This window comes from Rana temporaria, chromosome 2 (assembly GCF_905171775.1).
Source record: "Rana temporaria chromosome 2, aRanTem1.1, whole genome shotgun sequence".
Taxonomy (NCBI): Eukaryota; Metazoa; Chordata; class Amphibia; order Anura; family Ranidae; genus Rana; species Rana temporaria.
In genome coordinates this window covers 456,046,744-456,118,832 of record NC_053490.1, presented here as the reverse complement: position 1 = coordinate 456,118,832, position 72,089 = coordinate 456,046,744, and the positions used below count along the sequence as shown (strand labels likewise).

The window sequence follows — 72,089 nt, the reverse complement described above, 5'->3', positions numbered from 1 at the left end:
GTTCTGTCCACTATCCAAAGGGGGCACTCTTGGAAGTTTTTTCAAACTCCACCTCGGAACTCGTTCAAGAGATTGGAAATTCCATCTTCTCCCCTGAAAGCTCAAGCTCTAAAAGACTTTTTAGTGTCACTCCAGCATCAGGAAGCAGCCATTCCTGTGCCCTTGGCAGAGCAATTCACAGGTTTTTACTCTACCTTATTCCTCGTCCCCAAGAGGACAGGTGGATGGAGACCTGTGATAGACCTGAAGAGGCTCAACCGGTATATTCACACCGAGAGCTTCAAGATGGAATCCTTGCAGACAATAATCCAGGCAGTTCAGCCGTTGGATTGGATGATCTCTGTCGACCTCCAGGACGCATACCTGCATGTTCCAATCCAGCCGAAAGTCCAGAAATACCTGAGATTTGCAGTAGGTCATACTCATCTTCAATTCCAAGCTCTACCCTTTGGACTGTGCACCTCTCCCAGGGTATTCTCCAAAATCCTATTGTCTGCCCTAGCCCCCCTGAGGGAGAAGGGCTTAAGGGTGTACCATTATCTAGACGACATCCTACTCCTTGCAAGCAGCCCAGAGCAACTGATGTGCCATCGAACCATTCTGCTCCAAACTCTAAGGGAGTTAGGGTGGTTAGTCAATCTAGGCAAGAGCCAACTCACACCGACTCAACAGATGGTCTACTTGGGCGCAGCATTCAACACCCTGAGGGGTACAGTGTCGTTGCCACCGCCAAAGAGGGAGACTATCATTCAGAAAATGATCAAAACCATCCAGAGTCCGGTTTTAACGGCCTCACAATGCCTGAGCCTCATTGGCAGTATGTCGGCCTGCATCCCCATGGTCCCTTGGACCCATTGGCACCTGAGATTCTTTCAGACTGGTTTCTTGGCGCAGTGGAGGAAACGTCGACTGTCCCAGACGATCCTGATCACGGGACTGATGCGAAAGAGTCTTCAATGGTGGACAGAACCAGAGAACCTCTCCAGACCCCGTCACTTGGGGTCCCTACATTGGACCACAATTACGTCCGATGCGAGCGGACAGGGCTGGGGAGCCCATTGCGGGGAATCCAAGGTACAGGGGAAATGGTCATTCTCCACCCAAGGCGTAGTGTCCAACATCCTAGAATTGAGGGCAGCCTTTATGGCACTAACTTCCCTGACATCCCAAGTCAAGGGTCAGAGGATTCTGCTTCGCCTGGACAACAGGGCAGCGGTTGCGTATCTGCAGAAACAGGGGGGCACACGCAGCAGATCGCTCCTCAAGGAAGTAGAGCCGATCATGCTTTGGGCAGAGAAGAACCTCCTGGACCTTCGAGCAGTATACCTCCCAGGCAAGCTGAATACGGAAGCAGACACATTGTCCAGACGATTCTGCAACAACAACGAGTGGGCGCTCCACCCACGGGTGTTCCGGCAGATTGCCAACTCTTGGGATCCCCCACAGGTGGACCTGTTCGCCTCTTCGGAGAACACCAAGCTGGACAGGTTTGTCTCCAGGTTTCCACATCCGCAAGCCGAAGCAGTGGATGCTCTGACATGCCCATGGAGTTTCTCCACGGCATATGCCTTCCCTCCGCGGTCACTGATACTCAAATTTCTCCTGAGGTTACTCAGGGAATCAGTGCAGGTACTGACGATACTCCCGTACTGGCCGAAGAGACCTTGGTTTCCACTTGCCATGCGTCTCAGTGTGAATCCACCAATCAAGATCCCAGCATTCCCTCAACTTCTGCTGCAGGGCAAACTGCTTCACCCAAACCCTCAGAGGTTGGACCTTCGAGTCTGGAAGTTGAGAGGCGAAGGTTCGAGTCCCTAGGCTGCTCGTCAGGGGTCATCTCAACCCTCTTAAAGGCCAGGAAACCCACAACGAATAATATATATTCAAAGATCTGGGATAAGTTTGTGTCCTACGCAGTCGATAACGGCTTTGATCCTATCGTCCCCTCTACAAACCATGTATTAGGTTTCCTTCAAACAGGACTTGACCTAGGCCTTAGTCTAAGCTCCCTTAAGGTTCAGGTAGCAGCAATCTCAGCCGCAACCAGTAAAAGGTGGGCAGAAGATCCTTTGCTAGTTATCTTCTTTAAAGGCGTCGTAAAGATCCGTCCGCCTGCTAGACGATCCTTCCCTAAATGGGATCTGTCTCTGGTCCTCGAGGCTCTGTCAATCCAACCTTTTGCTCCAGTAGAACAAATAACCCTTTGGAACTTAACGCTGAAAACAACGTTTCTGCTAGCCATCACCTCCGGTAGGAGGATCTCAGAACTCCACTCCTTAGGAATTGGGGAAGACCACATCTCTTTCTTCCCTGACAGGGTAGAACTTCGCCCACTCAGAGGGTTCATGCCGAAGGTCGCCTCTACAAGCCACCTGTTGGAACCTTGGGCTCTACCAATATTTGCAGATACTGATACAGAAACCTGCCACGAACTGGATGTGTCCAGAACACTCAAGGCCTATCTAGAGGCCACCGGCTCCTTCAGAACCTTGGAGAGACTGTTCATCGTACCTTTTGGTAAACACAGGGGCAAGGAAGCCTCCATCAGGACTCTAGCATCATGGGTTGTGAAGCTGATACAGAGGTCCTACAGGGCAAAGAATATGGAGCCTCCATCTCGAGTGAATGCTCATTCCACTAGAGCAGTCGCTACTTCCTGGGCAACAAGGGCTAACGTATCGCTGGAGACGGTGTGCAGGGCAGCCACCTGGTCGTCTCGAAACACGTTTCTCAGGCACTACCACATTGACCCAGGAGCTCTCACAACGGTGGAGTTCGGAAGAAGGGCAGTTCAGGCTGCTATGTCCTCTTCTGATTAAAAACTCTTATTGTTAAGCATTATCCCACCCGCGTCAAGCTAGTTATTTATCACTAGTATGCTGCCATGGAGGCACCAGGAAAACGGAAAATTGTATCATACTTACCAGTAATTTTCCTTTCCTGGTGCCTATCCATGGCAGCATACGCTCCCACCCTCGGTATTCTATAGTATGGAGAATGTTGGGGGAGGGGCTATGCCTTTAATTTATTCTATTCACTAGTCCTGAGGGAGGAGTCAAGGCGGAGCTCTATCACTAGTATGCTGCCATGGATAGGCACCAGGAAAGGAAAATTACTGGTAAGTATGATACAATTTTCCGTTTTTACGCTGATACATTTTTACACTTTGTCCCTTCCCCCCTCGTTTTTCCCCTCCCCCTCCCATTTTTATACATACTTGTTAATAGCTTCTCAAAATATTTCAGATTAAAAAGGTGACTTGCTTAAAGACAAATATCACTTTGCCTATTGAGGGCAAAATGAAAGTGTCTTCCTGGTTTCCCCGCATCCAATTCTTATGACAGAAGAGTGTGACTGGCTCTCAATTGAGGCGGTTCACACACCTCCAGAGTGGAAAGGGTCCTGTGCATCTTTGGCTCAGGCAGAAATTTGGACCTAATTTGCACCTGAACCGGTGAACAGGTACGCACTGTACCCCCTGCTGCGAAACGCGGCCGCAGCATGTGTGAACCCAGCCTGAGGCGACAACTCCTTCTGCTTGCTTTACACATCAGTGGCAACAACTCCTGGTACCTGCTCTACACAACTGAGGCCACAAATCTGGGATCCTGCTCTACACATCGAAGGCTCCTGCAGCCCGCTGTAAGCATCAGGGTCTTACTCCCAGAGTAAGTTCTTGACTTCTTCTGACATCGTCCAATAACAATGAGATCTCAGATTTCTGCTGTTTCATTCACTTAGGAATTTGGGTGTTCTTGCCTTCCTCTATATATGCCAGATACTCAATAATATAAAAAAATACAAAATCTAATGGGAAGAGAGGGATCTGCAGGTGTGTAGGTCAAAGAACTTAGGTGCAAAATTCTAACTTATATAAACCTCAAGAGATATAAGATATTTTCAGGTGGTTTAAAGCCTCATACACTCGATACGATTGTTGGCAGGGGATTGTCTGTTGACAGACTGTTATCCTAAAATCTTAACGTTAGTACGCTCCTTTTGACAATTGTTGTCCAATTTTCCGCCAAACAATGTTGGATGAAGGGCAAGTAATTTTTCGTCCGACAACTGTTTGACGTCTGATCTTCGTATGGTCAGTACACAAATCGTCACACAAAAGTCAAAAGTACAAGCAAGCATGCTCGGAATCAATGCTCACCAAACACAAAATTAGCAGAAGGGGCCCAAACGGTAGCGCTCAAGAGCTGAAATTCCTCATAGTACTTTACTATAATCGTGCTTGTGGCATGACAATTGTGTACCAACAATCGTATCGTGTGTATGAGGCTTTACTCTCCATGATCTACCAACAAATGAAATATCAGTTTTGAATGGACTTGGACTTGAATGTCCAAGAATTACCCATATTTACTGTAAAATGTAAATCAGTCACTTAGACTATTTTCCTTTATGCAGTTAATTTAGTATTAATTAAAGCAGAGGATAACTTTATCAGAGCACCACAACTCAAAAAATCACTGATGAAAAACACCCTCCTAGCATTTCTAGCTGCGACCATCTTGAGTAAGGGAAGATGATTCATGTGGTATTTACTTCCTGGAATCCATATGCCATTAGCTCAGGCATGCATGCAGAAGGGAGGACATATTGCAGGGTGGCCTAATCTAGCCTGTTTGCTCTGGGGGTGCTTTAATAAAAAATCAGAACAGTATACTGACAGTACACCTTTGTTTTACTCTCTCTTCGTAGCTCTCCCTGTTTTTTTGTTGTCTCTCCAGCTCTCTCGGCTGCCATTGGCTGTGTGTGAATCAGTGACAGTCTGTCGTACAGTGTGATAGAGATGCAGGGAACCTGAATTCCCTGTTCACTTGGCATGCTTCTGTACCATGAGTCACAACCCGGACGTGCCATGAGTGATCAGAGAGTGCTAATCTCTCCATGGCTGCAATGAAAAAGCATATATACATAGCTCCCAACTGTCCTTGATTTGGAACAAAGTCCCTCTGTCCCTCTTTCCTCCTCATTTGTCCCTCATTTTAGCCTGATCTATATAGTTTTATAAAAAAAGGAAAATTTATCTTTCAAAAAGTTTTTCACAGTGCTAACACTTTCATCCAAGTTCTAAATTGCTGCATTTGTAAATGTCAAAAGACAATATAAAGGAATAGTAATGGTAAAAAATAACACTTGTGGGTGTATCTAATCTTTTTTATTTATTTTTTGTATAATTTTTCTTTAAGCCTGGGTTCACACTATTCCAAATTGCATGTGGGTTTCTCTGCATCCAATTTGCGTGTTAGGAAACTGTGACCGTCTCTCAATAGAGCCGGTTCACACATCCTCGGAGCTGCTCTGGAGCGAATTGCACAGGAGTCCTGTGCGTCTTCTGGTCCGTTTCAGGTCTGAATTCAGCCAAAAAGTCAGACCGAAATCGGACCTGAAATGATGAACAGGGATGCACCGGACTGTGTCCTATGCCTACATACTTTTGCTAATAGGTGTCCCTCATTCCCATCTCAAAAAGTTGGGAGGTATGTATATATAAAGCATATGTATTAGGCCAGTGTTTCTCAACCATTTTCATTCACAGCATCCTATAAAGATATGCAAAATCACAAGACACACCAGTTCCAATCTGTATTTTTGGGGCTGAGGGACACTGACATTGGCACTGGATGATGATGTCACCCTCTACTTGGTACCACATTGGGCACGATCAGTGTTCCCCTTTCACATCAGGGTCCTGCTTCACCTCAGGGTCCCCTTTTCACATTAGAGCCCCCCTCCCCCTTTATATTGGAGTACCACCCTTCACATTCGAATACTCCACTTCACATGAGAGTCCCCCCTCTATTGCAGCTGCAGCATCATGGCAGGGGGCAAGAGATTGAGCAGATCTAGACAGAAGCAGATCATAAAAATCCCCACCCTGGATCAATATAATCTGTTTCCGTAGTGCAGATGGGCTGGCCACCAGCATCTAAGCAACAAATGACAGGTGCCTCCTGGTTCATTCCCTGCATCATAGAAATGAATAGGGGCAGGGCATACTTGGCATTGCTGAGGCTGCACCCTCACTTCCTAATACCAACATCACTGGTCCTGGGGGGAAACGGCCCACCCCAGCACCCCCTAGATCCAGCCCTGATATATTATCAACAACAGAATTGCCACTGTAGGTCTAAGGAATCAAGAAAAGAAGGAGCTCCATAGCGTTCTTTCATTTACTGGTGTTCTAGACAGTTCTGCAGAAACACAACTGTGGGGATAGAGATGGAAAGGCTTGAGATGGAGGCCTCAAGACTCTCTATAGATTTCATAGTATGCAAATATTGTCTTTCAATCCAGTGATGATGACTATGTATATAAATTAGATCTAATGCAGCATAATTGAGGAAAAAGTGGTGAGTCCTATATAAACTACTATTTCTTGGAATATTGAGGGTCACTGGAAGTCTCCAACTGCTATTATGTCAATGGATATTGTGCCTCAGAATGTGAACCCTGTGGCTCCATCTTGCCCTACTCTCTTCTCTCTCTATTATATATACTGTATCTCCCAAAAGTGAGTACACCCCTCACATTTTTGAAAATATTTTATTATATCTGTTCATGTGACAACACTGAGGAAATTACACTTTGCTACAATGTAAAGTAGTGAGTGTACAGCTTGTATAACAGTGAAAATGTGTTGTCCCCTCAAAATAACTCAACACACAGCCATTAATGTCTAAACCGCTGGCAACAAAAGTGAGTACACCCCTAAATGAAAATGTCCAAATTGGGCCCAATTAGCTATTTTCTTTCCCTGGTGTCATGTGATTTGTTAGTATTACAAGGTCTCAGGTGTAAATGGGGAGGAGATGTGTTAAATTTGGTGTTATCGCTCTCACTCTCTAATACTAGTTACTGGAAGTTCAACATGGCACCTCATGGCAAAGAACTCTCTAAGGATCTGAATTTTTTGTTGTTGTTGCTCTACATAAAGATGGCATAGACTATAAGAAGATTGCCAAAACCCTGAAACTGAGCTTCAGCACGGTGACCATACAGCGGTTTAACAGGACATGTTCAACTCAGAACATGCTTTGTCATGGTTGACCAAAGAAGTTGAGTGCACGTGCTCAGCGTCGTATCCAGAGGTTGTCTTTGGGAAATAGACGTATGAGTGCTGCCAGCATTGCTGCAGAGGTTGAAGGGGTGGGGGTCAGCCTATCCATGCTCGGTCTGAAATCAAATTGGTCTGTATGTCTTTTTGTTCCAGAAGGAAGCCTTTTATAAACATGATGTACAAGAAAGCCTGCAAACAGTTTGCTGAAGACAGGCAGACTAAGGACATGGATTACTGGAACCATGTCCTGAGGTCTGATGAGACCAAGATAAACTTATTTGGTTCAGATGGTGTCGAGCGTGTGTGGCGGCAACCAGGTGAGGAATACAAAGACAAGTGTGTCTTGCCTACAGTCAAGCATGGTGGTGGGAGTGTCATGGTCTGGGGTTGCTTGAGTGCTTCCGGCACTGCAGAGCTACAATTCATTCAGGGAACCATGAATGCCAACATGTACTGTGACATACTGAAGCAGAGCATGATCCCCTCCCTTCAGAGACTGGGCCACAGTATTCCTACATGATAGCGACCCCAAACACACCTCCAAGATGACCACTGCCTTGCTAATATAGCTAAGGGCAAATGTGATTGACTGGCCAAGCATGTCTCCAGACCTAAACCCTATTGAGCATTTGTGGGGCATCCTCAAACCAAAGGTGGAGGAGCGCAAGGTCTCTAACATCCACCAGCTCCTCCATGGAGGAGTGGAAGAGGACTCCAGTGGCAACCTGCAAAGCTTTGGTGAACTCCATGCCCAAGAGGGTTAAGGCAGTGCTGGAAAATAATGGTGGCCACACAAAATATTATATATATATATATATATAATTAATATATATATATATATATATATATATATATATATATATATATATATATATATATATATATATATATATATATATATATATATATATATATATATATATATATATATATATATATATATATATATATATATATAGACACACACACACACCATTGTTTCTGTGTATAATGTGAATATGTGAATGGTTTCAAGAAGTCAATGGAGCAAATAGCACTGCAGAATTGCAGTATAAACATTCTATGGGTCAAAAAAATGTTTAACTTGTAAATACAAATTGGAGTTTCATGGAGAGACAGAACGTCCTGATCTGATTTCACAGAAGCATAACACAATATTTTCTATTAGGCTGGGATCTTCTGAGGTCTTTCCAAAGGCAGAACCTGTGCAGTCACTTTGTTCTAAACAGTCACAAATAATTTATATAACTTGATTTACCCTGCACATAAATCACATACAAACTTTGGGATTTACTTCTTGTTCTTCTAGCAGTACATTTTTGGATTGAGTCAATTCTTATGAGTCAGCAGACGGTGTAACAGCTTAGTACAGGTCAATGGGGGGAATATTTGTTCAGATTTGGACAATGTATGTGGCTCCAACTGCTAGAACTATGAGTCCCAGCATGCCTCGCAAGCCTGTGAAATTATTGAGGTTGCTTTTCCCTCCAAAGCTAGAGGGATGATGGTTGTCAATGACTTTTTTTAGCTGCTTCCATACCTGCTTAGACCCTATTGTTCATATATTATTTAAAGAATACTTAAGCCACGTACACACACGACCATTTTTCATGTCATGGAAAAAAACTGCGTTTTTCTCGACGTGATTCTTGTCAAGCCTGCCTTGCATACACACGATCGTAAAAAAATGCTTGAGAAAAGCGTGGTGACTTACAACACGTACGGCGGCACTATAAAGGGGAAGTTCCATTCGATTGGCGCCACCCTTTGGGCTGATTATGCAAATTTCCCTTCTCATAACTTGCTTCTGAGCATGCGCGTTTTCCCCTCGTCATTAAAGCCTACACACGACCGTTTTTCACAATGTGAAAAACGACGATGTGAAAAAAGACAAGAAAAAACATGGCCATTGGCCATTGGCCAATGGCCATTTTTTACATCAAGAAAAATGCTCTGGAGCCCACACACAATCGTTGTTTTTTTTTTTAAAGTGTATTTTGTGCGTGTACTCGAGAGAGGAGCCGGACTGCAGGAGTTGGGAGTAGGCAGGCCTCCCCCAGAGGCAATCTGCCACCTTTCTCCATGCCCATGCCCCCCTCTGCCCCGTTGGGCTTTGAAGCCCAACGGGGCAGAGGGACTCCCTATAAGGGAGTAAGAGGATCTAGCCCGCTCAACCAGCCCCGTTAGTCCTTCGCCTCTCTTTTTAGAGACCGCGTGGTCAAAGTGCGTGCATGTTAACCCAATTTTGAGTGCGTGTAAGTGTGGTGGTTTTTGTGGGAGGGGGGTGGGCGTACTAAGTGCAGGCTTACCTCGCATAGCACACCCACCGGGAGCCGGGCTGAGACCACCAAGCTCAATTCACATGTAGCTGAGACCGGGATCCGAACCCCTAGCTGCAGAGGTGAATGGCTTGTCAGCGCAGTGCCAATCACGTTGAGCCACCGCAGCTCCTACACACAATCGTTTTTAATGACCAATTTAAAAAATTGCATTTTTCTCGTCATGAAAAATGGTCGCGTGTACGAGACATCAGACCTCTAACATGTACATCTGTTATTCCATTCATACTGGCTAATATCCTGATGTAAAGCGCTGCGCAAACTGTTGGCGCTATATAAATCCTGTTTAATAATAATAATAGTAATATCCCCATTACTGTTATCACTGGGGGTTCCAGTTAATCCCTATTTGTCTGCTGAACAGATCGAACAGTATGTACACATCTAGTTTATATCAAAGATTACAGAAATCTTCTCATAACAGTTTGGTGCCATGTAACAATGTCCAAAATTATAATTACTAATGGCTTAGACCAGGGGTCTCCAAACTTTCTAAACAAAGGGCCGGTTTACTGTTCTTCAGAATTCAGGAGGGCTAGATCGTGGCCAGTGGGAGTGAACATTTTTCTGGCATCTATAAGAGTAAACATCACCACATTTGGTATTAGGTTAGAGGAATAGTGCCCCATCGTTGATGCTCCATTGTTGGTGTTAGATGGCAGAATAGAATCTCGTATCAGTGCAAAAATTAGTGCCCCAGGGGCTGGATAAAGGCAGGCAAAGGGCTGCATCTGGCCCCCGGGCCACCGTTTGGACACCCCTGGCTTAGACAAATCCTGACTATACACTATACGAAAAATCGACCGAACCCATTTTCGAAAAAAAAAAAAACATTCGGCCGTGAGCGCAAACAATAGTGCCATCATGTAATGACTGATAAATCGCTCAGTGGACATAAATGAATACTTTCAATGTATCGTTGGTACGGCAGAACATTTCCAAACTTTTTATTTTCGGCTCAAAAATGTACCAACGATTATCGATTTTGTGCCCATTAACTGTCCAAAAAAAACGGACTGTCTAAATGACCGAAATTGGAGAGAAGTTTTCTGATAAAGGGAATTGGACCAACTGACCTTGGGGGTCATGAAAGAATATTTTTCTCTTTTAGGGCAACATTGGCCACAATTGCCTGACTTTGGGTCAAAGCTGAAGGAGACAGCTCAACCTTATTAGCCAGGGCATTTTAAAGGTTACACTCATAACAATAACATTATAGTTATCATATTGGATAAGTTCACTCTGTTTTCTTGTTTTCCCTTTTTCTGCCTAATTGTCAGGATAGATATTCTAAACTCCCCTTGGTAGATCTCAGGAAAAAGTTTACTGGCTGTCTTGAAATCCAGGGTGATACATTTTGCAACTTTGAGGTGTCATGGATGTGTGCAGAGCACAGAGACATAGCTGCTAGCACTAAGTGGTTAGATCCCTAGACCAGTAGCGTACAGTAAAACCTTGGTTTGAGAGTAACTTGATATGAGAGCGTTTTGCAAGACAAGCAAAATGTTTTAATAAATCTTGTCTTGATATACAAGCGATGTCTTGATATAAGTGTAGCGTCATGTCACAACTGAGTATAAAAAAGAAGATAGGAGCCTCTAAGTGTAGCAATATGGTTACATTTAAAGGGGTTGTAAAGGTACATAGGTAAATAGCTTCCTTTACCTTAGTGCAGTCCTCCTTCACTTACCTCATCCTTCCATTTTGCTTTAAATGTCCTTATTTCTTCTGAAAAATCCTCACTTCCTGTTCTTCTGCCTGTAACTCCACACAGTAATGCAAGGCTTTCTCCCTGGTGTGTAAACATGGTATAGTTGCGCTAAATAATAAAATCTGATTAAGTGTATTGTAACGGTATGGCCTGTGGGACCCAGAGGCTCTTGAAGGATACGGGGTACTCCTGGTTCAGCTTCACCAATGACTCTTGGGTCTAGGGTCATCCTATGTCCACTAGGGGCATAGGATGACTGAGAAATTATATCTTGAATTACATGAGATGGGCCAGTGAGGATAATTAACAATGTATTGCAGGATATCTTGAAATATTACAGGTGGTTAATTCTGAACCCAACAGGTCAATAATAGTGTGATTTATTCAATGTGGGGACACATACTGTTAAGTTGTTAATTGATGTTAATCACCTCCAGCTACCTGGTTGAAGTGATAAAAGCTTGCTGTGATTGCATTCTATTGTCTATTGTGTTAATTAAGTCTGGCTCCTAAGAGATTTCATTGTGCTATGCTAATTGACCCTGTATTGTGTGAAAGTCTATTGATGATAATATGTGATGTGAATTAGCACAATCTAAAGGTCAGATGTCCGACTTATGTTTACTAAAGAAATGTGGATTGTATAGAAGGTGAGAAAAGCTTATCGCAGAGTCACAATGTCTGGGTAAATGATAGTAATTAACTCATGTAGATTCGGTGCCAGAAAATCTGACTAAAACATGTGTATTGAGTTACTTGTGTCATGTTGTGGGTGGAGTTAAGCCATTGTTATTTTATTACTGCAGCATGCTTTCAACTGTATAAAAAGAGCCTAAGTTTACCATTAAAGTGTCATTCGTTTTGGAACCAGAGAACAGAGCTGTGTGTGTCTTGTTTTCTGGGGGAAATCCAATGGGTCCTGTCTGCTGGATTGTGGAGTGTCGATAAGCTGTCGTGGGTTGGTGGAATGGAATATCGTAACGGCGTTAACCCCGGACCGTTACATGTATAAACCAAATTATTGAAATATAAAAGAAGGTGCTGATAGTGACAAGATTCACCATTCATAAATGTGCAAAATAGCAAAATAAATATAATATTTTTGAGTACAGAAAAAAATACAAAAAAAAGTTATAATATCTAAAAAAAATGTATAATCGTAACAAGTGTCCATGTGTCAATCAAACACCAAGTATCCAAATAAAAATGGATAACCGCAAGTAAGGAAACAAAATCCACTGTGTCCAAAAGGAGATAATCCAATCCCACAAGAATGACAAAATAGAGGTGCAGAATACAGGGAGTAAAACAGCTGTCCACCACCACCACAATGGATTTCTCCTCGTGTGCCACACACAGGTAAAAAAAGGGGGTACCCTTACCAGATACGTTGGACCTCAGATGGCAAGGTCATAAGAGCTTTGCAGATATACCTCTGCGGGGTTTGCGTGGTAAACCGGGATGTCCAGAACGCTGAACTCCTCAAGGTCTCCTCATCTCCATTCCTGGAATTACCGATGGGGATCCAGTGATAACGCTCTCTCCAAAAACAGGCAAGCCTGTGTGCAATGTAAAAGTTAATGAAAATAAAGAGCAGCAATGTGCATTACCTCTTTTAAAAAAAACTGGATCTTTTATTGTGTATCACAGAAAAAAACGGTATAGCTGACAAACAAATAACATTTTAAAAGCAGCCGGCAAAACTAAAAGAAACGAACGCCCGTGCTTCCGGGGTCACTTGGGGACGTGGTGACGTCTATACGTAGCACCGCCCTGACCAGTTTCGTCACAAATGACATTTTCAAAGGGCATGTGGATCCCCATTGGTAACTCCAGGAATGGAGATGAGGAGACCTTGAGGAGTTCAGCGTTCTGGACATCCCGGTTTACCACGCAAAACCCGCAGAGGTATATCTGCAAAGCTCTTATGACCTTGCCATCTGAGGTCCAACGTATCTGGTAAGGGTCCCCCCTTTTTTTACCTGTGTGTGGCACACAAGGAAGATTCCATTGTGGTGGTGGTGGACAGCTGTTTTACTCCCTGTATTCTGCACCCCTATCTTGTCATTCTTGTGGGATTGGATTATCTCCTTTTGGACACAGTGGATTTTGTTTCTTCACTTGCGGTTTTCCATTTTTATTTGGATACTTGGTCTTTGATTGACACATGGACACTTGTTACGATTATACATTTTTTAAAAATATTATTAAGTTTTTTTAGTATTTTTTTCTGTACTCAAAAATATAATATTTATTTTGCTATTTTGCACATTTATGAATAGTGAATCTTGTCACTATCAGCACCTTCTTTTATATTTCAATAACTTGGTTTATACACTTAATCAGATTTTATTATTTAGCGCAACTATACCATTTTTACATATCTTGTCACATGATTATCACATGTTTTTGTGTTGCAGCTTATTTTATTCAACTTACGTTTGTCACTTATTCACCACTAGCGCAGAATTTACCCCCCTTCCATCCATTTCTCCCTGGTGTGGAGTGTCATGCTCGCCCCCTCCCTTGACATACAGGAGAGTCAGGACGCTCTCTAACACACAGCTCCTTTTCTCTATCTGCAACATAGAGAGCGTCCTGACTCTCCTGTAGTCCAAGGGAGGGGCGAGCATGACACTCCACACCAGGGAGAAAGCCTTGCATTACTGTGTGGAGTTTCAGGCAGAAGAACAGGAAGTGAGGATTTCTCAGAAGAAATAAGGACATTTAAAAGCAAAATGGAAGGATGAGGTAAGTGGAGGACTGCACTAATGTAAAGGAAGCTATTTAGGAAAAATTTACCTTTACAACCCCTTTAATGAAGGTACAACATTTAGCAACTTATTGCTACACTTAGAGGTGCCCCTCTTCTCTTTTATACCCTGTAAAAAAAAAGGCTTTGATATACAAGTGCTTTGGATTACAAGCATGTTTCTGGAACGAATTATGCTCGCAAACCAAGGTTTTACTGTATTTAGGTTTTGTGCTCCCTCTTCCTGTCAAGGCCACACCCCTTGCTGTTTAAGACCCGCCCTAAAATTTTTGAGTGGGAACACTAGTTCTGAGGGCCTTGGGGAGGGGCAATGGAGTTCCTTAATTTGCATAGATTTCCTCTCATTTCCTGCTTGGCTATGGGGCAGGGAGTGAAGGGAAATCTCTGCAATGGGACAGGGATGGTAAAAAAATAAACTGACCGGGGCTATAACCTTCCCCTACTCTATCCAAAATGAAAAAGTGTTGCTTATAGTTCTACTTTAAGCACAAATTTCTGATATTTTTATGGAGAGGACTAAGACGATATAACTATGCCAATGGTGCAGCAGAAAACATATAGCACAGTGAGGAAGGTTTATGGTCCAGGATGATAGGACAGTCAAAATGAGAAGCACACTAAGGCCCCGTACACACGACCAGTTTCCTCGGCAGAATTCAGCTTCCGACCGAGTTTCTGGCTGAATTCTGCCGAGAAACCCGGCCGTGTGTACACTTTCGGCCGAGGAAGCCGACGAGGACCTCGGCGAGGAAATAGAGAACATGTTCTCTATTTCCTCGTTGTTCTATGGGAGCTCTCGTCCCGCCGAGCTCCTCGGCGGCTTCAGGGCTGAACTGGCCGAGGAACTCGATGTGTTTGGCACGTCGAGTTCCTCGGCCGTGTGTACGAGGCCTAACAGTGTAGCGCAAGCCGGCGGGGACTCTTTCCGTGCTGCCCCCCCGCAAAGTGCTGCCCTAGGCCAGGATACAGCGTTGCCCTAGACCCATTTGACCACTGCCAAATGCCTAGAGCCATCTCTAGGTGTGTGGTCTTTGGTGATTTTGCTATACTAGTAATAAATTAAATTGATAATGATGAAATCATAACATGCATACAGCTAAAATAGCCTATTCTACTAACATAGACAATCCCCATAACAGTGCTGTACTTCCTGCTAATGGTGCTCAGTGACCTTTAACAAAAAGGACTGACATTGATGTGAATTGTTTGGAAGCATAAAGGTGTGGATTAGAGAATAGGCAATATAAGGTCTGAAGGGCAAAGTGAGGTCAGTGTGACAAAATGAAACAAAAAGAACAAACAGAAAGCAAAGGTTATACCAGTGACAGCATGAAAGTATATTCTTTTAGGGAACACAAATATTACACTAGTGGCCATCCTGGCAGTGCATTGTTATAAAATGCTACTTTCCACTGTTGCATGACTTTTACTCCTTAAATTTGATGACTTCAACATTAAGCTGAGGAAGCTTTACATGCAGAGGTATTCTTATAACTTGGTTTTATGAAGATTGATTTTTTGGTGTTCTTTTTATAACGTAGATACATATTCTATAGTTCAGTACAGTGGTGCTGCAACTGACTAGCAACCTTTTTAGAGTAATGTTGATGTAAGGAAACTAGTTTAAAACGTTTAAGCTTATACACTATATTACCAGACCAGGGGATTCAGCCCGAAGTCCAAGGCCGGGAACCGGGGTGGTTTGTATGTGACGCAGGCTTTTTTTTTGGCTAGCATTTGACCTACCTGACCTACATACACTGACGGTAGTGACCTACATACACTGACCTACCTGACATACACTGACGGTAGTGACCTACATACACTGACCTACCTGACATACACTGACCTACCTGCACTGACGGTAGTTACCTACATACACTGACCTACCTACACTGACCTACCTGACATACACTGACATTTACATACACATTGCTGAAAAAGAGAGTGAGGGCACTATAATCAATATATAAATAGTATATCCAGAAAATTGTGAGTATAAACGTGAATAAATATAAATATGTATATGCCCTTACAAAGTTTAGATCACAATATAAGTGCTGAACAGTGAAATGATGTGACAATACCCAAATTGAACCATCAAATAAATTCAATAACATGAACAAAGTGATAAAACAAAGGAAAAAGGTGCATCAGTGCAATTAAATGTGGTAAATACCACTTTTGTGTTAATAGCTAAATAAAAGTCCTTTAAATATAGTGCTCTGCATATAGACAGTGGCCTTCAAAATCACTGTAGATATCTCCACTAGGGATGAGCCAAACATCCCCCCATTCGGTTCGCACCAGAACCTTCGAACGGACCGAACGTTCGCACGAACATTTACAACCCCATTGACGTCTATGGGACTCAAACATTCTAATTCAAAAGTGCTAATTTTAAAAGCTAATATGCAAGTTATTGTCGTAAAACGAATTTGAGAACCCGGGTCTTGCCCCAGGGAACATGTATCAATGGAAAAAAAAGTTTTAAAAACCTTCGTTTTTTCTGGAGCAGTGATTTTAATGATGATTAAAGTGAAAAAAAAATGATAAATTCCTTTTAAATATCGTACCTGCTGGGTGTCTATAGTATGCCTGTGAAGTGGCACATGTTTAGAACTGTCCCTGCACAAAATGACATTACTATAAGAAAAAAGTAATTTAAAACGGCCTGCGGCTTAAATGTAATGTCAGCCAGTAATGATCCCTCTCCTTGATAGCACGAATACGAGGATCCTTCCGCAGGCTTTGCAGGATCAGGGCGGCCATACAACATAGGTTTGCTGAGGCTTTCAGTGCGGAGTCCTCTGGGTCACTGAGGACGACATGATCCGCAGCCACCTCATCCCAGCCACGTACAAGTCCATGGGTTCCTTGGGACTGTAATTGATCGCTTGAAGACTGCTGCTGATGCTGAGTGCTAGGCTCCACCTCCATGCTGACACAATCCTCCTCCTCGTCCTCTTCCTGTGTGATAAGCGGGCAAGCAGGAACACTGTCAGGATAAAGGGGGCCTTGAGAGGTAAGGAAGTCCTCCTCTTCCTCCCTCTGTTCTGCCTCAAGGGCCCTGTCCATTATTCCACGCAGCGTGTGCTCCAACAGGTGGATAAGAGGGACAGTCTCACTGAATCATGCACTGTCACTGCTCACAAGCCTCGTGGTCTCCTCAAATGGTGACAGGACAGTGCATGCATCCCTGATCATGGCCCACTGGCGATCAGTGGATCAGGGTGCAATGTCTGCAGACAAGCCCTGTCGCTTTCTGCCCCGTATTTTCATATGGACTGTTTGACAGCTACAGGGCTTGTGAATGAACTATGAGAGCACTCATCAGCGCTCTCCCAGTTCATTCAGAACTACAAGCCATCAGCCGTGGTGACTGATGGTACTTAAAGTTCATTCATTCATAAGAATCTGTGAATGAATGATGCAGCTGTGTGGGTGGAGCTCTGCATGACCACGCTGTTGGCTTATTATTTATATATATATATATATATATATATATATATATATATATATATATATAAATATTTACAATCAGTCCCATAATTGTGGTACTATGAAAAATGTCTCATTTACACACTAATGAAAATGCAACTCCAATTGTTTGACAATTATCAAAGTGTCTAGTATGGTTTAAACTTGCATAATGGAAACCTGAAGCCTGTTTACAATAAAGACATGCATTAAATGAATGTACCATGTGGATGGTACCCACAAGGGTCTCCTCTAATATCTGATGAATTATGCTGCATACAGACGATCGGATATTCCGCAAGCAAAACCGTGGATTTTTTTCCAATGGGTGTTGGCTTGTCTTGCATACACACGGTCACACAAATGTTGTCGGAGATTCCGAACGTCAAGAACACGGTGACGTACAATACGTATGACAAGCCGAGAAAAATGAAGTTCAATAGCCAGTGCGGCTCTTCTGCTTGATTCCGAGCATGCGTGGAATTTTGTGCGTCGGAATTGTGTACACACGATCGAAATTTCCAACAACAAGTTTTGTTTGTTGTCGGAAAATTTGAGAACAGCTCTCAAATTTTTGTTGTCGGAAACTCCAACAGCAAATGTCCGATGGAGCCCAGTCGGAATTTCCGACAACAAGCTCACATTGAACATTTGTTGTTGGAAATTCCGACCGTGGGTATGCGGCATTATAGTTACTTGATTGATTGTCTTGATATAAGAAAAGTTTTCTGTGTCTACTTTTAGCACATTGTATGCTTGCTTTAGGACTATCTTGCTTTAACCTTTTTTAACCTCCCTGGCGGTATGATTATTTCAGATTTTGCATGGAAATTTGGCACTTAAATCTGTCCAAACAAGAGTCTAGTAAACATCCCGGGTATAATAAAGTTTGAAAAACAAAATCATAAATTATAATATAATAATTAACTATAAATAATTATAAAAAAAAATATTGAAATTATAATAAAAATTATTCAATAATGTAATCAAATCAAAAACACTGAAATTTGCTCAGTTGCAGAATTGTCGCTGTCATTACTTTTATTGTTTGATGACGAATTTCCCCACAAATCGCTATCGCTCAATTCTGCAAGTGATTCTAATTTATTATCGCTGTTTTCTAGCTGGTCTAAAACCACTTTTGATGTAAAGGGACACTTTTTGGTTGCTATGGACAATCTACAGTTTCCAGGCAGAAAGAACAGTTTTTATTATATAAATGTACATGTAGGACACTGGGCAGACCACTAGGGGCAAAGGGGGTGTAGATTTGTTTCATACAGTACTGTAATCTATAAGATTACAGTATACTGTATGTATTGTGTGTATTTACTTTTCTGAAAATGGCGCCGATCTCCACCCGTGTGTCGTAACGTCGCAGGGAACGGAGCTCGGCGGCACACAGGCACTTTGTGAATCGAGCGAGGACACAGCTCGATCACACAGCGGGGAGGCATCGCAGGATCCAGGGATAAGGTAAGTAACTCCCTGCCTGTGGACACTGCAAGGCGGTCCCGAGTCTGGCTCAGGGTTACCGCTTTTGGTTCTGAAATTCCAACCCGAGCCAGACTCGGGAATACCGCTGAGGGGGTTAACCACATAATTATGTTTTTTTTTTAGCTTCCAACTCAAATACTCTATCCCAGGGGTATCCAACCTTTTGACCTCCCTGGGCCACACTGGAAGAAGAGGAATTGTCTTGGGTCACACATAAAATACAGTGCCTTGAGAAAGTATTCATACACCTTGAAATATTCCACACCAAAAATGGAAATGTATTTTATTGGGATTTTATGCGATAGACCAACACAAAGTGGCACATAATTGTGAAGTAGAAGACAAATTATAAATGGTTTTCATTTTTTTTTTTACAAATAAATATATGAAAAGTGCAACATGCATTTGTATTCTGCCCCCCTTTACTCTGATACCCCTAACTAAAATCGAGTGCAATTAACTGCCTTCAGAAGTCACCTAGTTAGTAAATAGAGAGGGTTACCTGTGTGTAATTTAATCTCAGTATAAATACAGCTGTCATGTGAAGCCCTCAGAGGTTTGTTAGAGAACCTTAGTGAACAAACAGCATCATGAGGGCCAAGGAACACACCAGACGGGTCAGGAATAAAGTTGTGGAAAAGTTTAAAGACGGGTTAGGTTATAAAAAAAATCCCAAAGCTTTGAACATCTCACGGCGCACTGTTCAATCCATCATCCGAAAATGGAAAGAGGTATGGCACAACTGCAAACCTACCAAGACATGGCCATCCACCTAAAATGACAGGCCAGGCAAGAAGAGCATTATTCAGAGAAGCAGCCAAGAGGTCCACAGCTCAGGTGGGAGAATACGTCCACAGGACAACTATTACTCGTGCACCCCACAAATCTGGCCTTTATAGAAGAGTGGCAAGAAGAAAGCATTGCTGAAATAAAGCCATAAGAAGTCCTGTTTGCAGTTTGCGAGAAGCCATGTGGGGGACACAGCAAATATGTGAAAGGAGGTGTTCTGGTCAGATAAGACCAAAAATAAACCTTTTGGCCTAAAAGCAAAACGCTACGTGTGGAGGAAAACTAACACTGCACATCACCCTGAACACACCATCCCCACCCTAAAACATGGTGGTGGCAGGTGCTCAAAATTTTTGGAAGGAGCAAACAAACTTAAAAATTCAGAAAAAAAAAACATCAATTGCAGCCTCAGTGTGCCCATCAAACACCGCCACTGTGCCCATCAAGCGCCGCCACTTTGCCCATCAAACGCAGCCACTGTGCCCATAAAACACAGCCACTGTGCCCCAAATGCAGCCACTGTGCCCCAAATGCTGCCACTGTGCCCATAAAATGCTGCCACTGTGCCCCAAATGCTGCCACTGTACCCCAAATGTTGCCACTGTGCCCATTAAACGCTACCACTGTGCCCCAAATGCTGCCACTGTGCCAATCGAATGCTGACACTTTGCCCCCCGCCCACCTGTTGCCTGCCTGGCGAGTGGTGTCTGGCTGATGTTTCAGCCAATCAAACGACAGGTAACAGACCTCAGCACCGGATTGGCGGAGAGGCGGTTCAGTGTTAGGGCCCTTTCACACGTCCGTTTTTTCATACGTCCGTTTACGGATAAAAAACAGACTGCAATGCTTTCCTATGGGATAGCGGACGTTAGCGGATGGGCATCCGCTAACGTCCATTAACATCCGTCTTCATTAAGCTCCGTTTTTTTTGAACGAAAAAAAAACCTATTTTTCTATCGTAAAGAAAGAAAAAACGAAAAACGGATGTTAGCGGACGATCCGTTAACATCCGATCCGCTGACATCCGTTTTTCATCAAAATAAGCAGTTTGTGGGATAGGGGGTGGGTTGGCATGGTTAAACTTGTAGTCCACCCATATGACAGCATCCATATGCCTGCCACAATTTGTGGATTGTCCACTTTTCACGTCACTTGCCACGTCACCTGCCACAAGTTGTGGATTGTCCACTTGCTACGACACCTGCCACAAGTTGTGGATTGTCCACTTGCCACGTCACCTGTCACGTCACCTGCCACAATTTGTGGATTGTCCACTTACCACGTCACCTGTCACGTCACCTGCCACAAGTTGTGGATTGTCCGATTGCCACGTCACCTGCCACAATTTGTGGATTGTCCACTTACCACGTCACCTGTCACATCACCTGCCACAAGTTGTGCTTTTTTGTCTCCTCAAATAGGATAACATGACAAATAATGTCACATGCTCCAAAAATCTGCCGAAATCCATTGCTGTATAAGCACGAACACTACAGCAAGGTATCAGGAAGCACAAAGCAAGCTGAAACCACAAAGCAGCATGGAAAGCACAATGCACGCTGGGGAAAACAAAGAATCATGGGAAAATTAATGAAAAACTGATTAAATAAAGTTCTAAAAAAAAAAACTGACCTATACGGATGAAAAACGGACAAAAACTGATGAAAAACGGATGGAAAACGGAAGTGAAAAAGGATGAAAACTGATGTTTACTGACAACTGATGATAAAAAAACGTGACTGAACTGATCTAATGTACGGTCCGCACGTGTGAAAGGGCCCTTAGGAAAGCAAATGTTCATTTACTTTCCTAACACACATCTGAGTGAACTTTCCTAACACACAGCTGAGTTAATTGGGGTAACAGGGCAATTACTTTTCAAAACAAATCAGAAGTTTGTTTACAGAGCATTGACTCTCCATAGCCACATTTTGGAAATATCTTTAAACCAAATGAATGTTATGTATATCAATATATCTTGAAAAACAAGTAATATACCAGAAGAGAGATGATTTTCATTCTAGACATCAGTGTGGTAATTACATTTTTTTCCACATAAGGTCCCATAAATGTTTGCTAGATTTTAGACATTAAAGCCCACCCAAACTATTGCACAGTACTGAGACATAATGACAACAGTAACCGCTGTGCTGTCCGCTCATCCCCTCCCACTGTAGTTCTTAGTTCGGGGGAGGAGAGCAGCGGGAGGTCTCGTGATGACACAGAGGCAATCTGAAATAAGATATTTAGCGGCATAATTTAAAAAAAAAAAAAACATTTACACTGTGTAGTATACCTTATTAGAACATAGGGGCTGGCAGTAATCCTACTCTCTGACTTTACTGTCAGCTACTAATAGTGTCTGGAGGGGAGGGGCGGGGAGGAGATCGCACACACACAGGAGCTGACAGGCAGGGAAGGAGGGGGAGAGAGGAGAGACTATAACACAGCAAGATGACAGAGGCACATAAACTGACCACGGTATTATGGATCAGCAGCCATGATTACCATGGTAAGTTCATCTAGGGGAACACAGGAACAGGCAGGATCAACCAGGTTTCTTACAGCATAAAAAAGGACAGATTAGACAGCACAAGCACTATGCTGTTTAACCTGCTTTTAAGGAACAGGATCTTTTTATTTAATTTAATTTACATTTTTTAGTGTTACAACCTTTTTAAGAAAATAATCCTTTAGGAAAAGGAAGCAAAATATTATAACCACTGATGGCCAAGATGCCTGCTGCCACAAGTGTTGGTCAAAGTCTGTCCCCTGAAGACCAGGCGGAAGGTCACATCTCACACATCAGGCTCCACTCTCAAGCCTGTCTCTGCAGCTTGACACAGAAGTACAGTGGCTCTCTCTCTGGCCTTTGCAGCTCTGTTCCTCTGTTCTCTCTTTGTGGCTCTTTTCTGTGTTGCTCTGCCACTTTCCCAGTATTCTTGCTCAGCACAGCTCAATTTAGCCCTGTTCCACAACACAGCAACCTCCTGCACATGTGAACAGTTATGCACCAGCCATTTGATGGTTTACCAGTGGTTGAGTGCACAAGCATTATGTGACAGTTAGCATTCCCAGCATGCCGGGAATGTAACTGTTTTCTGGAACTATTGAATCGATGGGTTTAGTTCCTCTTGTAAACTTTTATTAGATCAGCAAACTATTTAATGAAAATCACATTTATAAAGTTACAACCAAAAACTTAAATGTATTTTATTGGGATTTTATGTGATAGACGAACACAAAGTAGCACATACTTGTGAAGTAGAAGGAAAATGATAAATGTTTTAAAATGTTTTTTACAAATAAATCTGTGAAAAGTGTGGAGTGCATTTGTATTCAGCCCCCTTTACTCTGATACCCTAACTAAAATCTAGTGGAACCAAATGCCTTCAGAAGTCATCCAATCAATAAATAGAGTCCACCTGTGTATAATTTATTCTCGGTAGTAAATACAGCTGTTCTGTGAAGCCCTCAGAGGTTTGTTAGAAAACCTTAGTGAACAAACAGCATAATGAAGGCCAAGGAACACACCAGACATGTCAGGGATAAAGTTGTGGAGAAGTTTAAAACAGGGTTAGGTTATAAAAAAAAAAACATCCCAAGCTTTGAACATCAGAGCACTGTACAATCCATCATCCTAAAATGGAAAGAGCACAACTGCAAACCAACCAAGACATGGCCATCCACCTAAACTGGCAGGCCAGGCAATGAGAGCTTTAATCAGAGAAGCAGCCAAGAGGCCCATGGTAACTCTGGAGGAGCTGCAGAGATCCACAGCTCAGGTGGGAGAATCTGTCCACAGGACAACTATAAGGCCCTATACACACGATCAGTCCAAACTGATGAAAACGGACTGAAGTTCAGTTTCATCGGTTCACCGATGAAGCTGACTGATGGTCTGATATGCCTACACACTGATGTGCCTACACACCATCAGTTCAAAAACCGATCGAGCCCAACGCGGTGACGTAAAACACAACGACGTGCTGAGAAAAATTAAGTTCAATGCTTCCAAGCATGCGTCGACTTGATTCTGAGCATGCTTTTGCATACTAACCATCGGTTTTGACCTATCGGTTACCAGTCCATCAGTTCAATTTTAAAGCAAGTTCTAAATTTCTGGACCGAAGGATAATAGACTGATGGGGCCCACACACGGTCGGTTTGGACCGATGAAACTGAACTTCAGTCCGTTTTCATCAGTTTGGACTGATCGTGTGTACAGGGCCTCAGTCGCGCACTCCACAAATCTGGCCTTTATGGAAGAGTGGCAAGAAGAAAGCCATTGCTGAAACAAAGCCATAAGAAGTCCAGTTTGCAAGAAGCCACATGGGGGACACAGCAAACATGTGGAAGAAGGTGCTCTGTGAGACCAAAATGTAACTTTTTGACATAAAAAGCAAAACGCAATGTGTTGCGGAAAAACTAACACTGCACATCTCCCTGAACACACCATCCCCACCGTGAAACATAGCAGTGGCAGCATCATGTTGTGTGAATGCTTTTCTTCAGCAGGGACAGGGAAGCTGGTCAGAGTTGAATGGAAGATGGATGGAGCCAAATACAGGGCAATCTTAGAAGAAAACCTGTTCGAGTCTGCAAAAGACTTGAGACTGGGCGGAGGTTCAATGTCACGCAGGACCATGACCCTAAACATACAGACAGAGCTACAAATAAATGGTTTAGGTCAAAGCATATTTATGTATTAGAGTGGCCAAGTCAAAGCCCAGACCTAAATCCAATGGAGAATCTGTGACAAGATTTTAAAATTGCTGTTCACAGACGCTCTCCATCCAATCTGACAGAGCCTGAGCTATTTTGCAAAGAAGTTGTTCGAAGCTGGTAGAGACATCCCCAAAAAGACTTGCAGCTGTAATTGCAGAGAAAGGTGGTTCTACAAAGTATTGACTCAGGGGGTCTGTTTTCATCGGACAAACCGATCATGTGTACAGGGCTTTAGTTATAAAAGACATGTCTATTTTTAATTTTTATCTTTTTCCATTCCTTTTATTAATTTACAGGACTTTATTAAAGAAAACTTGCATTGGGGACAAACTAGTTACCTGGTTGTTAAGTTGATATTAGTACTATTTAAGTCACTGATCTGGATCAAGTACTACAAGGCATGTGGGACCTCCTCATGATGGTCATTTGAATAAAAGAAAGGGCTGGGACAGCCGCACTCCAAAAAACTTGTTCCTTTAATAAAAATGGGTCACAAAATGACATGCCACGGCCAAAATCAGAACAAAAAGCTGACGCGTTTCGCACTGTATCTCAGTGCTTATCCTCATGATGGTCAATTTCAAACCCAAGCATGGAGGTGCCACTAATTGTCAGGTGGTCTACCTATCCAGCATCAACTATGATTTGAATTAAAACACTTTGGCCCGGATTCACAAAGCACTTGCGCCGACGTATCTCCAGATACGCCGCGTAAGTGCAAATATGTGCCGTCGTATCTATGCGCCGGGACCACAAACTAAGATACGCCTAAAAACAGGCTTCATCCGACCAACGTAACTTGCCTACGTCGGCGTAGAGTGGGTGCATATTTACGCTGGACGTATTTGGCGCTCCCATTGATTTTTTATTCACATATGCAAATGAGGGAACATACGTGCGCCCGACGCAGTTCGCCTAAAGTCATACGTCCGGCGTAAAGTTATGCCCCATAAAGGAGGTGTGTCAGCAGCATCCATGCAAAGGGCTGCACCAGGGAACACAAGCCGACGTATTTTACGTAGTTTAGGTAGGACGTGAATATGACTAGGCGTAGGTTACGTTCACGCCATAGGCAGTGATCCGGCGTATCTTAGGGAGAAGTTCCAACGGGATTCTGAGCATGCGCACTGGGATGCGTCCACGGGACGGCGCGTGCACCGTTCGTTATACGTATCTGTCTGGCACTCGGCCCATCATTTGCATGGTGTCACGCCTCATTTGCATTGCTCACGCCCACTTCCACCTACGCCGGCTTACGCCTAGGAAACCCAGCGCAGTTTTGGCAGCACTGGCTTTGTTAATTCAGTGCTTGCCTCTCTGCGCTGCGTCGGCGTAGCGTACAGAAGATACGCTACGGCGGCATAAATGTGCGCCGCTGTCTTTGAATCCGGGCCTTTAACTTCAGGTGCTTGATATTGAAAGCAGCTCAGGATGAAAGCACCCCATGCTCTATAACAGAATATTTTAACATTTATTGATGTAGCCCACAGTTTAGCCTGTACGCTATGATAAACTGCATGTATGTAAATAACACACTTTATATAATTTATTTTTGTATTGGTAATAATCTTAATTTCCATGGGCTCCAGACAGCTTTGGCTGTTTGATCTCAGGGGAAAAAGGTGCCATGTTGGATATTGATGGCCAATTGGTATTGTTTTCCCCAAGGTATTTTAGCACTGGAGGTGTCCCTGCTTGCTCCATAACCATTAACTTTCACGATCAAATAATTCAGAAATGCATGTTAATGGGGATATCTGTATAATATAAATCTTTTGACAGTTATATCTTTCCTTCACATCCAACAGCCCTATATTGTCTATGTGCAGCTTTAGTTTACTTAGCTCCTAAATCTCCTAAAACAAGTGAGGTAATGAAGCTGCACAGTGCACAGCCAGTGGAGTCAGCGGTTTTTGCCAATGACACCATCAGAAAACTGTGTCTTTTATTGAGCTCTTTGTTTTCTGCTGATCCTCTGTGCTAGCACAAAACAATGAACAACATCAGATAATTTATCCCCATTCGGCTGAAAGACCACAGCACACTTCTCAGTCTCCTTTGTCCGTAATATGGGCTTTGGGCTCATAGGTGTCTTTTCATTCAACTTAGACCACTCCTTTTGAAAAGTTACAAAGAAAGTATGATGCAAGCAAATTCATGGCATATATATTAGTGGGGAGGGGGCCTGGCTCAACACCAACATCAACCATCTATCAGTGGCTCAGTCACAGCGATACTGTGAGTAACACTCTGCATGTCCCCTTTTCCTGTATACATCGATATAAAGTATGTCAATATATGTTTATGATCTGTATGTGTTTCTTTGAAGTATTATATATAGATAGATAGATAGATAGATAGAGAGATAGATAGAGAGATAGATAGATAGATAGATAGATAGATAGATAGATAGATAGATAGATAGATAGATAGATAGATAGATACCGTAGATAGATAGTTGGAGGTGGATATTTAACTTTTGATATAGACAGAACAATTGGGCACATTAGTTACATTAGTTATGTTTTTCTGAATTTTGGAAATATTTAGTTTCTAGACAGTTGCCCCGAGCTACTGTTGTATTTTGGAATGGTATCTGCCAAATGCAAGCTTAATTTTCTTCTTCTTTGTATACTTTGTTAAATATTTAGTTGGGATGAGCATTAGTTAAATCCAAACTTTAGAACAAAAAAATATGTTTACAGCATTTTCTAGAAACTATATGTTTTTATTGCGGAATCATTAGTCATACTCGGCATCCTGTAGGTAACCCCAATTTAGAATTCAATCCCTGGCGCCTGTAGATATACAACTTTTGACACCTTAACCCCCCTCTACTTGGATCACCTCTTTTATTCTTGAAATTTACTTGCTTTCCTGCTTCTAACTTGGTTTAGAATTTTGTGATAAAGTTTTGATGACCTTATATAAGATAACTTTTTCTATTTATGGTGATAAATCTATCCCTGATTTAATGGAAAGCCCAGTTTGTTGTTGTGAATATTATTTTTGTATAGTTTCACTATTTGTGAGTTACATTTTTATTTATTGTGACTGTCAAGTTTGCTTTTTGGGTTATTTTCAGTGCATTTTTTGCTCTCTATAACACAGTTGAACTTTTTTAACCTTGTGCTGACCATGTATAGTAATGCATATATGTTGCAGCAAAATTGTGTTTTGATGTCCAGAAGGCCCCCGCACGAGAACACTGACCAAGTTGTACCTACAGCTTCTTATTATTGCTTCTGATCAAGAGCCAGCGGGGTGGGCTCTCGATCATGTGACCACTGTTAATCAAAGCGGTTACATTATAAAAAAGCTGTACCATCACTTTGCACATTATCATTGCCCTGAGCACTGAATAATATTCTGTTAGCTCAATTTAAACGTTGCATCATGTATTTATTACATCTACTTTACAGGGAACCCCTATAGCTTAGTATAGATGTATTTTCCTTTTCAATACTTTTCTGAATGCACTACTTTTCATGTTTGAATATACATAGCAATGGTCATTAGCACTTACCGTATTTTTCGGACTATGAGACGCACTTTTTTCCCCAAAAAATATGGGGGAAAATGTTTCTGCGTCTTATAGTCCGAATGTACATCAGGCCCCCGCCCCCCGCTGCCGCTATTAATGCCCCCCACCACTGCCCGCAAAAAAGCCGCCCCCCGCACTGTACTCCCGAGTCCTTGGGCCTCCTCCAGCACAGTTGTAGTGGTATGTCCTGACCTCATGGTTTACTGGCTGTAAGGAAAACAGAATGTCACGATGGAACGTCTGCCAGATCTCACATCCACAGAAGAGGAGCAGGTACTGAGCTTTGCACTGGATGCTATAAATCATAACCTCATTCAGATGTGTACAAACTTTTTTTATACATTACTATGACCAGCTTATTGCTCCAGCCGCCGATGCAGCCACGGAGGTGCCTGGCCAGTGGCAAAGTGATCTGCAGCCTTGTGTGCTGCAGCCTGCGGGTAGGAGAGATTTAAAGAACGCCAGGGAGCCGGCACGTGTCTTTTAGAGAAGGGGAAATCATGCCCACTTCCCCACTATGCAGCTCGATATGCCGCCCAGACTCAAGTAGGACACTATTGTAAGGGGAGAGTGGGGAGGAGTGTATGGCAGCCAAGGAGTGAGTGGATGGAAGGCTGTGCAGTTTCCTAATTCTGTGTTTGGAAGACAGGTGACAGCCCGCTCTGCTGGGACTTGTATTGCCTCTGTGGGGGGCTAAAATATAGCAACCTGCTATGCTGGGACTTGTAGTGCTTCTGTGGGGGGTGAAATTTGGCAGCCTCCTATGCTGGGACTTGTAGTGCCTCTGTGGGGGTGAAATATGGCAGCCTCCTATGCTGGGACTTGTAGTGCCTCTGTGGGGGGTGAAATTTGGCAGCCTCCTATGCTGGGACTTGTAGTGCCTCTGTGGGGGGTGAAATATGGCAGCCTGCTCTGCTGAGACTTGTAGTGCCTCTGCGGGGGGACTGAGGATTCCTCAGTTTCCCCACAGTCTAGTGCACTACAAGTCCCAGGAGAGCGGGCTGCTCTTACAGAACAGGAGAAGCAGCTAGGGGAGGGGGGGTTTGTACTGGGAGGGGAGAGAAAATGGCACAGGTTTGTGATGGGGGAGGATTTATTTTCTGAGAGTGAGGATTTATGCTGGGAGGGATTTCTTTGGCATAGGTCATGCTGCATTTCATGGGCACTGGTAAATATTTTAGAAGACCATTTGGTTCAGAATATTTTTTTTTCTTGTTTTCTCCCCCAAAACCTATGTGCGTCTTATGGTCAGGTGCATATAGAGCAAAAAATACGGTATATGTGGATTTTTATTTGCCAATGCACATGAGAAGGAAGAAACAAATACAAATTCTCAAGAGCAAAAGAAGAAAGAATAAGGAGCAGGAAGGGAATAGAAAGGGATCAGTGTGAAGGAAATGCCACATCAGGTCAGAGCTGTGGGATGTATCAGATTCACAGGTCCCAGATAGCTTCAAATTTGGATTGTGAATTGATCAGGATGCGTGACAACCTATCATTAACCATGATTCATTTGAGTTTGCTCTTAACTAATTTCAAAGGAATCACATAGCTATGCAAACATCCAGCTATAGCAAATCTAGTAGCCTATGGACGTTCACGTGGGGAGTGAAGGCTGGCTCATGTAATATGATCCAATAGAAGAGCTACTGTAGTTCAAATTGCTGAAAAATGTAATTTTAGTTACAATAGAAAGGTGTCAGAACACATGGTGCATTGCATTGCCATATACCAGTCAGGGTGGTTATGCTGACCTGTGTCCACAGCCAAAAGTACCTACAATGGGCATGTGAGCATCAGAACTGGGCCACAGAGCAATGGAAGAAGGTTGCATTGTCTGATGAATTCAAAAATTATTTGAGTAACACAACAATGAGTTCAAGGAGTTCTCCAGATCTCAATCCAATTGGGCATCTGTGGGATGTACTGGAAAAATAAGTCTGTTCCATGGAGGCCCCACCTTACAACTTATAAAATATAAAAGAATCTGCTACTGACGGCTTGGTGCCAGATACCACAACATAACTTCAGAGAGCTGGGGACATTCATGCCTTGAAGGGTTATGGTGTTTGGTCATAATGTTATGGCTGATTGGTGTACATGGCAATGAAAACATCAGGTTCCTTGAAACATTTTATTCCTACAAAAGGGTATTTAAAAAAAAAAAAGATCTAGAACTCTTTGTTAAAAAGAACCTGTACTGAAGAATATGGAATTTGTCACTGTTCTAGAGAATGACTAAGGGAATGACCTGGAACAAGTGTGCAGATCAAGAGTTTTGACTTCACTATGACTGCATGCTTGCTCCAGGTTAGTAACTTTGAAAGCCCTGAAATCAAACAAATGATATTCACAGAAGGAGGTCACCAACTGAAGCCCCAATAACTAATTCACTGTTACAACTGTATTGCCTTAAGGCAGTGGTTCTGAACCCTGTCCTCAAATACCCCCAACAGGCCATGTTTTGGGAATTTCCTTTAGATAAAATTGCTGTCCAAAATACCAAGCCTTTGACTCTGATTTAAAGCACCTGTGGAAGATAAAGGAAAACCTGCAAACATGGCCTGTTGGGGGTACTTGAGGACAGGGTTGAGAACCACTGCCTTAAGGTATGTGATTGCTCTCTATGTTAGACCACTTTTGGGGATAAGTTACCAGTTTAAATGTAAATTGTGCCTGAAAGTGGGGTTTTGATCTATATCTCCCTGTAATGCTATAATTGTTTTTTTATGCAAAGAGAACCTTAGTTACATTGAAAATACTTTTTTGCAGATTACTTGATTCGCCAAGATGTCTCACAGTGGAGCACAAGGAAGCATCGGCAGCCACTCTACACTAGGACTGCAGAATTACAAGGTAAGTGCTGCTAAAATGATCTATCTCATTGTAACCCTAAGAATTTTTTATATCTGAGGAAACCATAAAATACATCATAACACGAAACAGAATGTTTGTGACCTGTCATAGCTGAGGTTTCAACATAAGGCTTCAGCTGGCATTACCTGTCTCCTGTAAGCAGTGCTTGTTCAGAAAATAATTAAGGCAAGATGGGTCCTAGCCAAGATAGATGTTTTGCCTCCCACTCTCTTTGATTGACATAGATAAGGACTGCAAAAGAAACAGAGAATCTGTCCCATTGGTATTATCTGTACTGACATAAGTCACCAACTGCCTAGACCCACCATTGCAAAGTAACAGGCTGGGCACAGTTTTGACCAGTTACTGGTTTCCCTGGTTTACTGCAAGAACTGTACTGCAAGGCTGTATTTGGCCTTTTGGACCAACAAGTTAAATTAGTTTTTGGATGATCCAAAGATCTAGCAGAATCATGCTGCATAGATGTGCTCTGTCTGAAAACTAGTACAGCACCTCCGGTAGCAGTCTTAGATGAGACATGTAATTACCACCCTGATAAGTTGCTTTTAATCTATACTGGCTGCTTACAGAAACTATGGGCTAGATTCTCGTACATCCGCGTATCTTTGCCGTGGCGTAACGTATCCGATTTACGTTACGCCTCCGCAACTTAGACGGGCAAGTGCTGTATTCTCAAAGCACTTGCTCCGTAAGTTGCGGCGGCGTAGCGTAAATCGGCCGGCGTAAGCCCGCCTAATCCAAATTTGGAACATGGGGGCGTGTGTTATGTAAAATAACCATGACCCGACGTGTCATGGAAATCTCCCAGTGTGCATTGCTCCTAATATGCCGCAAGGACGTATTGGTTTTGACGTGAACGTAAATTACGTCCGGCCCCATTCACGGACGAGTTACGCAGACAACGTAAAAATTTAAAATTTCTTTGCTGGAACGACGGCCATACTTAACATTGGCACGCTGCACTTACGCCACCATATAGCAGGGGTAACTTTACGCCGGGAAAAGCCTAATGTAAACGGCGTAACTTTACTGCGTCGGCCGGGCGTACGTTTGTGAATTCGCGTATCTAGCTGATTTACATATTTCGACGCATAAATAAGCGTACACGCCCCTAGCGGCCAGCGTAAATATGCAGTCACGATCCGACGGCGTAAGAGACTTACGCCTGTCGGATCTAAGGGAAATCTATACGTAACTGATTCTAAGAATCTCAGGCGCATAGATACGACGGCGCAACTCAGAGATACGACGGCGTATCTGGAGATACGCCGTCGTATCTCGGTTGTGAATCTGGCCCTATATGTTCTTTAGTCCAGTGGATCTTTTGGTAATGACTACAAAATTATGTTTTATGCTATGTGGAAATGTTTGTTAATGTATGCCCTTGGATAGAAATAAACCTCTGTGTTAGATGATAACATGAAAGTAGTCTGTACTCTATTAAGGCTACAGGAAGACACATTCATGTACGTTTAGAAGTTTTTATTTAAATGCCATGTCTCTGTACTGATCACTTTTATTTATTATGCAGCTGATCTGCTATGAGTATGAAAATTTCCAAGGTCGCAAGGTAGAATTCAGCTCTGAATGCAGGAATTTGTGTGATCGAGGATTTGACCACGTTAAGTCCATTCGAGTAGAAAGTGGCCCGTAAGTGAACATCCAAAAATCTAACTGCCTATTTAATCTCTGCACAGATATCCTCTTAGATATAGTGGGCCTGATTCCCAAAAAAGCTGCCTAACTTAACTTTCAGCAGTTAAGTTACACTGACTTAAAATCTCTACCTAAGTGCCTGATCTTCAAAGCACTTACCTAGAAATTTCAGGCCGTGTAACTTAAGTGCCGCCGTCGCAAGGCGGTCCTCCTCTCCGGGGGGCGTTTAAAATTTAAATAAGGCGCGCTCCCGCGCCGGCCGTACTGCGCATGCGTGTGACGTAATTTTCCCGACGTGCAGCGCGCGAACGTAATTTACGCCTGGCGGCTTTGTGGATTGCGACGGGACACTAAAGTTGCGATGGGTGAAAAAAAATATACGCACCGGGAAAACAAATAATTATAAAAAAAAATGACAGCATCGCTCAGCATGCATTCCTGAGAGGGAGAACTCCATGCCAATTTTCAAAGAAAAAACCGGCATGGGCTCCCCCCCCCAGGAGCATACCAGGCCCTTAGGTCTGGTATGGGTTGTAAAGAGACCCCCCCTACGCCGAAAATTTGACGTAGGGGTCCCCCTACAATCCATACCAGACCCGTATCCAAAGCACGCTACCCGGCCGGTCAGGAAGGGAGTGGGGACGAGCGAGCGCCCCCCCCCTCCTGAGCCGTGCCAGGCCGCATGCCCTCAACATGGGGGGGTTGGGTGCTCTGGGGCAGGGGGGTGCACTACGGGCCCCCCCACCCCAGAGCACCCTGTCCCCATGTTGATGAGGACAGGACCTCTTCCCGACAACCCTTGCCGTTGGTTGTCGGGGTATGCGGGTGGGGGGCTTATCGGAATCTGGGAGTCCCCTCAAATAAGGGGGCCCCCAGATACCGGCCCCCCACCCTAAGTGAATGGATATGGGGTACATCGTACCCCTACCCATTCACCTGTAGGCAAAAAGTAAAAGTTATTAAACACACAACACAAGGGTTTTTAAAATAATTTATTATTCTGCTCCGGAGGCCCCCCCTGTCTTCTTTATTAGCTCTAATATCAGGGGGGGCTTCTTCTTCCGCTCTCCGGGGGTCTTCTTCCACTCTCCGGGGGGGTTTCTTCTTCCGCTCTCCGGGGGGGGCTTCCCCGCTCTCCGGGGGTCTTCTTCTATCTTCGCCGCTCTCCGCTGTTGACTCGGCGAACCCCGGTTCTTCTGCAGCTGTCCGGTGCCTTCTTCTTCAGCGCTGGCTGCCTGCTATCTTTGTGTGTTAGCTCAATTAGTAACAGGCAGCCAGCGCGGTCTTCTGTGACGTCAGGTTCTTCTTCTCCCCTCTTCCGATGTTGACTCGTCGCCTCTTGTCACTGTAATGATGGAAGCGCGCCTTGCATCCCATTTATATAGGCATCACCGTCCCATCATGCTCCGGTAGGTACCCACGTGGTGGGTGCACGTGGGTAGGCACCCACCACGTGGGTACCTGCCGGAGCATGATGGGACGGTGATGCCTATATAAATGGGATGCAAGACGCGCTTCCATCATTGCAGTGTCAAGAGGTGACGAGTCAACATCGGAAGAGGGGAGAAGAAGAACCTGACGTCACAGAAGACCGCGCTGGCTGCCTGTTACTAATTGAGCTAACACACAAAGATAGCAGGCAGCCAGCGCTGAAGAAGAAGGCACCGGACAGCTGCAGAAGAACCGGGGTTCGCCGAGTCAACAGCGGAGAGCGGCGAAGATAGAAGAAGATCCCCGGAGAGCGGAGAAGCCCCCCCCGGAGAGCGGAAGAAGAAACCCCCCCGGAGAGTGGAAGAAGACCCCCGGAGAGCGGAAGAAGAAGCCCCCCCTGGTATTAGAGCTAATAAAGAAGACAGGGGGGGCCTCCGGAGCAGAATAATAAATTATTTTAAAAACCCTTGTGTTGTGTGTTTACTAACTTTTACTTTTTGCCTCCAGGTGAATGGGTAGGGGTACGATGTACCCCATATCCATTCACTTAGGGTGGGGGGCCGGTATCTGGGGGCCCCCTTATTTGGGGGGACTCCCAGATTCCGATAAGCCCCCGCCCGCAGACCCCGACAACCAACGGCAAGGGTTGTCGGGAAGAGGTCCTGTCCTCATCAACATGGGGACAGGGTGCTCTGGGGTGGGGGGGCCCGCAGTGCGCCCCCCTGCCCCAGAGCACCCAACCCCCCCATGTTGAGGGCATGCGGCCTGGCACGGCTCAGGAGGGGGGGGGCGCTCGCTCGTCCCCACTCCCTTCCTGGCCGGCCGGGTAGCGTGCTTTGGATACGGGTCTGGTATGGATTGTAGGGGGACCCCCTACGTCGATTTTTCGGCGTAGGGGGGGTCTCCTTACAACCCATACCAGACCTAAGGGCCTGGTATGCTCCTGGGGGGGGGAACCCATGCCGGTTTTGAATTTAAAAATTGCTGTGGAGTTCTCCCTCAGGAATGCATACCAAATGCCGTCGCTTGAATGGGCCTTTACAAGGTGTGACTAACTTTACACATTGTAAAACCAGCAGAAATCACAATGCTGAAATGCTTTGAGAATCTGCTTAAGTCCTCATTTGCATACTCAAAGCTGCATTTCCATGAGAAATGCCCCCAGCCGGGGATGCAGTACTGCATCCTAAGATCTGACCGTGTAAGTGTCTTACACATGTCAGATTTTCTGCCTAACTTTGGAAAAAGCCTTTTGAGGATCGTTTCCAAAGTTAGGCACAGACTGAACAGCAGTTAAGTCTGCGTATCTCTTTTGGGAATCAGGCCCAGTAAACTTACAATAAAAGATTTGATTATGAGAGGACTACATCTGTTTGCGCATGTGGCTCTGATGATCGTTTATGTTGTTTTTTCAAATGATATCAGCAATCAGCATACTTGGCCTAATCTGTTGCAATTCAGATTGTTTTTTGCTGGATAGAAGTCTTGGGAAGCCAATCTACTTTTGAATTGACATATTACCATCTACATTATATTAATAAATAGTTATGGCTGTGAGAATACAAAGATATTTAATAGAACCCTCCAGCACTCACTTGTGCTGCTGCCCTAGACAGATGGCTGACATTGAGCTCCACAATGATCCAGACTACAAAGGTGCATTCCTTGTAACATGCTAAAATGAAAGTTTTTCTAGTCACATTGAAAGCTGTTTAGTCACATTAAAAGCATAGTTAAAAAAATTGACCCTGGATGTTTAAAGTGTAAATCCAAGCAACACTGGTATTAGCTTTCGAGGTTAATAATGATGGGTTGTAACACCCATCGGTTACTGATATCTCTTATGCAGTGTACAGACGATTGGAATTTCTGACAAGAACTTTTCCCGTCGGAAAAATTGAGAACCATCTCTCAAATTTTTGCTGTCGGAAGTTCCGACAGAAAAAGTCTGATGGGGCCTACACACGGTCAGAATTTCTGCCCAAAAGCTCACATCAAACTTTTCTTGTCGGAAATTCCAATTGTGTGTACGCGACATTAGTGACTTCAACAGCTTTGCTTTTGCATTCCCAACATTCTCCATGGTTTTAAGAGGGTGTCTCGCTGGCAGCTGGATTACCCTTTTTTTACATTATAAAAACTTTGTTAGGAATGGCACTCATTTGCTTAACACTGTAATAATTATTTTGACACTGATACTCACCTAAAATATGTAAGTAGCCAATCAATGCTCTACTAGTGACAAAGAGAATCTAAAATATCAACTTTAGGTGGAGATACACAATGGTGTTCATATTAATGCCAAAGTGTGAGTTTTCACCTAGTATGTGACGTAGTTATTGATGTACCATGTTTCCCCATTGGAAAAAACACTACCATGTTACTGTACAGCTGATTCTGATGTAAGACAGTTTGATTTCACAGTTGGGTTGCTTTTGAGCAGAAAGACTTTACTGGTGAGATGTTCATTATGGAGAAAGGAGAATATCCTCGTTGGGACTCCTGGTCCAACTGCTTCCGTGCTGACAGGATTATGTCCCTGAGACCAGTCCGTATGGTAAGGGCCAGACCGCATTTTATACATACTTACATCTAGTAGCTAATATTCCAAGTTTCAGTATTGGCAAAACTTTTTTTTTTGTTTTGGATATGCTGGGAGAAAATTAGAATCGCTGTCAAGTTTGCATTGCTTTTTGTGTCCCGGTCACTTCCTGTTGCATCTCTAGAAGAGAAAAGTAGTGGTTAATATCTTGTAGTGGAATACAGACAGCAAAATATAAACTGGCACTGATTTTAACATAAAGGTAAATGTTATCTCCCCAATGGGACTGAGACAACAAATATAAGTTTACAGTGGTTTCAACCCTTCTCTATTCTATCCAAAACAATCAAAAAAACAAGGTTTGGGCTATTCATACACTTTACAGGGAAACTTTTTTTATATTATTACTCTTTCTATAAAAAATAATGTTTTCTATAATTTTACTATATGAAGTTAACACATAAACATATTATGAAGGGAGCTTTCTAGATTTAGGGGTAGATCCACGTACATTGGCGCATTAATCCGCCGGGCGTAGCGTATCTAAGATACACTACGCCGCCGTAACTTATCTTTTTTTTTTCGAATCCTCAAAGAATTCACGCCGTACGTTATGACGGCGTAGTGTATCTTTGGCAGCGTAATGGCGCGGCATTCAAATCTCTGTGATGGGGGCATGTTTTATGTAAATACGTCGTGACCCAACGTAAACAACGTTTTTTTAACTGCGCATGTGGCGTCGTGGGGGAATCCCAGTGCGCATGCTCGAAATGAAACCGGAACAAGCCAATGTTTAAGACGTTGACGTCATTCTACGCAAATCCCTATTCGTAAACGACTTACGCAAACGACGTAAAAAATTGTAAATGCGAGGCGGGAACGACGGCCATACTTAACATTGAGTACACCTCATAATAGCAGGTTTAACTATACGCCGGAAAAAGCCGAACGCAAACGACGTAAAAAAATGTGCCGGCCGGACGTACGTTCGTAGATCGCCGTAACTAGCTAATTTGCATACTCGACGCGGAATTCGACGGCAACGCCACCTAGCGGCCACCGAAAAATTGCACCTAAGATCCGACAGGCGTACGAAGACGTACGCCTGTTGGATCCATCCGAGATGCCGTCGTATCTTGTTTTGTAGATACAAAACAAAGATACGACGCGCAAAATTTGAAATTACGCGGCGTATCAAGAGATACGCCGGCGTAATTCTTTCGTGGATCTGCCCCTTAGAGTGTGCAATATAGGAGAAAGCCCAGCACTAGCTCAGTTGTTGGTAACTGCCCCTGCAAACTGAAGATCTAGATAGCACTGTCTCTAAAGTAGAGGCAGGTGATGATATGTTCCTCATTCAGTTGGCTGATTCAGTTCTCTATCTATCCATCTATCTGAAACCATGGTGTATCAGACTCACACTTGCCAAATGCTGCCCACAAAAGTGTTAAATAATAAAATATTTCATTATTACCAAAAATATGTGAAATTAAGAAAAATATGTTTTTACTTTTAAATGTAGTACATAAATAAAATAAATTATAAGGAAAATATTATTCATTCCTTTTAAGAAAAGGAAATTGCCACGTGATGGGAATAACAGAAATCTAAAATGCAGAATGGCATCTAGGAGGGTTTTATGGTGCTGTGCATGTGTTTTCAGGTACAACACTTGTTCTCAATGTTTAGGGCAAGAATAAGTTTAAATAGAGCAACATCAAATAGCAGTCATAGGGAGCTTAAAGTGAATTAAAGCATATGGCAGGGGAAAACTAGATTTGTACTTTCATCCAGACAGGGAGAGTGTTTAGAATAGTTCCTATTCAATTAGTAAGACACATTTAACATTCCACAAAGCTGATGGATTAACATTATATTTTGTGAAGCACAAACTTTCCATTGTTTCAGAATATCAGGTTAGTGTTTAACCAGAGATATGGTTTAATGATGCATCTAATTACAGGACACTCAGGATTACAAAATCTCCTTGTACGAATGTACAAACTTCGAGGGCAGGAAGATGGAGGTCTGCGATGAAGACATTCCCAGCTTATGGTCCTATGGATTCCAGGATAGAGTTGCTAGTGTTCAGGTTCTTGGAGGAACGTAAGTACTCCTTAGAAAAGCGCTGTATTTTTTTAATATGTACATTACTACATTTTGTTTACTACATTTTTTCCTGAAATGTACTATTCTGTGTGCTACAGGGTTCTACAACGTAAAAGAAATACTTCTACCTAATTAATTTTATAGCACCTATGGGCAGAACTATTTAGATTGCCTTTACAATTTTAAGGGGGTTGTAAAGGTTCGTGTTTTTTCACCTTAATGCATCCTGTGCATTAAAGTGGAGGTTCACCCAAAAACTACATTTTTAACATTAGATTGAGGCTCATTTTGTCAAGGGGAATCAGGTGTTTTTTTTTAAATCGAAGCAGTACTTACCGTCTTAGAGATAGATCTTCTCCGCCGCTTCCGGGTATGGGCTGCGGGACTGGGCGTCCCTATTTGATTGACAGGCTTCCGACAGGCTTCCGACGGTCGCATACAGCGCGTCACAATTTTCCGAAAGTAGCCGAACGTTCGGCTTCTTTCGGCTACTCGTGACGCGATGTATGCGACCGTCGGAAGCCTGTCAATCAAATAGGAACGCCCAGTCCCGAAGACCATACCCGGAAGTGGCGGAGAAGATCTATCTCTAAAACGGTAAGTACTGCTTCGATTTAAAAAAACACCCGATTCCCCTTGACAAAATGAGCCTCAATCTAATGTTCAAAAAAAAATTCGGATGAACTCCCGCTTTAAGGTAAAAAAACACCTCACTGTCACAGGCCCCCCAGCCCCCCGTTTTACTTAACTGAGCCCGTTCACCTGCTCTGCGCATCCCCCGGGCGACCTCTTCTCCATGGAGCCTCGGCGTTGATTGGATAGATTGATAGCAGCGCAGCCATTGGCTCCCGTTGCTGTCAATCAAAGCCAATGACGCGGCTGACGGGGGCAGGGCCGAGTCATACAAGCGGCGGCTATGGACAACGACTGTATGACATGGGAGCACGCCAGCAAGGCAAACCCCTCGGAAGAGAGCTTCCCAGAGGGGGTTTGCTATTGCAGGGAGGAGCCGAGACAGCCGCCGAGGGACCCCAGAACAGCAGGATCGCCACTCAAAACGAACTGCACAGTGGAGGTAAGTATAACATGTTTGTTATTTAAAAAAAGAAAAACCTTTACAATCCATTTAAATTTAGTTTGAAGTGTTGCAAATAGGAAATTCTTCTAAATCAAGGGTCTCCAGACTTTCTAAACAAAGGGCTGGTTTACTGTCTTTTAGACTTTACGGGGGCCTGAGTGATGCCAGCAGGAATAGGATTTTCTGAGCTAAAGTGGGATGAGAATAAATTATTTAAAGCAACAGTACACCAATAACAATCAAATATACAAAGAAAAAACACAAATACAAAGAACATAAAATTAAATAAACTACTCATAGTTCAAATTATTGTTTAATGTCTACAAAAGCAACCCTTACTCAATCATCCACCTTTACAATTGTTGTGAAAAAATGAGAACCTCTCGTCTGTGTCCCTTTTAGGTAGATTTTTCCCTCTTATTGCCCTTAGTAGCTGTAGCTGAAATAGTAAGTGATAGTAAATCAGGTCGGGGGAAAGTTTCCAACTGGGACACCTCTTATGCTGACAAATTTAGAAGAGGTGATTTCCCTCCCTTTAAATAGATTTCCACTGTTCCATTTCCTGTTGCACCCCGGACATAGGAAATACAAGTATATGTCAACAACAAGACCAAACTGTCTAAAACAGGACAGTAAAAAAACATGGGTTGTATCTGTTTTCTATTCTATCTAAAAAAAATTAAAAAAATTAGCTGTACAAATTGTCCGATCCGATGTGCAAGTTGGGCACTTATGGAAATAAGACTAATTTTGCTTTATATGAGAAGCTGACACAGCAATGTTGAGAATCTGCTGAACGGCAGGAGGACAATAAGCATTTATTATTAATTAGAGTATTTATGTTCTTACTCCACTCTATAATGCATCTACAGAGAAAACTGCTAATTGTGGTTATGTGACTGGATAGCACTAAAACGCACAAACAACTTATTTCAGAACATAATGTGAAGAAAGGTGTAATGCTTTACAATCAAACTAATTTCTGGGTATTCAATCTAAGCAGTTAAAAACTGCAATGTATCTGAACCACCAGCTCAACGTAGGTTGTCAACCATTTCTGTTTGCAATGTGTTATCATATAAATTGCTACATGATAAACAACAGGATATGATATTTACAGAATACAGAAGAATATGCTTTTCATTTAGGCGTCTTTACTATCCTCTATCCTTAGTGATCTGGGAACCCCTTTTACCCATCCGTGGTGTAGGAAATGTATTTAAAACTTACCTAATACAACTTGCCTTGCCCTTTGGCTTTTTCTGTTTTGCCTAGCTATGATCTCACTCAGGGACCATGCACACTGGCTTAAAAAAAAAACTGCCACTTCCAGGGAACTGGCAGAAAAAAATGCTAATTTTGAGCACTTTGTGAACTAATGTTTAAGTGCGTTTAGCATTTTTTCTGCCAGAAAACTGCTCTTAAAAACGCAAAACAGGGGTAAAGGTTTTTTTTCTTCCTCTAAACACCGAGCTTAAAGTGGGAGCAAACTCCCAAGCATGAATTTACCTATAGATAAGCCTATAATAAGGCTTAACTATAAGTGCGGTAAATATCTCCTAAATGTACACCGTTTAAGGGATATTTACTGTAAATGCAGCCAGTGACATCACTGGTGCATGCGCTCTGAAGGAACGGCATATCCATGCCCTTTCTTCAAAATCCTGTGCTGTAAACAGTGATGGCATCGCAGCTCCAGCCACTCACACAGCTAGAGTCTGTGAACCTGAAAGGGAGACCGAGTGAAGATGGTGACAGAACACCACTGGAGGGCTTCATTGTAAGGTAAGTTTCAAATAATGTGCTAAAATGCGATGCATACTTGCACATTATGACATTGCCTTGCAGGTTTTAAAAAAAAAAGAAAAAAGACAGCGGTTTACTACTGCTTTAAAATATCCTTCTAACTGTCCTAATGTGCATGGACACATAAGATAACATTGAGCTGCTTCTACAGGCAAAACTTCTGAAGAAGCAGGCCTAGATTCACGTACGGCCGCTCTACGTTGCGCGGGCGTAGCGTATCGTATTTACGCTACGCCGCCGCAACTTAGAGAGGCAAGTGCTGTATTCACAAAGCACTTGCGTAAGTTACGGCGGCGTAGCCTAAATGGGCCGGCGTAAGCGTGCGTAATTCAAAGTAGGCTGGTAGGGGGCGTGTTGTATTTAAATGAGGCTTGACCCCATGTAGATGCATGGCCGAACGAACGGCGCATGCGCGCGCATGCTCAGTATCACGTCGTATTTACGCCCCAAGATACGTCGGCTCAATGCCTGTGACGTGAACGTAACTTACGCACAACCCTATTCGCATACGACTTACGCAAACGACGTAAAAAGATACGCTTGTTCCGACGTCCATACTTTGCATGGGCTGAGCCACCTAGAGACATGCTTTATCTTTATGCCGGCGTATGTCTTACGTAAACGGCGTAACTAATTGCGACGGGCGTACGTACGTTCGTGAATCGGCGTATCTTGCTCATTTACATATTCGACACAGAAATCAAGGAAGCACCACCTAGCAGCCTGCGTAATTATTGCAACCCAAGATACGACGGCGTAGGAGACTTACGCCGCTCGTATCTTGGCCAAATCTATGCGTAACTGATTCTATGAATCAGGAGCATAGATACGACGGCGGCCATTCGGACTTACGACAGCGTATCTGGAGATACGCCGTCGTAAGTCTTTGTGAATCTGGGCCGCAGTGTTTTATTAAGCCCAGTGTGTGTGGATCCTCAAAGAAAAGGTAGCTTAGAAGCAGCAAATGATATATAGGTTTTTAACTAAGTCTCCAACCGTGCATTGTGGGGCCAGTCAGTGCTATGACGCAAGTACCATGTCTGTTGTACAGCCGATTTCTTAATGAGTTGGTGTTTACTAAATGAGTCATTGGATATCAGTGCTGCTGAGCGTTGCAAGAGAATCAGAAATGTAAGGGAAATCCCTGCTATTGCAGGCATATACACTATCAGAAGTATAAATCTTCGTAGCCACAAACTTTTCAATAAAATAAACAGATTTAACACATTTAAAATTTGACCAAAAAAGTATATTAAACTAATGATAATTGCATTGAATATCTTCTTCTAGATGGGTTGGATACCAATATCCTGGATACAGAGGATACCAATACTTGATGGAATTTGGACCATACAAGCACTGGAACAACTGGGGAGCCACCCAGCCCCAGATTCAGTCTATCCGCAGAGTCAAGGACATGCAGTGGTACAAGAGAGGAAACTTTGAAGCTGGGAACTAAAAAAGACATTAAAGACAAGACACGGAACTTTACTGGCAAAATAAAGGGACTTGTTTCTTTTTAATCTTAAAACCATTGTGCGTTTATTGGTGGGAGAGACGACTGGGAAACCCCTGCTTTACTTGTTTGTGTCCTAGTTTATTTATTTACTTACTGAGGTCTTTTTCTTGGGCTTTGCAAGAGTTTAGGTGTTTACAGGTGGTCAATGGATAGGAAAGTTTACCAACTCAAATCACATTTTCCCAGCTGCTCCTTTGCTGCTGCTGTTATTTATTATGGAGTAACTCAGGAACTCGGCAGGCTTGTCCATTGTCTCAACTAAGCCTTGCTGTATCTGTAAAGGGAAATGTAGACCTGTTGAACTTATAGCCTATCCAGTGGAATTACTATAGCCAATTATTTGCAATAAACTCTCTTATTCAGCCAAATGCAGTCAGATTAGAAGGATAACATTAGAGATGATTTGAGATGACATGGACAGGAAACAGCATGGACTGCACGTTTTTAGACAAGGCAAAAGACACTAAGCTATTTTGCTGAATGTTCGTGTAATTATGAGAGGCCTCCCTCTCTTGAAAAAAACGTTTTATCATTATCTTATAAAACTATTCTATTGCACCGCGTGGGTTGTGATGAGAACAAGACAGGCAGAATAGTACTATATGATTATAGTACTATTCTGACTGGCCTTGTCCCATCACAAGCCATGTGGGCCAATAGTATAGTTTTATAATATGTAAAGTAGTCAGACACAGTCTGTGGGAAAGACCTCTAGTGGTAGTCTTAAGCCTCGTACACACGATCAGTCCATCCGATGAGAACGGTCTGAAGGACCGTTGTCATAGGTTAACCGTTGCGTTAACCGTCGCGTTAACCGTCGCGCCCACACACCATTGGTTAAATAACACGGTGACGTAAAACACAACGACGTGCTGAAAAAAATGAAGTTCGATGCTTCCAAGCATGCGTTGACTTAATTTTGAGCATGCATGGATTTTAAAACCGATGGTCGTGCCTACTAACGATCGGTTTTGATCTATCGGTTAGGAATCCATCGGTTAAAATTTAAAGCAAGTTGGCTTTTTTTTAACCGATGGTTAAATAACCTATGGGGCCCACACACGATCGGTTTTGACCGATGAAAACGGTCCATCAGACCGTTGTCCTCTGGTTAACCTATCGTGTGTACGCGGCCTTACTGGTAGCCTTGATATTGCGAGCATATCTTGTGACAAGAAATGTGTCAGCAATAGCAATACTATTGATAAGAAAAACCATAAAGCTTTGGGGGTCTACAGGAAGAAGAGAAGGTATTTAAATAGGAAGCTCAGTCTATGCTGTATTCTGTTTTATGCTGTCTATAACGAAAAACGTCAAACAAGGGTACTTGATAAGCAGGAAAGCCCTCTCTCCCTCCAGTAATTTTAAGAAAACTCAGATTTACATGCTTCTGTTGAGGGTGGGAACACATGGGGGCACTGTCAGCTTTCTCAGGGAGAAACAAGTCTTGTTTTAATACACTTAAACCTCAGCCAATGAATGCACAGCATGAAAGTGTTTACTGTTCCTTTCCAAAGCATTGTCCATTTAGTTACAGCTCTGCCGAACTACAAATACGTGTGTCAAACCCTTTTCAGATAAAAGGAATTAAAACAATGTCATTAAACATACTGTCTGTTGGATTTTGTTGCATAGGTTTTAGAAAAGCATAAAACATCTTAAAGTGTATGTAAATTCTACAAGGAACTTCTCTTATTTGCTTCCTTTTGGTCTGCTAAAATGACCATTCAAGTCAGTTTCATAGGTGCAAAAAATGCTGTGTATTCTCGAGCATAAGCCAAGTTTTTCAGCACATTTTCTGTGTAGTGAAAAATCCCCCCTCTGCTTATACTCGAGTCAGGTTTCCTCTCCCGCCTTGTCAGTCTTGATGAGGAGGGAAGGAAACCCTTATTACGCAGTACATTGTCCCCTCTGAAGTCCACACCGTCCACGCCGTTCCACCTCCTCCTTGTTCGTCTGTGATGAGGAGGAGGTGGAGCTTTGTAAAAGTGGACAGCGTGGACTTCCGATACATACAGCCCTGCTGTGAATCAGAGGGGACAATGTACAGTGTAATATGGCTTTCCTTTTCTGACACGGCGGATATGGTACATGGGCACAGTGAGGCTTGCAATGGGCACAATGAGGCTTGCAATGGGCACAGTAAGGCATGCAATGGGCACAGTGAGGCTTGCAATGGGCACAGTGAGGCTTGCAATGGGCACAGTGAGGCTTGCAATGGGCACAGTGAGGCTTGCAATGGGCACAGTGAGGCATGCAATGGGCAGAGTGAGGCATGCAATGGGCCCAGTGAGGCTTACAATGGGCACAGTGAGGCATGCAATGGGCACAGTGAGGTTTGCAATGGGCAAAGTGAGGCATGCAATGGGCACAGTGAGGCTGCAAATGGGCACATTGAAGCTTGCAATGGGCAAAGTGAGGCATGCAATGGGCACAGTGAGGCTTGCAATGGGCACAGTGAGGCTTGCAATGGGCACAGTGAGGCATGCAATGGGCACAGTGAGGCTTGCAGTGGGCACAGTAAGGCTGTAAATGGCCACAGTGAAGCTGCAAATGGGCATTGTTGAACCTCTTTTCCACTTACAGTAGCTGCTGCATTTGCTACCCTAGGCTTATACTCGAATTAATAAGTTTTCGCATTTTTTTGTGGTAAAATTAGGTGCCTCGGCTTATATTCAGGTTGGCTTATACTCGAGTATATATGGTACCTATTAAATTGCGCCAGAAATCTTGTAAGCTAATACCTACCTGTTCTCTCTGTGTAGGAACTTGGGGATGAGGATAGGTCTGTGTTCTTTGTAATCCATCACAAATGATATTTGGAATTAGGAATTCAGAGCTGTGATCTAATTTCAAAGATGAAGGTAATATCACACAGTGGGGTCGATTTACTACATCTGGAGAGTGCAAAATCTGGTGCAGCTGTGCATGATAATCAATCAGCTTTTAACTTCAGCTTGTTCAATTAAGCTTTGACAAAAATAAAAAACGGGAAGCTGAGCAGAACTGCACCAAATTTTGCAGTCCCCAGTTTTAGTAAATCAACCCCTGTATTTCTGACAAATCAACTTTTTTTTCTGTACTTGCAGAATGTTTAAAGAGATAAACATGAGGAAAGTTGCATGTAGTCCAGAGGTGTATTAATTATATTTTTTTATTTTTGCCTTAACATACACTTTTAACACTGGAGTTGCTACAGGCCACACAAGCACCAGGCTTGAGTGTTTGATTCAAAAAGCATTAACGTTTGGCAAATACCTAAGATACAATTTTAGACCAACACCACTTTATTGTGAACACCAATGTACTGGACCACCTTCTGGCCTCTTTTAACTTTCTAAGACTAGTGAAGACATTTCTCACAGTAATTTATGTCTCCACCACCACCTACAAGGCCACAATGAAGGTTTAAGTCTCTGGTGGCCTAACTTTCAGATTTTTTGTTTATATTATGGAGATTCTCAGTGGTGGCTGCTGCTTCTAACCATTTTTGGGGAGGCAGCAAACAAACCCCCCAGGTCTGCACTCACCCCTCCAGCGGTCATGGTGCAGTGGCTTTCCAGGATTCTCCTCCCTACTAACCCAGTCTTCTTTAGATCTGCCTGATTCACTAGTATCACATGTGGGAGGGTGCGGGGCGCAGTCCTTTGCGCCCCGAGCAAAACCTTTTTCAAGCCAATTAGAGCCTAAGGGCTCTAATCATGTGCTTTAAAAAAAAGACAGGCCTCATAGAAAGGCAGTAGTCCGGTGTCCTGCTTGCAAACTGGGGGGGGCGATGCCCATGTGCCTCTTATGGACTGGCCGCCACTGAAAAATCTATCAAGGAAGATATTATTTGGCAATCATTACATCTATCGCATGGTACTCAGAAGTTTAGTGAATTTACATTAGTGTTGGGATCGTTAAGAAAAAAAAAGGAAATTGTGTTGGGGTGCGTGATACTGCTACTTTGTAATTGCCATTGCAGATATAATTATACTAGCGATCTCTCACCAACAGAGCAATGTAAAAAACAGCAAGTGATTCATCTTGCAAGCAACCTCACAAAACTAAAACAAAAGTTATGTTATAAGTTTGGATCATTAGTGTTTTAGAATGGCAGAATCCCCAGAATCTGAGGGAGTAAACTAAAATGAATCTTGGCCCAGATAGCCGAAATTAAGTAAATGTTCACTTAGTACATCCAATCACGTGCAGGGGAATTTTTTAAAAAATGGGTTCTATTCACTTTATTAGATATTAGATGTGAACACCAGTATCCTTGATTTCCACTCTTCAAATATGTCAGGCACTCTGCCAGATAAATGAAGCCTATTTATAAAAACAAGACCTACAGGAAAAAATTTGAAAGAAAAAAAAAAGTGTGGAAGAGAGAGGGGGAGTGCATGTAGGGGAATGTATAGATCCCTTCTCTCTTGTGTACATTGTCCCCATATTATGCCTTAAGCCAGAACAACATAAGGCACCTAGCAGAAGTTGTGACCTTGGAGTAGAGAATCCTTATAGAAGAACCAAGGAGTTCAAATTTGAAAGTACTTTTCAGATTGTTCTTTTGATTCAGGGGCGAATTGTTCCATTTGTTGTGTCAGTTATTCTAACTTACCATTATTCTGTATTAGGTGGTTCTGTTTTTTTTTTTCCAAATGGTGGATTTGCAGGTCTTTGCAGAGTTCAAAAGGTGCTTGAGAAGGGAATTCTTATATTGTTTAAATGATAACAGAGTATCATGGAGTAAGTACATTGCAGGTTTCTTTGCAAGAGACACATCTGTCAATGTTTTAAGGGAGGTTTTAACTGCAGACCAGAAGTCCCATAGTCTAAGGCAGTCTAAAGCCTCGTACACACGACCGAGGAACTCGACGGGCGAAACACATCGTTTTCCTCGTCGAGTTCCTTGTTAGGCTGTCGAGGAACTCGACAAGCCAATTTTCTCCATTCCCATCAAGGAAACAGAGAACATGCTCTCTTTTTGGCTCGTCGAGTTTCTCGACAGTTTCCTCAACGAAAATGTACACACGACCGGTTTCCTTGGCAAAAAAATATCTCCCAGCAAGTTTCTTGCTGTTTTTTGCCGAGAAACTCGGTCGTGTGTACGAGGCTTTAGAAATGTGTAGAAGTATGCCCTTGGTCTCTTGACATTGGTAACAGAGAGTGGATACCTGAGGATGTATTTTATGTAGAAGTTGTGGGGTTTAGAACCATCATGTTAGGATTGTATATCCATTCTGGTATTCACTTGCCAATTAGACCGTTGGGCTGATTTACTAAACCTTCACAAAAAAAAATGTGTGAAAATTCACTTCCCCGAATGAGTCTAATGTCCTAACCACATATGAGGACCAGTTTTGGCAGTAATATGAATAGCATATTGACTGGATGTCTTTTTTTTTTTTGGAATCTACAAATGAATACTAAAGGATTGATTAACTAAAACTGGAGAGTGCAAACTCTGGTGCAGCTCTACATAGAAACTAATCAGCTTTCAGGATATTTGTCAAAGCTTAAAGCGGGAGTTCAACCATTTCTTTTTTTTTTTTTTTTTTCCCTTAGCTTCCTGCTCGTTCGGTCTAGGGGAATCGGCTATTTGTATTAAAATATGATCCGTACTTACTCGTTTTCGAGCTGCATCTTCTTCCGTCGCTTCCGGGTATGGGTCTTTGGGAGCGGGCGTTCCTTCTTGATTGACAGTCTTCCGAGAGGCTTCCGACGGTCGCATCCATCGCGTCACTCGTAGCCGAAAGAAGCCGAACGTCGGTGCGGCTCTATACTGCGCCTGCGCACCGACGTTCGGCTTCTTTCGGAAAATCGTGACGCGATGGATGCGACCGTCGGAAGCCTCTCGGAAGACTGTCAATCAAGAAGGAACGCCCATTCCCGCAGCCCATACCCGGAAGCGACGGAGAGGATGCATCTCGTAAACAGGTAAGTAATGCTCATATTTTAAAACAAATAGCCGATTCCCCTAGTAAAAACGAGCAGGAATCTAAGGCTAAAAAATGCCCTCTAAGGGTGAACCACCGCTTTAATTGAATAAACTGTTAGAAGCTGATTGGCTACTATGTACAGCTGCACCAGATTTTGCACTCTGCAGTTTTAGTAAATCAACCCCCATGGTGTTTTGTACTAATTTATGAAATCTCTACTGCAAAAAAACATTGAAAGTGAATAAAAAAAAAAAAAATCACTTCAATGATCCAATTATGTGAAAAGTATTTGCATATGATTGCGTGTTCAAGGTGAACAGAAATTAGCTTCTTCGTGTGATTGAAGTTAAAATTCAGACAACTGCTTTAATAAAGGGAAGATTCTCAAATTCTTTAAAGAATCAGACTAATTGCATTCAAGTAAAAAGGAAAACAAATACATTGGCAAAAAAAAAAAAAAACAACCATGGTGGTGTCTAAATGAAGAGTTTGGCTTTTCAATGTTGCATATCTATAAAGTGCATGTGCTGTAAAAGGTTGTGACTATTTGTATACTCATTAATAACAGGACCCTGTAGCATATTTGCTCTTGACTGTTTATAACAGTATGAGTAATAACTATTAACAAGCTCGAGCATTGGGAAAAAACTCACTCAAAGGAGTACATGCATACTGTATAAAAGGAGTCTCCAAACTTTTCAGTTTACTGTCCTTCAGACTATGGGGGGGGGCACATTGTGGTCAGTGGGGTGTAACATGTCCTGGATTCAATGACCATAGAAATTCGAGAAATTAGAAAACGATTCGTAAAAAATGAATGAATGAATGAATGAATGAATGAAAAAATTTATATAGCGCGGCACATGCGAACTGAATCGCCTCTGGGCGCTTGTTGTTTGTGTCTCATGCCTATCAGAAAAGCAGGGTTTTGATCTGCCTTCTGAAGGACAGGTGGTTTTGCTCCAACCGAATGCTGGTTGGTAAAGCATTCCAAAGCCTGGGGCCCTGGAAAGCAAACCTTCTTTCTCCTTTGGACTTGTATTTGGTTTTAGGAACCTTGACCAGATTTTGGTCGGTGGATCGCAGAATGCGGTTGCAATTGTGCGGTTTGATCTTGTCGCATAGATATCTAGGAGCCTTCCCATGGATGCACTTATGTGTCAGGCAGAGTGCTTTAAATGCAATTCTGTCTTTCACTGGCAACCAGTGAAGGGATCTCAATGAAGGTGAGATTGATTCCCAAGATTTTTTCCCAGTCACCAGTCTAGCGGCCGTATTCTGTACGACTTGAAGACGAGCGATTTGGTACTTGGGTAGCCCGAGATAAAGGGCATTTGCATAGTCCAGTCTGGAATTCACGATTGTTCCCACCACGACTGCTACGTCTTCTTTGGGGATAAATGGAATCAGTCTGCGTAGTAGGCGCATCAAATGGTGCGCCCCGCTGACTACTGACCCTATTTGTGCGTCCATTGTCATGAAGGTGTCAAACGTGACTCCCAGACTTTTGACTTTGGAGCTAGGGGAGATGATTTGTCCCAGGATGGGAGATGGTGTCCAGTTTGTTGTCGGTTGTTTCTTCCAACTGGCATCGAAGATAAAGAGTTCAGTTTTAGCGCTATTGAGTTTGAGATAACTCTTAGTCATCCAGTTTTCTATTGAAGAGAGACATTTCTCTAATCTGAGATGATGATCCTTTTTATGGCAGATGCGAAAATACAACTGCGTGTCGTCTGCATAAGAGTGATAGAGTAGTTCTTGGCTACCGATAATATCAAAGAGAGGACGAAGATAGATATTAAACAGCACCGGTGATAGGGGGGATCCTTGGGGGACCCCACATGGCACCGTGCGTTTTTCTGAGGTGAAGGATCCCAGTTTCACTGTTTGTGATCGGTTTCCGAGAAAAGAGGAGAACCATGGTAAGGCATCTTCTGAGACTCCGGCGACTTCTGTTAGTCGTCTCAGTAGCAATTTATGGTCTACTGTGTCAAAAGCTGCGCTTAGGTCCAGCAGAACCAGGAGACACGATTCTCCTTCGTCTGCGGCCTCGAGCGCATCGTCCCATATTTTCAGTAAGGCCGTTTCTGTACCGTGTCCGGGACGGAACCCGGATTGAAATGGATCGAGTAGGTTGTGGGTGTCCAGATGCTGTTGCAGCTGATTTACCACCACTTTCTCCATTATCTTGGACAGAGCATTTAGACCTGTTATGGGACGGCGGTGAGTTGGGTCCATAGGATCCAAATTAGTTTTTTTCAAGATCGGCAGGATTGTGCCCTCTTTCAGCAGGGAAGGCACTATGCCTTCCTTAAATGACTGATTTATAAGCTGCGTGATCGGAGGCGCCAGGATGTCGGCACATTCCTTCAGTAGCTTGGTGGGAATGATGTCATTGGGTGCTGTGCTGTTGCGCAGTGCACCAATGAATTTTTTTGTGGTATCGATGGAGATGGGTTCCAAAGTGAACTTAGTTGATTGTAGAGGCGTTCCGTCGGTGTATTGATTGAAGAGGGGGCTGAGTGGAGTATTGTTTTGCCGAATACTTACCCGAATTTTTTCAATTTTGTTGATGAAGAAATCCGATAGTTCATTGCAGAACTCTTGGGTGTCTGAAGTGGGAACTTCAAGACATCCCGGATTCATGGTCTGGGTGACCATCCTGAAGAGTTCGCGTGGGCGATTCCTTGCGCTGTTAATTACCATAGAAAAGTGCAGTTTTTTGGCTTTGAAAATTTCCTTGTGATATCGTGTTGTTACTGCTTTGTAGAAGTTGAGGCGGTCTTCTGAAGGACTTCTTTTCCAGGCGGCTTCCGCCCTTCTGCGCTCTTGCTTCAATAGCGACAGCTGGTTATTGAACCAGCTGGACTTTTTTGCCCGGCTGCGGAGTTTGCGCTTTGGTGCTGCTAAGTCGGCTGACTGTAGCAGAGCTGCATTTATGGCATCCAAAGTATCTGAGGCTGCTAGCTGAGGAGGAATAGCCCCAATTCGGTTTCCCAGGGTAGATCTGAAGAGTTCCGAGTGGAGCTTCTTCTGAGATCTAGCCCAGTGTGTTGTCACCGGCTTGGGTACTTTCATGACTAGTGAAGTTCTGGGAATTATGAAGCTAATTGCATGGTGGTCTGTCCATGGCAAAGGTTCATTTCCCAAAATGTTTATTTTCAGATTTTGTCTGAAAATTAGGTCGAGTGTGTGACCTGAGGCATGCGTGGGACCGCATACAAGTTGCTGAAGTCCTAATCCTTCCAGGTGGTCGATGCAGGCCTCCGCGATGGGATCCTGTGAGGAGTTGGCCCACAAATTGAAATCCCCGAGCAGCAAAAGATGATTGCTGTTAAGGGAGTAAGTGGAAATGAACTCCGTTAATGCTGGAATCAACTGCGATTTGGGCCCAGGGGGCCTGTAGCAGAGGAGAATGTGAACGGTCTCCTGAGAGTGAGCTTGAAGTTGAAGCGTAAGGGTTTCCATAAAAGGTAGAGGATTTTGAAGGACCGGTTTAGTGATTGCAATATGCGACTTATGAATCACCGCCAGGCCTCCTCCTCTTTGCCCTATTCTATTTTCCGTTAGGATGCGATAATTTTCTGGCACCAATTCTCCGAGAATGGTGTTGCAGTCGTCTGACAGCCAACTTTCTGTAATAAAGAGGCAGTCTAGATCGTTTTGTAGTAAGAAATCATGGATTTCTGAGCGGTGTTTAACTGCCGATCTAGTGTTAAGCAACGCACATGATATGTGCTTGAGCTGTGTTGAATGGTTGAAATTTTTGATGATCGATCGTCGATCGATTCTCAAAAGTTGATCCGATTTTAAGGCTTTTGTGGTGACGGCAGGTAATATTGTTGCGAATTGTCTCAGACCCCAAATGGTTTCCGCAGAGTATCGCAATTTAACCATTGTTGCCAGTCACCGTGAGGGGGGGTGCGGGTGTTTGGTGAGAGAGGATTCAGGGAATCCTCGCTCTCAGCAATCCTTGGTCCAGAGGAAGGCAAAAAAACCCTGGGCAAGCTGGCCAATGTGCTGCGGCAGGGAAAAAAATTCCTTCCTGATCCCTAAAGGCGATCGGCTCAAGCCCTGGATCAAAGATTGATGACTTAATGAGGGGAAAAAGGGGGGGGGGATGCTGGGTGTCACTGTTGCTGGGGTGCACCAAGATGGCCGCCAGGCAAAGACACAGGACCCAGGCTGGGGGAGCAATCAGGTAGGTAAGAAAATGATTCCACCGATCTGGTTGCTAATAGGGGGGGTGGAGGGGACCTCTAGGGGTGCAGGGGCGATAAACAACGAAAACTGCACTGTTGGTGGTAGGTGCAGGGAGAAACGGTCGGAGCGCCGGTAGGCCGCGGCTGAAGCCGCGGACTTTCCTGAGGCGCGGCGGCCGCGAAAAGTAGCAGGCTGGCGCGGGCGTGTAAAAACGCCAAAAAGCGCCGAAAATACACCCAGGGGGGGTGTCTGGGGGCAACCACAATCGTGGGTGGCCGTGCGAGAGAGGATGCCGAGAAAAATAGAGAGCCGCAGTGTGGGGTCTGTGTGACGGCTGCCCTGAAAAGGACGGCCGTCAGTGGTTCCCCAAGATGGTAGGCCCTGAGAGACAGGGTCTTACCTGCGGAGCAGGAAGGAGTCCACGAGGAGAGGAGAGAGCTGGATTCCTGGTTCCTAGGTTCCTGGTTCCTAGGAGCTGTTTCTTGTGCAGCACAGGTAATGGAAAGTCTGCCTAGTCTGCCTAGTTTCTGACTGCCAGGTCTGGGTGGGAGCAGGCTCGTAAGCGGAAGGTCCGAAGCACCCTACTCCACCTCTGACAAAAAATGTATTAAGAACTTTAGTCCTTTAATGTCAAGTAATCCAAAAAGTCCCTGTGCTATTCCATGAAAATATGAGTAACAGCTCTTGTACCCCTTTGTATCATTCTTTAGGATTTTTATGACCATAGATGTCTAAATGTGTGTGTACTTATCTTTCATATATTTTGCTTTAAGCAACGTTTAATGAAATGTGTCACGCTTCAAACATTTTCAATTACCTTAGGTTTGTCCACTGTATTTTTCAGGTGCTTATGTGCCTGCAAAGATTTACTTGCAGCAGTAGTCACAGGGTTCAGATGATAGAAAACCAGGTTCTGAGATGTGTAATTTGGCATCAAAAGCAATGCTGTTTTTCCTTAACTGTTTTGTTAATGAAGCATTCACAAAAAAACGGTTTTAGCTACAATCAGGGACAAAATTGAAGCTTCATTTTCCAATAATAACCTCTATGACACCTAGGAAATTCCTGACACTATAATCCATAAAGTTTGTCGGGACGACACTTTGCTTCTCACTAATTCAGCAGTACTGCAAAATAAGGCATTTTAACTACAAAACAGTTCCCAGCCCCAGCCGGGGAAAATGAACCAATTACAGGCTATTTGTTAAGCTGGTCATACATTATACAATTTCCTTTAGATATACCCTAAACTGTGTAGTGCAAGGGCCTGACTGATTGCATCCAATTTGGAAGTGTTTAGGTTTGTTCTCATATTATATGGTTTTGGTAACTCTACAGGAAAATTGTACAAGAAGATTGTATACTATATGGCCAGCCTAAGGAATGGAGCCCAGCATAGCAGTTAGTACCCCACCCTAGATTAGATACTAACATGAAGTAATGCTGTAATACAAATAACATCAAATTTACTATTTTTCACACTTTGTGGAAGATGTTTCAGTAGATGAAAATTTCTGATTTCACCTGTTAATAAATATATTCCATAGAAAACAATGATGTTGACAGCAAATATGTAGAAAAATATCTGGAATGGTATAACCATTTAAATGCAGTGAATTAAAGTGGAGGTTCACCCGGAAATGAAAATTTTTAACATTAGATTCATGCTCATTTTGTCAAGGGGAATCGGGTAGTATTTTTAAAATCAAAGCCGTACTTACCGTTTTAGAGATACATCTTCTCCGTCGCTTCCGGGTATGGGCTGCGGGACTGAGCGTTCCTATTTGATTGACAGTCTTCCGACAGGCTTCCGACGGTTGCATCTATCGCGTCACGATTTTCCGAAAGTAGCCGAACGTCGATGCGCAGGTGCCGTATAGAGCCGCGCCGACGTTCGGCTTCTTTCAGCTACTCGTGCTAACTTTGCTAATATGTGGTAAATCGACAAAATCTTTTGCCAGTGCTCAAACAAAATCCAAAATGTGGGCAAGTATAAAATACTTACTGGTGAGTCGCGGTGTCTAACATAGATCAGGTATGCCAAGTGTAAATGACAATTCACAATCCTTTTAGTGTCCAAGCCACCTATTGCCTATGTTGATAGTGCGGCTGACAGCAAAAATGTGTCCACAACAAGCATAGGTGTGCGCAGCCTATTGCATTAGGGTGTGCACCCTAAAGCTCAAACATACTACTGATCACTCACGATAAAAGGGAAGGGGCCGGTAAGTTACATATTTACCGGTCCCTTCCCCCATTCATCCTAAAACATCCCTGCAGCAACAGTCAGAGGGAGAGGAGAGTAGGGAAGCCGGCAACGCTGCAAGGGTAAGGAGTGGGGGAACCTAGGCAGTAGGGGGAATCTGTGCTGCACAGGGTGATTAGGGTGTGCCTGGGCACACCTGGCACACCCTGTGCGCACGCCTATGACAACAAGGGATGTGGAGAGGGAAATGTGAAAAGTGTGGGAAAAGTGTTTATACAATGTACCTCAACAAGTGTTTATGTATTACGTTAATGCACTGTATTTAGATTAATTTAATGCACAATTATGTGAAAAAAATTTATCTTAAAGTGAAATAACTCTATATTGCAGGAGTGGTAAAAACCCTGAAGAAGAAATTATTTACATACATATTTTGAAACGCGTTGGTCACACCCACCTACTGAATAGCACCTACAAGTGCACAATGAATGGTAGAGTGGAACAGCAAGTAGCTGGGAAATGCCACTATAACACATTTCAAAATTTCTAAGTGATAGACACTATTGTGTTATTGGAATTGAAACTTACTTGAGCCTTGTCAACTGCTCATTGTTTTTACAAACTATATTATCGTGTTGATTTTAAAAGTGATCAAATAAAAAAACTCTTTAATGCATTATTGTTGCAATTGCCTTAAAAATCCCAAAATGAGGATTAACATGATTGTGTCATCTAGGGCTAGGAGTTAAGTTCGAGAAGTATGAATGATGACCCAAGATGATGCCTTAATAATGATAGCAATGTCTTTCTGGGGAAAAAAAGATAAGGGTAACTCTATGATCTCTATGAGAGATATTAAATACCTGCTAAGATTATACTTACACCTAATTTAATCTGCATGCAGGTAACATGCTTACATTTTCCCAGACTCCATCAACCACCATAGCATTCAAACCAACTGCAATTTTTTGTTGGTGAACCAAGAAATGGGTATAATTTACTATTGTTGTCTTTTCTAGGAAACAACAACAATTTCTCGGCCGCAGTTTTCTTTGTACAAACCAGTAATATAATCACCGCAAATTACTGGCTTCAAAATCACATTAAAATGTCAGCGTGTCAGTTTAAAATAATACAGAAGCAAACATTTTATTGTTTAATAACATAAATTATAGCACTGCCTTCATAAAACTGTTGTTTACATTTCATTTAGTCCATTCCAATTTTGAAAAAAAAAAACTAAGGGGTTTATTTCTTATTAGAAATGCAAAGTACATCACTGACATTCCCTTCGGAAAATATTCGTTGTCTGACTGCCCTGCTTTAATTGTTGGAGTCACTTATTCACAAGTCTGCTGACTCCTGACCTTTCTTTGTTTTCCAGATTCTGACTGCTCTCAGATTCAATGTCTCATTTGGGTCAGGGTTGCCAACCGCCAGTAAATTTACTGACAGTTTGTAAAAATCAGTGATTTTTTTTTAACAACTGCCAGTAAATATCAGAGGCTAATAATGTCATGTTGTGTTGACTTTTTAAGTGTAAATCAAGCAAATTACTTTGTTATAGGTGTAGCAGCCTGCTACTTTCTAGCCGGCGCTGCTTTAAATTTAGAGGGTAGTCTGAGGCCCCGTACACACGACAGAGTTTCTCGGCAGAATTCACCGAGAAACTCGGTCAAAACCCGGATTCTGCCGAGAAACTCTGTCGTCTGTACAGTTTTGGCTCGATGGAGCCGCCGAGGAGCTCGACGAGAAAATAGAGAACATGTTCTCTATTTTCTCGTTGTTCTATGGGAGAAGGCGGCCCGCCGAGCTCCTCGGCGGCTTCATCCCAGAACTCGACGAGGAACTCGACGTGCTTGGCACGTCGAGTTCCTCGGCCGTGTGTACGGGGCCTGAGAGTTACTTGACTCAGACTGTGTTTTTTTTACTAAATTTGTGCCTCTGTTCCAGCCATGGCTGTACTGTGAGTGACCACTATTGTTGTCTGGGGTGCTGTTACCGCCCCAGGCCGAGGGTGGCAGCAGTCAGGTCAAAGGTCTTTTGGGTGTTCCCCTTCAGCAGCCAATCAGAGGGAGTTAATCGTCCCGCTGTGCATGCTGGGGAGGAGTACTTAAGGGACAGACGTCACTAGTCCGGGGTCGTCGTCGATCCTGGGTCTGTCGTCCCACCGCCCCCCTGTGTGTGGCCCTCCTGGCAGGGGGTGCGTGTTCAAGTGTTCCTTGCTTCGGGACCACTTTGGTCCGGGGTTGTGATCCACTAAGTAGGCCCGGTAATCAGACTGGTTCTACGCTCACAGAGTGGTCCTATGTTGTCCGTCCTGAGGGAGGAAGCCATTCGATAAAGAGGACCGAGCATGAGGCTGGTATCTCAGGAGAGGCCTTAAACTTCATTGAAGGACGCACCATTACTGAAAGGCTGAATGATGGTCGCCTATCGGTTCTAAGTTCACAAGAAACTGATCGGGAGAGATCCGGGTGCTTAATCCTGTGCTGAGAGGATTTTGGACCGAATGTGTCTCCATCTTTGGGAAGGTCTGTGGCAGAGACTATACCAAGATTCCGTGTGACATCCTGGCTGCTAGGTTATTGAGAGAGGCCTATCCAGGTGCACAAATACCCGCACTGGCTAGAGTGGCGACGAAAGCTGCGTTGCTGGAAACAGGAGTGTTTCCGAACAAAGTTACTGTATACACCTGAACCTCTTCTCTATTACCCTTCCACCTCTTCAACTATTACTTTTATCCTTTTACCAAGTTGGGCAAATAAAGCAAAGAAAAAGAAGTCTAAAGTGTGGACAATTAACTTTTTCTCAACTCTCATCTGGTACCCTAGACGGCGAGGAAATAGAGGCAACATGCTGCCCAAAACAAACCAGCAGCTCCTTCGGGGGTAGTGCTACATAGGTATTGTCAGTGTTTCCATATCATGTTTATACTGTTCAAATATTCACTGTGTTAGTTTTCAATAGGAGTTCTGCCAGTAAGAAAAGTGCTCTGCCAGTAAATTTACCAAGTTTTTTCAGTAAAAAATGCAGCGAGAGGTTGGCAAACCTGATTGGTGTTGATTTACTGAAGGCAAATAGGCTGTTCACTTTGCAAGTAAATTTTCCATTAGCTTGGTGAATGAAGTGAAGCTCCGTTGACTTCCATCATCCAATTAATTAAAACACATTTTTTTAAATGTTTCTCGCATGTGATTGGAGATCCTTTACAAAATGAATTTTTCACTTCATTCTGTAAGCTAAGAGAAAATTAACTTGCAAAATAAACAGCCTAATTGCCTTTAGTAAATCAGACTGATGGTATTAAACAATATGTTACCCCAACATTTCTTATTTCTGATATGTGTCTGTTGTTCCATGTACTTGTGTTAAGAAGTATTCTATTATTTTTGTATTTCTTCCTTTGTGTGTAATACCTGGTGTTCCCTCCAGTCTCCCTGCTTTCCTACTTCAAACTGACCCCACTAGGCATAGAAGCACATCCTTTCAAGCATGGTCGGTTTTCTGGCTGTGATGGGAGTACCACCTGCCTGTTCACCAATGATGAGACTTGTCCTGACATCCCCCACACCCATTCTCTGGTAAGATCAGTGCACTGCTGTTTCTTCACCTCTGAAAACAGAGATCATGTGTGATCAATTGTAAAAAAATAGAAACAAAAGACAGCATTTATAATGTACTTCACATACTGGTGCAAGGCACTTTATGTACTATATCTATTGGATTCCATTTTATTACACATAGCTGAATTTCTGAACGTATGTGCTTTTGTTTCTTTGTTTGTATGGATTGTATGGGTTGTTATCGACATATAACATTTCATGTCAATAGTACCTTTAGAAATATACAGTATATATATATATATAAATTAACAGAAGGAATGTTTATTCAAGTATCAGCACAATAAGAACATGGATATGGTACTTAAAAGCATTGTTTGACAAACATAACATCTCAGGTTGACACATAGATGAAAATTAAGTGGACAATCCAGACTATTGGTTAATCCTCCATCTTTAGGCCCCTTTCAGACTGGGGCGGGAGCTGCGGTGGCGGTATAACGCCGCTAAAAAGTAGCGGCGCTATACCGCCGGGATTGCCGTGGAAATCAGCCGCTAGCGGTGCGGTATTAACCCCCGCTAGCGGCCGATAAAGGGTTAATACCGCCCGCAATGCGCCTATATAGAGGCGCATTGCGGGCGGTATTGCCGCGGTTCCCATTGTTTTCAATGGGAAGGAGCGGTGAAGGAGCGGTATACACGCCGCTCCTCTCACCGCTCCAAAGATGCTGCTGACAGGAGATTTTTTTGTCTCCCGCCACCGCATCGCCTCAGTGTGAAAGCCCTTCGGCTTTCACATTGAGGTAGCTGGGCAGGAGTTTTTCAGGCGGGATAGCAGCGCTATTTTTAGCGCTGTACCGCCTGAAAAACTCCTCAATGTGAAAGGGGCCTAACTTATAATATGCTACCCTACCAGTTTTGAACAGTATTGTTTTCGTAGAACATCTACATGAGTATGTAAGGTGAGCTACCATTGCTGACCTCCTCTCAGAAAAAAATACAACTAAAGAACTAGGAGGTTCTCTTGTTAAAAAAAAAGAACTAGGACCTAAAGGGGGTGTGCAACCCAGCAGGTCAGTATCCGAAAAATAGGAGTGGGGGGGGGGGTCTGAGCCAAGGAGGATCAGAGGGAGTTATTAAAAGCATCCATATACCTTAACAGGAGGGGATGATTGATGTCAGAAGGTCCTATGCTAATAGTATATCACAGGAACGGCCTACCAATATCCCCAACCCACTTGGAGTCTGCCTGTACTTGGTTAGTCATCCTCTGCCCTTTCACACATTCAGTACTGTATATTGGGACACATGATTCTCGCTATTATTCTCCTGGCCCACTAGAGGGAGCCAAATTACTGTTGAGTTCATATGTTATGACAAATGATAATGTTCTTACCCCAGGAATAAGCAATTTATGCTGCCCATCTCCTCTGAGATTTTCCTCAGTTTGTTTTAATTTGTTCATTGTTTTTGTTCTTTTACTTAATAGTAAAATCTATACAACAAAGAGATTGACTTCTTCACATATTGCAACCAAAACCTTAAGACTACATCCATCCAATTTCAGATTGAGCTGCTTGCGCACAATCTCCTACCACAAAAATATTCTCCTTGTACTTACAGTATATATATATATATTTATATATATATATATATATATAGTAAACCACAGCCACCACACAACCTCTAACCGCTAACAATGACAATTAAATGTCGCTATAAATGATCCTTACAAAACATCTGCTTTACAAGAAGGCTTGGCTCAGGCTGGGGGCGAGTCCGCTCGGCTCAGACAAGCCACACAAGCCGCCTCACGAAACCATGCATGATGCTCTGGGAAGTGTAGTTCCCTCGCCCAGTCACCTCTATGGAGGGCTCTGCGTGGCGTGCTGCACACCAGAAAATGTCGTTTCCAGCGCAGCCTCGAAGATTCTTTTCTCACCGACTTGGCAGACAGGAGGCAGCAGAGGTGCAAGTGTGTACAGTCTGAAAGTGTACAGGGAGGGTGGGCGCAGGCTGCCCACTTACTGACTCACACACCGACCTACCTTATTCAGATAAGAAGTGGAGCACAGTGCAGTCACCCATAGCGGCCTATCATAACTCAGCTAACTGAGACCACACCAATGCATCACATGTCAGCTTGCGGTGTTTGAGGTTTCCATTAACAATGAATAGCACAGCAAATGTGATGTGGTTTTAGCACGTTTTATAAATGCGTGCAGAAATGTGCAATTTTGCATGCGTTTACAAAATGTGCAGTGAATGGAGCCTTAGGGATGGGCTCGGTGCAAACCCAGAAAGAAGGTGTCACTTTTGTCCAGTCACCTGCAGCATGGGCATTCCCTGCTTCCCACAGCTGCATGTACACAAAGGGGCAGGGATGTGCTTGTGACATCATTTACCTAATATGGCCATATTGCATCAATGTCATTGACCAAATAAAACCATGTGACCATATTAGATCAATGATGTCAAAAGTTAGGGCCTGAAAAACCCTAGGCGCCAGGTTGCCATGGCGACAAGAAGTTTTGTCCTGGCGCCTGGGCTGTCATTCAAATGCTCCCCACAATTTCTGATCTGCGGGCCTCATTAAAGAGAATCTGCCACCTGTCTTTTTTTTTCTTATTTTATTTATCACAGGCAGATCTATGAAATATGCTTCATGTTAATATTGTTTAAGTTGTTATTGTTAATATTTATTTTTGTAACTTAATTCTGCACAAAACATTTAACAGTGTAATTTCATGAGATAATTTACAAGGGCGTGTTTAGGAATGGAATTAGGGGTAGGGGTTCGGTGGGGTAACTGGTGGCGAGTAACTCTTAGGCCGGGTTCACACCTATGCAAATTGAGTGCGGCTTAAACCGCATCCAATTCGCATAACACTTTAAAATACATTGATTTTAATGAGGCAGGTTCACACATGTGCGATGCATTCGCACTGCGCATTGCCCAAAAAACGTGTGCGTTTTCTAGGCATTGCGGTGTGGCTCAGGTGCGAATTCAGGCCCATTATCTTCTATGGGCACGCATCTGATTTGCAGATGTGTTCATTTCTCATCAGGATTTCTCTCATTCTCCTCAATACAATCCCCTCTCCCAGGTCTCCAAATTCGCAGGAAAAACGGACATGATCTGCTGAACAGCTCTCTTATCTCTTTGCAGGGATAACAAGGCTGGAATTCGCACAGCATAAATGTGAATCCAGCCTTAAGGCCTGGCTAGTAACTCAGGAATTTAAATGTTGAGCCATGTACTGTATATATACACAATATATATATATATGCAAGGTTCTGCCATGGCGAAAACACAGGCAAAAACAACAGAAGATTCTCAAAGTTGCAGTTTTAGAGGCTCCAGAGTATTTGTGAGTGGAGAAAGCTGTGTTTTAAAGCGGGGGTTCACCCAAAAAAAAAATGTTAACATTACATTCAGGCGAGTTATGATAATGACATTACGCTGTTTTTTTAAAAATCCTTGGCGTACATACCGTTTTATATATATATGTTCACCGCAGCTTTCGGGTATAGTCTGCGGGACTGGGCGTTCCTAATTGGTTGACATGCTTCCGACCGGCGCATACAGCGCGTCACGAGTTGCCGAAAGAAGCCGAACGCCGGTGCGCAGGCGCCGTATAGAGCCGACTCGCAGTCCGGCTTCTTTCGGCAACTCGTGACGCGCTGTATGCGCCGGTCGGAAGCATGTCAATCAATTAGGAACGCCCAGTCCCGCAGATTATACCCGGAAGCCGCGGTGAACATATATCTATAAAACGGTATGTACGGCAAGGATTTTTAAAAAAAACAGCGTAATGTCATTATCATAACTGGCCTGAATGTAATGTTAAAACATTTTTTTGGGGGTGAACCCCCGCTTTAAGCTCTCTCTGGGTTTTGTATTTACAGATTGGGGTCTGGAGCTTGTAGGTTCCAAAGTATCTTGGGAGGGATGGAACCTTCATTCGTGTGTCTGGGTTTTACTGGATGCCTGCAGCCTGTGTTAATACTCATTACAATCCAAACCTGAGGATAGCTCAAGGCTCCCGTTTTGTAGAAAGGGTTCCAGCCATGGGTCAGGAGGTTTCAGCTAGGGGTCAGTGTGCCCCAGCACACTGTCCAGCATGGAGCTACGAGTCCGAGAACCAAGGAAGCAGTAACAGAGATGCAGAGGCTGGATCCTGGGAGATGGGGTGTCTCAAGGCAGAAGCCTATACAGTCCAGACACATAGGCCCAGATTCACGTCCAGCGGCGTATCTCTGCGGCGGCATAACGTATCCGATTTACGTTACGCCGCCGCAACTTAGATGGGCAAGTGCTGTATTCTCAAAGCACTTGCTCCGTAAGTTGCGGCGGAGTATCGTAAATCGGCCGGCGTAAGCCCGCCTAATTCAAATTTGTAAAAGGGGGCGTGTTTTATGTAAAACTACTGTGACCCGACGTGATTGACGTTTTTGCGGAACAACGCATGCGCCGTCCATGGAATTTCCCAGTGTGCATTGCTCCAAAGTACGCCTCAAGGACCTCATTGGTTTCGACGTGAACGTAAATGACGTCCAGCCCCATTCACGGACGACTTACGCAAACGTAACTTTTTCAAATTTCGACGCGGGAACGACGGCCATACTTAACATTGGCTGCGCCTCATATAGCAGGGGCAACTTTACGCCAGGAAAAGCCTAACGTAAACGTCGTAACTTTACTGCGTCGGCCGCGTGTACGTTCGGGAATTCGCGTATCTAGCTCATTTGCATACTCGACGCGGAATTCGACGGAAGCGACACCTAGCGGTAAAAAATGCAGTTAAGATCCGACGGCGTAAGAGACGTACGCCTGTCGGATCTAATGGATATCTAAGAATCAGGCGCATAGATACGACGGGTCGGATTCGGACTTACGACGGCGTACATGGCGCTACGCCGTCGAAAGTCCTCTGAGAATCCGGGCCACAGTATATACCACTCAGGCAATCAAGAAAATTGTTGACAGCTCACCCCGGCTCACCACTGCAGATACAGGTGAAAAAAATAAAGAAATGGTAGCACACCACAGGCATAAGTTATTAGTAGTCCTTTATTGTCGCCAAGCCCGCATGAACACAAGGAAGGTTAACGCGTTTCACATGAATCACTCGTGCCTACTCATAGCAATGAGCAAGCATGAGTGATTCGTGTGAAACACGTCAACCTTCCTTGTGTTCATGTCTGGCTTATGCCTGCCTATACAGCCAAGTTGGTATTTTTGTGCTTTCTGGAAAACAAAAGGAGACCAAAGATGGCAGCTGTGATGCTGACCAGGGAACCAGGTGCCTCTGCATTTTTCAGTTGTTGGCTCTGTGAAGTTGTAACCTCTTCATTTTCAATAAAAGTGGGCTGTCACACCCTCAAACTGATGTTTGGACTTACACATCTCACTAAAAACACACCTACCACATTGAGTCTAATAACAACATGAAAAGTTAATTTGTAAGCTCCTAGCTCTAAAGCTGGCTAATGGTGGGGCCCGGTGTTTAAAATGATGCACATGAGTACGGTCCCGTTAACCCCTTCCTTACTGAGTCATTGTAAAATGACATCAGCAGGAACCCATCCTCCCTCCAGGTGGACACCATATGACATCCTGGGCTTCCCGGGCGGCTAGGTGTGCGCGTGCACTGCCGCATCGCTCGGGATCCTGGGGTGAGTGCATGGCGGCCCCGATATCCACCGGGCTCCCGCAATTGACCGTGATCACAGCAGGACCGTGGATCTGTGTGTGTAAACACACAGATCCATGTGCTGTCAGAGGAGAGGAGACTGATGTGTGTTCCCAGTACAGAGGAGCACACATCGGCCTCCTACCCTTGTGAGTCCCCTCCCCCTACAGTTAGAATGACTACCTAGGGAACATATTTAACCCCTTGATCGCCCCCTATTGTTAACCCCTTCCCTGCCAGTCACATTTATACAGTAATCAGTGCAGTTTTATAGCACTAATCGCTGTATAAATGATATCTCAATCCCCATACAATGGGAAATGTTAAAATGTGTAGTGTGTAGACAATTCATCAAGCATGGAGCAAGATTAAAAAAGGAAAAAGAACAAATAGTATCCCAATTATTGGAAGAAATATCATCATAAGAAAAAATACATAAGCAAAGTCCTAATTCGGTGGAGGGAATTATATTAAAGGATAAACAAAGGGAATTACAAACCCTGCTTGATGAACAGTCCCTACGACTGAGCAATAAAAATAGAGCTCAACAATATCACTATGGAAATAAAACAGGGAAAATATTAGCTAGAACATTAAGGCCCCATACACACGATAGAATCCATCCGCAGATAAATCCCAGCAAATGGGTTTCTGCGGATAGATCCTATGGTGTGTACACGCCAGCGGATCTGTTTCCGCGGAGAAATCTCCTCTGGGATGGATTTCAGCAGATCGAATATATGCTGTGCTGCACAACATATCCATCTGCTGAAATCCATTCCAACGGATGGATCCGCTCGTCTGTACAGACTTACCGGATCCATCCGTCCAAAGGGATTCCCCGCACGCGTCGTAATGATTTGACGCATGCGTGGAATTCCTTTTATGACAGCGTCGCGCCCGTCGCCGCGTCATAATAGCGGCGACGGCGCGACACGTCATCGCCAGAGGATTTCAGCGCGGATTTTAATGCGATGGTGTGTACACGCCATCGCAGAGAAATCCTCTGAAATCCTCGAGAGGATTTATCCGTGGATACGGTCCGCTGGACCGTATCTGCGGATAAATCCTCTCGTGTGTATGGGGCCTAAAACAATAACAACCCCTGATCTCTATAGTAAAAAGCGTGAAACTGTGAAAATTATTTATGATCCTAAAGAAATATCTAAAACATTCCATACATATTATTCTAAGCTATAAAATATAATAAAACATCAAGAAACGGAAGAAAACTATGAAAATATAGAAGAAATACATCAGTATGTTAAGGAAACAGCCTTACCTACTTTTTCTAAAGAAATAATAGAAGACTTGGAAAGAGATATCTCACAAGAGAAGGTACAACAAGGTATAATCACACTGGTTCTGGGCAAAAGCCCAGGTCCAGATGGATATTCACGAGATTTTATAAAACATTTCAAGATATAATTACACCTGTTTTATAAAAAGACATATAATGCCATTTCGGCACAAATGTTTACATCACAAAGTATGGAAGCATACATTACATTAATTCCCAAACCAGAAAAAGATCATACATTATGCAGTAATTATCGCCCAATTTATCTCACTATTATAGACATACGATTATACTCTAAAATAATTGCTACTAGATTGTCACCGACATTGCCTAAACATATAAACTTAGGTCAAACAGGATTTACTAAAGGTAGAGAGACGAGGGATAACATTATAAAAACGTGTACATTAATGGAGTATTCCAGAAGGCCGCCATCCCAGCATGCTTGATGTCAATAGATGCCGAGAAGCCATTTGATAGGGTGGGATGGCGGTTTATGGAAGAAACTCTTATTCAATTGGGGATGGGACCTAATATGTTGAGTAGGATTATGGTGCTATAACAGAGCTCTAGAGCAAAAATAAGAACAAATGGAAGGTATTCTAAATATGTAGAGATCCTAAATGTCCCTTATCTACATTATTATATATAATAGTGATAGAACATCTCACTATAGCCATACGAGAGAATAAAAACATCCAGGGGATAAATATTAAAAGAAAACAATATAAAATGGCTGTATGTGCACACGACCTGCTAATATATGTTACTAACCCGATTATATCAATACCAAACTTAATACAGGAATTTTAACGTTTTGGAAAACAAAGTAACTTTAAAGTGAATTACGATAAATCGGAAATGTTAAATATATCATTGACAGAAAAAGTACAGATACTCTTTCAAAAAGATTTTCCTTTAAATGGCAAAAAGAGGCAATCAAGTATTTGGGAATATATATCCCAACTAACTTGAATAAGTTACAAGAAATAAACTATACCTCAATAATAATGAAAACTATAAAATAATTTCAAAAATATACCAAAATAATCCTTTCATGGATGGGTAGAATTAATGTAGTGAAAATGGATATACTGCCAAAATTACTTTATATATTTCGAGCTATACCTTTTCAAAAATAATGATGCAATTCCAAAAAACTATGGGAAGTTTTATTTGGGTGAAAAAAAAACCACGAATAAAAAGAGAAATATTGATTAGAACAAAGAAAAATGTAGGCCTTGCGCTCCCTGACTTCGCCAAGTATTTACAGGATGCATCATTGATTAGAATAATAGATTGGTATCATAACTCAGAAAATAAGCAGTGGATCAATATAGAAGAAAATATTATAGGTATACAGTCTAAAATCCTCCCATGGATAAAAACTCAGTTCCGACCTGAAAAAATAAATGAACAATTTTTGTTTCAGATACTTTAAAAATATGGGATACAATAATAAAAAAGGGGGGACTGAGGGATTATTTATTTATTTTTTCCTTTGTGTGTGTGTGTGTGTGTTTTTGAATGTTACAAGAATGAATGAGAAACAAAGGAATTTATAAAGGGATCCCAATAATTGATAAGGGGGAAAAATAAAGAAGAAAACTTGGGATAATATTCCCTAAATTTTAAAACATAGTCCCAGGTCAATTGTACAGGCAGGGCCGGTACAAGGCAGGGGCGAAAGGGGCGAGTGCCCTGGGCGCTACCATTTTGCATAGGAGGGGGGCGCAGTTCTGACACACAGGCAGCCGCGGCCGCCAGACCAGTACACTTGTGTGTGTCATAGTAGTCAGCGCGGGCAGCGGCAGTGGCACTATACAAATTGTGTGCCGACTGGCTGCCGAGTGCGCTCCAGCGTCTGGCTCCCTTTCTTGTTTGTTTACTCCCGTCTCCCCCTATGGAGGAGCCAGTTGGTATATTCCAGCGGCGTCAGCCGCGTGACGTCACGGCCGGAGGACGCGTGGTGAGAGAGGGAGGACTCGGAGCACTGCACAGGGAGCTGTGTCGGCGCTGCTGAGCTTGAGGTCTAGTCACGAGGAGCGAGGAGCTTGCCTGCCTGCCTGCCTACCTACCTACAGTGCCTAGGAACATAGCAGACTGTGTGCTACTGCAAAGAAGACGATTGAAGTCTGCACTTGTGTAAAAAGTAAGCAGAACATATTGGAGAATAATTAAATGGCTGTATAGGGGGGGCTGACTGAGCACTTTGTTAATGAAAAATGGCAGTTAAAAATAATGTTTTTGTGTTGCCTTCTCTGACTAGCAAAAAAAAAACATCAATTGCAGCCTCACTATGCCACCAAACGCAGCCACTGTGCCATCACACGCAGCCACTGTGCCATCAATTGTTGCCACTGTGCCCATCAAACGCAGCCATTGTGCCATCGATTGTCGCCACTGTGCCCATCAAACGCAGCCATTGTGCCATCAATTGTCGCCACTGTGCCCATCAAACGCAGCCACTGTGCCATCAGTTGTCGCCACTATGCCCATCAAACACAGACACTGTGCCATCAGTTGTCGCCACTATGCCCATCAAAAGCAGCCACTGTGCCATCAATTGTCACCACTGTGCCCATCAAACGCAGCCACTGTGCCATCAATTTTCGCCACTGTGCCCATCAAACGCAGCCACTGTGCCATCAATTGTCACCACTGTGCCCATCAAACACAGACACTGTGCCACCAGTTGTCGCCACTGTGCCCATCAAACACAGACACTGTGCCACCAGTTGTCGCCACTATGCCCATCAAAAGCAGCCACTGTGCCATCAATTGTCACCACTGTGCCCATCAAACGCAGCCACTGTGCCATCAATTGTCGCCACTGTGCCCATCAAACGCAGCCACTGTGCCATCAATTGTCACCACTGTGCCCATCAAACACAGACACTGTGCCACCAGTTGTCGCCACTGTGCCCATCAAACACAGACACTGTGCCACCAGTTGTCGCCACTATGCCCATCAAACACAGACACTGTGCCATCAGTTGTCGCCACTATGCCCATCAAAAGCAGCCACTGTGCCATCAATTGTCACCACTGTGCCCATCAAACGCAGCCACTGTGCCATCAATTGTCGCCACTGTGCCCCTCAAACGCAGCCACTGTGCCATCAATTGTCACCACTGTGCCCATCAAACACAGACACTGTGCCATCAGTTGTCACCACTATGCCCATCAAACACAGACACTGTGCCATCAGTTGTCGCCACTATGCCCATCAAAAGCAGCCACTGTGCCATCAATTGTCACCACTGTGCCCATCAAACACAGCCACTGTGCCATCAATTGTCGCCACTGTGCCCATCAAACGCAGCCACTGTGCCATCAATTGTCACCACTGTGCCCATCAAACACAGACACTGTTCCATCAGTTGTCGCCACTATGCCCATCAAAAGCAGCCACTGTGCAAATCAATTGTCACCACTGTGCCCATCGTTCTATTGCTTTAAAGGGGTGCTAAAAATAAACTTTTAACATTGCTTTTCCCACATTAATCGGCTGGTTTTATTTAAAAAAAAAACGTCCGTACGTACCGTTTGCTATATTCGTTCTCACCGCCACTTCCGGGTACGATGCTGGCGGTGGGCGTTCCTAATTGATGGACAGGCATCCGACCGACGCATACATCGCGTCACGAGATGCCGAAAGAAGCCGAACGTCGGTGCGCATGCGCCGTATAGAGCCGCACCAACGTTCGGCTTCTTTCGGCATCTCGTGACGCGATGTATGCGTCGGTCGGATGCCTGTCCATCAATTAGGAACGCCCACCGCCAGCATCGTACCCGGAAGTGGCGGTGAGAACGAATATAGCAAACGGTACGTACGGACGTTTTTTTTTTTAATAAAACCAGCCGATTCTAATTGTAATTAATGTGGGAAAAGCAATGTTAAAAGTTTATTTTTAGGGGAACCACCGCTTTAAGTATATTCTTATTTTGAAACAACATTGATTCTTTCTTAAAAATGGGGGGGGGGGGGGCGCAGTTTGCCATCTTTGCCCTGGGCACCAAATGGCCTTGTCCCAGCACTGTGTACAGGAGAAGATAATGAGAAAATGGGGCATTTTTGTATTATGTAATAATGTTTATAAAATGAATAAAAACTAGATATTGAAAACAGAACTACAAGTCCCATGAGGCATAGCAAGACTCTGACAACCACAAGCATGACACCCAGAGTCAGGGGCATGATGGGACTTTTTTGCAACAGCTGGAGGTCCGCTAATTGCATATCCCTGATCTAGTGAAAACACACAGAGCAACTGCAACACAGTGTCCTAGATTGCTCCTGATGTGTACTGTGTTACTATAATGACCCTGCATTCACTATATCTGGTCTCCCACAGTGCACAGAGAGTGTAAATGCAATAGTGTTCGTAAAAATAAACTGCTAAATACCTTTTCTCATAAGCAGTTAGAGCAGTATTGTGACTTGTATCTGTGTCTGGTTAAAGCTTGTAGGAGGAGTTTTCATTTCCCCCTGATCCTCTGTTTGGACAGTGCTGATTGGCCCTGTGCTGATCACATGTACTCTCCCAAGAAAAGAAAAAAAAAACTCTAGCAATATACACCAAACTGAGCATGTGCAGCTTGTCCCTTAATGCTCTGTTCTATCAGGAGATGGGTTGGAGTCAGTTAAAGAAGAGGAGGATCAGAGAAGATAGGATCACACAGCCTTTATACACAATGCAGAGGATTAACCCCTTAGGTTCCACAGTGAGTCTAACAAGCATGCTTTACTGCATATACAGAGTGATTTTATTGTTGTGGGTTTAGTAACACTTTAACCAAGCACCTGGCTACACATAATTTGATCATGTAGACACAGCAATTGCCTGGAACCCGTTTTCCCCTTTCTCCGCCCTTCTATTCTTCATGAATCGCCCTCCTGTTTATCTTTATTCTTCAACATGTCATCCTACGTTTCCCTTTCTTCTTATTTATAATCTCTTTTAAATCTCTCATTTATAATCTAAATTTACAGTTTACAGCAATGTTTCTTTTTTTTACAACTTAATCCTGTATTATTAACATTTTGGGTAATCGCCAGTCTACAACACTTTTGATTATGGTTATGCATCGGCCTATCCAGCTTAAATACTTCTTTCACACTGAAATACCCACTGCACGTTTAAACCTTTGTACTGTCAAAACCAGACAAACCCTTTTTAACACCTGTATTATCTGTGGATCTACTTTGTATGCAAGGAATGAATTTGCTGATTCCGAATGTCAATGCTGTAAACTGGTATTGCTGTCAATAAAACTTTTGTAAAAGAAAGCTCAAAATAAACTCTATCCCTTGCTTCAACTGGCGGTCTCAGTTTTTAAAGATAGCAGAGAGCAAGAGAGCAACTGGAAACAATTCTATTTTACAAATGCAAATACAATCTAAAGCGCCTTAAAGCAAACCATTAAGCTTTAGACCCCATTCACACCTGAGCGACAGCCGCGTTCGGCGGTAGCGGCGTATTTTGCCGCGGGTGTGAAACTTTCAATTTTTTTTTTTTTCAAAAGTCTTCCAATTGCTGTCAATGGGAAAACGCCACTGTCGCCTGAAAAAAAGGGTCCGGAACTTTTTTTCAGGTGACAGGCGTTCGGCGTCTATGCGATGTGAACCATCTCCATAGACAGCAATGGGAATTCTCCCCTCTAGCGGCAGAAGCGTCCGGCGTCGGGCGTTTTGTCGCTCAGGTGTGAATGCAGCCTTAAACAACAAAGTTGGTGCTTATTTACCCAGAAAGCTATGATCACAATACCTTAAAACCAGGATATCAGCTGTTACAATTCTCACCACCAAAAATTCACCAATCCCAGGGACATTGGTAATGTATAAAGTGAATACTACAGAACACTCTATAATCTCCAGGAGAATCCCTATACCACGTAACCATCACCAATCATTATAGACAACTTTTTGAAAGACATCAACGTTACTTCAATCTCCTTGCAGCAGTTAAAACTATTATTACAACCAATGCTGTATCTTGGCCTAGGCCAACAAGGCCCAAGCCTAGGGCAGCACTTTGCAGGGGGGCAGCACGAAAAGAGTCCCCGTAGCTTACGCTACACTTTTAGTGTAGCGCCAGTCTTGGGGCGGACTGGGCCGGGAGTCAAATCAGTCTAGTGCCCCCATAAAGCGACCACACTACTGTCGGTATAATAATACTGGCAGGGCCACCATCGGGGGGGCAGCCCATAAACATGAAGGAGGCTAGGGAGGCAGACCCCAAC

General features: G+C 43.5%; 1 protein-coding gene across 1 annotated transcript; it reads left to right on the top strand.

Annotated features, from left to right (window-relative positions):
• The first annotated feature begins 26,538 nt into the window (after positions 1–26,538).
• LOC120927708 (beta-crystallin B1-like) lies at positions 26,539–42,963 on the top strand. The gene is made up of 6 exons (XM_040338547.1): positions 26,539–26,627; positions 30,706–30,789; positions 32,342–32,460; positions 36,322–36,454; positions 38,403–38,545; positions 42,723–42,963. Exons 2-6 carry the CDS (start codon positions 30,724–30,726, stop codon positions 42,889–42,891), a joined length of 630 nt encoding a protein of 209 aa, XP_040194481.1. The 5' UTR covers positions 26,539–26,627; positions 30,706–30,723; the 3' UTR covers positions 42,892–42,963.
• The last annotated feature ends 29,126 nt before the right edge of the window (positions 42,964–72,089 follow it).

Bases quoted from the DNA above. Each gene is read 5' to 3' on its own strand.
- LOC120927708 (XM_040338547.1), top strand. From the start codon at position 30,724: ATGTCTCACAGTGGAGCACAAGGAAGCATCGGCAGCCACTCTACACTA. The intron at 30,790-32,341 runs GTAAGTGCTGCT...TTTATTATGCAG, and splicing joins TAGGACTGCAGAATTACAAG to CTGATCTGCTATGAGTATGA. The intron at 38,546-42,722 runs GTAAGTACTCCT...ATCTTCTTCTAG, and splicing joins GTTCAGGTTCTTGGAGGAAC to ATGGGTTGGATACCAATATC.